This window comes from Panthera onca, chromosome D2 (assembly GCF_046562875.1).
Source record: "Panthera onca isolate mPanOnc1 chromosome D2, mPanOnc1 haplotype 2, whole genome shotgun sequence".
In the NCBI taxonomy this organism is placed as follows: domain Eukaryota; kingdom Metazoa; phylum Chordata; class Mammalia; order Carnivora; family Felidae; genus Panthera; species Panthera onca.
This window is the reverse complement of record NC_138349.1, coordinates 80,180,484-80,252,572: the sequence shown is the minus strand read 5'-3', so window position 1 is coordinate 80,252,572 and position 72,089 is coordinate 80,180,484. Positions and strand designations below refer to the sequence as shown.

General features: G+C 45.7%; 2 protein-coding genes across 2 annotated transcripts; both read right to left on the bottom strand.

Moving 5' to 3' along the window:
• Positions 1-5,370: 5,370 nt before the first annotated feature.
• On the bottom strand, positions 5,371-7,292 carry CH25H (cholesterol 25-hydroxylase). Its single transcript, XM_060642963.3, has one exon. The coding sequence runs from the start codon at positions 6,819-6,821 to the stop codon at positions 6,006-6,008; it is 816 nt and encodes a 271-aa protein (XP_060498946.2). The 5' UTR covers positions 6,822-7,292; the 3' UTR covers positions 5,371-6,005.
• An 8,760-nt stretch (positions 7,293-16,052) lies between these two features.
• LIPA (lipase A, lysosomal acid type) lies at positions 16,053-47,753 on the bottom strand. The gene is made up of 10 exons (XM_060642962.3): positions 47,614-47,753; positions 44,470-44,581; positions 42,612-42,729; positions 29,440-29,638; positions 28,232-28,341; positions 26,407-26,543; positions 23,189-23,335; positions 22,302-22,373; positions 18,287-18,358; positions 16,053-17,554 (listed from the first exon to the last, which is right to left on the bottom strand). The coding sequence occupies exons 2-10, from the start codon at positions 44,578-44,580 to the stop codon at positions 17,321-17,323; spliced, it is 1,200 nt and encodes a 399-aa protein (XP_060498945.1). The 5' UTR covers position 44,581; positions 47,614-47,753; the 3' UTR covers positions 16,053-17,320.
• Positions 47,754-72,089: the final 24,336 nt, after the last annotated feature.

Below are 72,089 nucleotides of genomic sequence, written 5' to 3'. Positions count from 1 at the left end.
GAGCCACTCTTGTCCATTTAACTGGAACTCAAAGAGCCGAGGAGGGGGTGGCTTTTCTCCACTTAGTGTCCGACCCGCCCCAAGTTTCTTCTTTCAATAGCCCCGCCCTGCCTCATGCTACTTATGTGGCTGGGGGTCGTCCTGGGCACGGAAAGCAGGCAGGGCCCTCTCCTGGAGCATCTGAGAGCAACACCACTTCTGGCGGCACCTGCGTTCAGCTCCTTCTGCAAACTCCGCTTCCGATCTCCTCTCTCTCCCTCTCTCTCTCTCTCTCTCCCTCTCTCTCTCCCTCTCTCTCTGGTGTCTCCAGAGCTCCCTCCCCTCCTGTGCTCTCCTGACACTTAGCAGACAGGCAGGGACCAGGGCGCTCAGAGGAGACAATTCAAGGAAGGGACGCTGGCATGGGCCCTGGAGGCAGGACTGTTGGGGGCATCTGTGAGGCGGTATCGCCATGGCGGAGAGGAGGGGGACAGGAGCCTTAGCGCCTCAGTGCCTTCCTAACACACCCACGACCCCGTGTCACACTCACACAGCACTCACTCCTACCTCAGCATCGTACCCCGGGCTACCTCCCCAGTCGGAAGCCACCTCCTTCCCGTCCACCCCGACCTCCACCCATTTCACAGAGAGGGAAACTGATGTCCACGGGCACTCGAGTGATCTCCCCCAGATGGGAAAGGGGTCTGGGCATGAGAGAGAGGGGACAGGGAGACTCCCAGCCGCAGGGAGCAGGAGAAGCTCGCTCTTCCTGTGACCTGCCCTTTCTGCCGTGCCCCAGGCACGGCTTCCACGGACGGCGGGGAAGGCAGACAAGTTCAGTTTCTCTTCTTGTTGTAAGTCGTGATCAAACAGTACAGAAAAAGGAAATAAGCGAAAGATATTTAGAGGGAGGAAATGCCCTTGGGCTTTTATCTAAAAATTTTCGTTCACATCAACTTGCTTTTTTTTTTTTTTCTTTTTTTAACTTTTGATGCATTTAATGCAATCCTAGCTGCAAAGGAGAGGGAGAGGACAGAAACGCTGAATGACTGGCTTTTTGGTCTGGTACCCAAAAAAGGGCTGACGCTGGTTGTATCTGCAGCGGGAATCAGTTCATCCAATGGGGGCGGAAGGTACTCTTTACTTCACGCTGTTCCCTAGCGGTCCAAATTTTTCCATGAGCCTGTGTTGCTGTTATGACGAAAGAGAGACCCGTTTCTTCCTCTCCACCTTATCCCCACTTGTTCGGGAGCAAGCGGGTTCTATCTTGCCTGCAGTCCTAAGGCTTTTGTAACTTGTCACAGGAGAGCGACCACTACTCACAGAGCATTTGCTGTATGGGAAGCAGAGTGCTGAATTCTCTAAACATCTTCCTTACTGCTCCCCATAATTCTTTTTTTAATTAATTAATTTATTTTGAGAGAGACAGTGCGTGTGGGAAGGGCACCGAGAGAGGGAGGGAGAGAGAGAATCCCAAGCAGGCTCCACACCACCAGCACGGAGCCCAACGGGGGACTCGAACTCACGAACTGTGGGATCAGGACCTGAGCCAAAACCAAGAGTCGGACGCTTCACCGGCCGTGCCCCCCAGGTGCCCCTGCTCACCATAATTCTAAAGGCAGGTACTACCACCCTCTTCTTACGGGCGAGGAAACTGAGTCTTCGATGGAGGAACTTGTTGAAGCTCACAGAGTTCATCCTAAGCCGGACAGCCAGGATTGGAACCCAGCGGCCCCCTAGGTGGAACCCCCACACCCTTCTCTGCCGCCAGTTACCTTCTTCCGCCAGGTCTGATCACATCACTCCTTTGCTTAAGATCTGGGGAGCCCTCCCCTCACCCTGAGGGATAGGTGACTGGAGAACACAACCTAAGCTTCTCAGAATGTCATTTCCAAGCCCAGTGTTGAGTGCATTCATCCACGCATTCATCACAAACCAACAAATAACAGCAAGCCCTAACACAGGCTTTGAAGCAATTTGACACACGTCTCCCCAAACCCCTGCGCACAGGCAGGGGAGCTAACAGGTCCTCCAGCCTGTCAAGGGGCAGGACATTCCTTCCTCGTTCTCACGGTGCTCTGTGCCTCCCCTCCTCGTTTCAAGCACGCCAAGTTTCTCCACTCCTCTCTGCTCTGCACGGCTGTCGCTTCTGACAGGTATGCCCTTCGCCCTGCCTGGCAAACGCCTACAAATCCTTCGTGGTTTCTGTTGCTCCAATGAGCCCCCCTTCCCTTGGGTTCTCTTGACGCCCCGATCCGTTTTCCCACCATTGGGGCACGGACTGCATCACACTGGATGCATTTCCTGGCCCGATTGTCTCTCTCAGCAGACTGTGACCTGTTGTAGGACAGAGATTATGAGTCGTGAGCATGACCTTAGTGAGGAAGCTGGCCTGGACTAGTGAGGGATGGAATGGAGGAAGGAAGACAGGGCTAACGGCAAAGCTGTGTCTACTGCTTCCAGGATTCATGCAACACCGAACTGGTACATATCAAGGAGGAGAATAGTACTAGGGGCAAAAATAAATGGTAAGCAAGACAGAAATGGGAACATGTGTAGTGTGTGTGTGTGTGTGTGTGTGTGTGTGTGTGTGTGTGTTTGTGTGTGTGTGTGTTTGTGTGTGTGGAGGGAGAGAGAGGGGAGGGAGTACATACCTCTACTGTGTGTGTGTGTATAATGTGCATATGTAATGCATATATGTCCGTGCATACATGTATATGAGTCTGTGTGTGTATGTGTATATTCATATGGGGTGTGTTGTATGTGTGCAAATGCATGCCTGTGGACATATAATAGTGGGCGGACCTATGGTCTGTGTATGGCCATACACATAGTGTGTATATGCACATGCAGTTATTAGATGTTGTGTGTGTGTTTCAGAATGCAATGAGAGCAGAGATTTGGAGAGTGCGGTAGAAGCTGGCACGAAGGACATTCGTCGCAGGCAGAACAGATACTTTCCAACAAGAAGAGCATCACCTGGGGGCTTGCCTCCCAATTGAGAAAAGTGTGGGCCCCCTGAAGGAAGCTAGAGAATTAGGAAGGAAAGCAGTTTGGAGAAACCTTACTAAAATCATTCTAAGAAGAGGCGGGTTAGCAAAAACAAATACCCTTTGAAAAGAAAAAAAATGCTGGAAAGATGAAAACCCAAGAGGAAGAAGTCACTAGATTTGATCATTGGGAAGGGAGCAGGGAGCCGGGTGTGGATGCTTCTGGAAGAGGTGGGGGCTGCATGACTCAGGTAAGGAAGTAGAACCAGACAAACACAGACTTCTGTCTCTTTCCAAGTCTTTTAGCCTTGAAAGGAGGACAAGAGAATCAGCTTCCAGGGAAAGGCGGGATCAAAACCTGGGCTTGCTTGATTTGGTCCCCCGTGCGGTGGGAGAGCTCAGGTGTGTGGACGGGAGATCCCTGTCCCCGCGCGGCCGTCTCAGTGCTCACATCGTGAAGCGTCCCCGGCAGCAAACCAACGGTCCGTGACCTCCAGCCCTCCTACCCCTGCACACGCAGGGATAACCCAGAAGCCCCGTGAGGCAGGCTCTGTGATGATCCACATTTCACGGATGAGGAAGCCAAGGCAAAGACAGGTCAAGTGATCTGTCCACCATCACTCAGCTAGTGAGTCCCGGAGTCAAGCCTCCCCTCAGGGTAGTCTTGCTGCCCTGTGTGTGCTCTTGATGATACATGGTGGTGGTGGGGGGGGGGGGGGTAACAGAAAACAGAGCCCTTGACTCGGGTCTGGTTTAGGCTGGCCTCGCCCACTCTCCCTGGCTTTGAATCCAGGGATGTCCAAGCAAAGCAGGGGGCCAGGCGGGGGAATTTTGCTCGAGAGGCGGTGGCCGAGGAGGAATAGCAGAGAGAGACCCTCTGGTGGTGTTGCAGGGTTTCTGTCCCCCCGGGAGCCGTGGAAAGCACCACAGGCATCAGAAGAGCAGAGTTCAACTGGCTCTAGCTCCTCGTGCTTTATAATCGGGCGTACGTCGCTTCCCCTGTGGGGAACCAGTTCTCCATCCCCGATACGGGGTGGGAGTAATCACGATAATCACAGCAACCGTCCTATCTCCCTCGGAGTGTAAGGAACCAGTGGGGAGATGCGCGAAAAGGCCATGCAGATGTGAAAGACTTCACTAGGATTATTATCATTAGGCTCTCAAACTATCTGAAAACCTGCTCATCCTCTCCGTTCCCCTGCTTCACCTTCCAATGCATTAAAACATCAGTTTAGGGAAAGTGTTTCTAAACCCAAATAACTTCTGTGGGTACAAGTTTCCCCAAGATGCAACATTCCCTTATACGGTGAGGCGACACGAGACGTTTAAAAAATCCTCTGAGTGAGCTGTGATACACTGTCCCGATCCAAGATGCGCAGGCAGTTCGGGGGCGACCCCACTTTCATATATCAATATAATCTTTGAGACCCGGCATGGACCTTCTGCTGCGGACAGAGGAGGAGGTAGCTTTGGTGAAGAAACCAAAAGAGCGCACGTATCGGGAGTGGGGTGGAAATCAGCAGAACATCCGGGCATTCTGATTACATCTTGCCAAAGACTGGGAGAGCCTGAACCTACTTCTCGGGAGGTCTCATCCGGCAGGCTATGGATACCGGGTCTTGAGAAGAACGTTTCACTTTTAAAGGAGACAGCTTGGCTCATACATAATGAGCCTAGAACTACATACAAAGTTGCCACTCTTTAGACCTTTCTGTCTAAATTGCCTTGGTGTTTTATTTTACCCTACTTAACTCTGTTCCAAAGATAACATGAAACCAATTCGGGTAGTGATGGGTAACAGGTGTGTGGCCAGTAACAGGGACATTTACTGTCACTGTGATCTCACGGTAATCTGTGAGAACATCTGGAACGCCATCTCCCTTTACAGTTGAGGAACCAGGGACCTGGGGCCAAATTTCCCTTTTTCTCTCTTTGAGAAAGGGATATGCAATCTGCATGCAGGTCTTTACTTAAGGAAAGGGAGCATGCAAAAATCCCCAATTTCAGACGCTATGTGTGTGATGGCCATTTACACCAGATGGCTTCCTGAAGAGGAGGGCTTCTCAGAATCTCTTTCTGTATCTTTGCACCCTTCTAATGCACACACCTCACTCACTAGTTTTGCAAAGCAAGGCACACCCGCCCAGCACCACTCTCCTCCAAATAATCAAATGGTCGAACAGTGTTAATCTCTCTGAAACTTTAGAAGGTAATTCTTTGATTTGCTTCTTATGTGGAAATCAGCTGAAAAACTGAAAAGCATCCAGAACAATAGTGCCCCCCCCCCACGCTGTGAAGTTACTAGAGCAAAACAGACTAACTGACCCCTTCTCCCCACTGTCTCTCCTACAATCCCCCCAAAATACCCTCCACCGGATTCCTCTCGTTCTATGGCTGATGCAGACTCTGAAGGACACCTCCTGCCCCAGCCCTTCTTCCAATTTTAGTATTTATCAGTCAAGATGCCAGAAAAAAACAGCATCCAGTACTTGTTTGATTTAGGTGGGGTTTTTTTTTTTTGTTTTCACTTTTAAAGCACAAATAACATTTCATTCAATATAAATATACAGTTATATGAAAAAATTGGGGAAAGTACAATAACTGTGATCACTGCCCAGCAGGAGTATGTTTCACTGTTCACATTTTCCATAAAAATATGTTCTTTTAGCCTATTTCTGTGACACTTTGAAAAATAAGAAAGTCCTTGTCCTACAAACAAACGTTTTAGAGATGATTTAAATACACCAGTGACAGACATATATCATATATACATATCCAGGAGTCAACGGCACTTTAGTGAGCTAGAATTAGACTCCGAGTACAATCCTCAACACGCAAAAACGATATAAATTACTTGGTCAGGCTGTGAAAATACGTCAGATTTTACCCACAAATCTCCATCAGGTAATAAATTACTTACAAAAACAGAACAACACAAAGGCTCGGGTGTGTCTGTCCTGATTCGAGGGCGAAGCGCCCAGCAGTCCCGGGCGCGAGGGGCACCCACCCCGCCGCGCCCGCCGGGGGGCGCGCGCCTCACTTGGCGTGCGGGGACCGGAAGGTCCCCAGCAGCTTGTCCCAGTGCGTGAAGTAGGGGGCGAAGTTGCAGTTGAACTGCGAGTGGTGCAGGTCGTGGTGCTCCACGCCGCCGTAGCAGCCGAAGGGCACGAGTCTGTGCGTGGACCAGGGGAAGTCGTAGCCCGAGTGGTCCTCCACCGACAGCCAGATGTTGAGCACGTGGAAAACCAGCACGGTGAGCGGGTGGCACTCGAGCAGCGTGACGTTCAGCAGGTGGAAGAAGCCCAGGGAAAACAGCTCCCAGACGCTCATGTACTGCGTGGCCAGCGCGAACGACGCCGCGTTCTGGTGGTGCACCTTGTGGAACGTGCGGTACAGCCAGGGCACCCGGTGGTGCAGCACGTGCCACGCGAAGAACTCGGCGTCGAAGAGCAGCAGGCAGCAGCCGACGTGGCGCGCCAGCTGCAGCAGCTCGGGGGCTTCGGGGGGCACGGGGGCCGGGCCGCGGGCCCAGTCCAGCAGCGTCACGGGGAACACGAACACGGCGTGCTGGTAGAGGGTCTGCGCCAGGCAGGGCAGCAGCTGCCGCGCCGACGGCGCGAAGTCCGGGTGGATCTTGTAGCGCCGCAGCGCGGGCACCCAGGGGCACAGCGCGTCCAGCAGCACGAAGGGCAGGCAGCAGCCCAGGTAGGTGCAGATGGAGAAGACGGCCGGGAAGAAGGGCGACTGCAGGAGCGCCTCCCGGGCCCGCAGGCCGTCCCAGAGCGGCTGCAGGAACAGCGGGCCGGGGCTACACAGGACGCGGAGCTCGTCGGACGCGTTGCGGCCGCTCATGGCGAGGCCGTGCCCGGCAGCTGCGACGGCTCGCGCCGCCCGCCGCCTTTTCTCGGCGGCCGCGGCCCCGCCCCCGGTGACGTCAGCCGCCCTCGCGCCCGCCCTCGCGCCCGCTCTCCCCGCCGCGCCGGGCCCTCCGCAGAAAGAGCTGCGCCGAGCCGCGCTTTAGCGGCCGGGACGCGCGTCTCCCGCCGCTCGGCCCCCTTACGTGCGCCGTGCGCAGTGCTCCCGAATAACTTTTCGCATGCGTGCACGTTTATGTTCCGATTTTTTTTTTTCAACTGACCAACAATTTACACACCGTACCACTTAATTCCTCCGTGTCGTCGTGACCCCCGGACGAGATAAGGACTATTTCCGTCACCACGATAAAGAGCGCCTTTGCAATCAGTGCAGAATTATCTGCATTTTTTAAATGCATACATAGAATTGCGTCTGCGTGCTTTCATCAAGAGGCGAAGTATCATTGTATCTTTAAAAAGAAAAAAAAAAAAACGTTTTAAAGCGACGTAGCTTCTGTATGTCGGGTCCTTTCCGTCTGCACGCCTCCCGTGGGTCTAACGCGCCGCGAAGCAGCAGAGTAACCTGTCGCTGGGAACCGCGGAGTCCCCGGGCGCGCGCAGCGGCCACCAGCGCAAGAAGTCAGGGCGCCCTGCGGGCGGGACCAGAACCTCCCCGGTCCCAGAGTCTCCGAGAGAGGGGCTCTCCCCCACGCTGGCCGCAAGCTCCCGACCCCACTGCGCGCGGACTCCCGGCGGCGGATAGTTTCACCGCGGCGCGCGCGGGGCTCAGACCCGCGACCCGGACGGGGAGGCGCGGCGACAGCGCAGGGGACGCGGCTGTTAGATTTCCATTTTTAAAAAGAGGGATGGTGGGGGTTGGGGTGTTAACCTCCAGGGCGTGCCCAGATCTGGCTAAAAAGCCGCTAGGTGTCGCCGCGGGATGGAAGTGGGAAAGCAGCGAACCACCCGCGTTGCTGACTCTTGCGCGCACCTGACTCCGCGGGAGGCTGTGGGGGCAGCGGAGGAGGCCGCACCTGCCCTGTCCTCTCGGCGGTCTCCGCGCCTCCAACCCGCCGCTCGACCTCAACCCGCGCTCCGCGGACCGGCCCGGGCGCCCAGAGGCCGGCCCCACCCCCGCGGCTGTCGGCGGGCCACCGGGTGGGCAGGCCGGGGACGGAGCGGGAGGGGGTCGGCACCCGGAGAGCTCTGGGGCCACCCCGGGACCTGCGTAGGAGACGCCTTGCCCGGGGTGGCCGGCGCGCGACACAAGAGACCCCTAGAGGACAGAAGTTCGGGACCAACACTTTGAAGGCGGGACCACTCCTAACTAATGCTAGCTTTGCCTCTTCTAGGGTCCATGAGGTTGGGATCGGCTCTTCCCTCCCCAAGTTTTACATTTTTTTCTTTCTTTTTCTTTTTTTCTTTCTTTCTTTCTCTTTCTTTCCTTTCCTTTCTTTCTTTCCTTTCCTTTCTTTCCTTTCTTTCCTTTCCTTTCTTTCTTTCCTTTCCTTTCTTTCCTTTCTTTCCTTTCTTTCTTTCCTTTCCTTCTTTCTTTCCTTTCTTTCTTTCTTTCCTTTCTTTTCTTTCTCTTTCTCTTTCTCTCTCTCTTTCTTTCTCTTTCTCTTTCTCTCTCTTCCTTCCTTCCTTTCTTTCTTTCTTTCTCTTTCATTTACTTACTTGGAGAGAAAGAAAAAATCCCAAACAGTGTGAATCCACGGGAAAACAGGAAAAATCCACACCACCAGTGTAGAGCCCCATGCGGGACTCAAACTCACAAAGTGGGAGATCCTGACTGTAGCAGAATCAAGAGTCAGACACTTAACCCACTGAGCCACCCCAGAGCCCCCAAAGCTTTGCATTTTCTTTTTTTTTTCCAATATATGAAATTTATTGTCAAATTGGTTTCCATACAACACCCAGTGCTCATCCCAAAAGGTGCCCTCCTCAATGCCCATCACCCACCCTCCCCATCAACCCTGTTTGTTCTCAGTTTTTAAGAGTCTCTTATGCTTTGGCTCTCTCCCACTCTAACCTCTTTTTTTTTTTTCCTTCCCCTCCCCCATGGGTTTCTGTTAAGTTTCTCAGGACCCACCTAAGAGTGAAACCATATGGTATCTGTCTTTCTCTGTATGGCTTATTTCACTTAGCATAACACTCTCCAGTTCCATCCACGTTGCTACAAAGGGCCGTATTTCATTCTTTCTCATTGCCACGTAGTACTCCATTGTGTATGTAAACCACGATTTCTTTATCCATTCATCAGTTGATGGACATTTAGGCTCTTTCCATCATTTGGCCATTGTTGAGAGGGCTGCTATCAACATTAAAGCTTTGCATTTTCTAATCCACACCCTCCACCCATCCCTATCCACCCCACTCCCCACCCCCGCCCCGCCAAAGGAAAATAATAGTAGCCATCTCATGAGGTTATTTGAAGCATTAAAATGGGAAAACAACCATAATATAATGTCTGCCAGACATTAGCTAAGTGTTTCACTTGAAGTGACTTCATCCAGTCCTTAGAAGGGCTGGGCTCCCCATGCCGCCAGGAAGAATCATGCTACAACCATCCCAGCCTTACAGAAGCAAAAGCAAGAGTGCCCGCCACACCGCGGACAAAGTAAGACACTTGATATTTTAAATTTGTACGCCACACTTCACCTGAAGAGGAACTGAGGAAGTTTACAATTAAATTCACAAAAAAACCACATAAAGAGAAATGAGAGACAGAAAGCCATATATTAGGAGGAATCAGCACAACAGAAACACAGATAAATATATCGACCTAGAAATACAGCAATATGTAGGATGTGTGCATACATACATATGATACAGAATAAGCCAATTCGTAATATATGTTAATATCTAATCACGTATTGGATATTATGCACACACCCTATAATGAGCTAATTCATAATCCACAACCTCCGAAGTGGTGTATGTCCCTGCACTGTCACAGACGGAACACATATTCCCTAGACGGCCCATTCTCTGCGGCATCCAGCCATACTGCGTGCAGCTTTTATTTTTTGTAACGTTTACTTATTTTTGAGAGAGAGCGCTAGTGGGGAAGGGCCAGAAAGAAGGAGAGAAGAGATCCGAAGCAGGCTCCACACAGTGAGCAGAGCCGGACATGGGACTCGAACTCAGGAACCATGAGATCATGACCTGAGCCGCAATCAGGAGTGTGCCACTCAACCCACTGAGCCACCCAGGGGCCCTGCAGCCTTTTTTCTTTAAAACTTCTATGTGCCACAAGAATATTATGATATTCTGCTTGTGTGTTGATGAGACAAAGGTTCAGAAACAGCTCTGAGCTTCATGATCGCCAGTGCACAACGAAAGAGGCAGATTTTCTAACTGCTTGGAGAGCTAGATGGTATCAGAGATGGGTACCTTGCAGGCCCCCGGCCCCCTGCTGGGGAGTTCCTTGCACATTAACAACCTGTGGGTTCTATCCAGGCTTCTCTTCAAACTTCCCCTCCTCCAATGCTATTTCTAATTCACCTTGAGGGCAACCCAGGGACTTCCTTCTTTCCCATTCCTGGTAGACGTGGCCTGCCCTTGAACTTTGTATGGCTCAAGCAGCACCTGGGGGGGTGGGGGGGGGGGGGAGAGGAAGGGCTTGATCTCCTTCCCTCTTGGACCCCTCAGTGCTCCAAAGGTACCATCAGGGCTCACTCTCTCAGACTTATGAACGAATTGTGTTCAGAGGTAAAGTATCACTCAGATTTGCCTTCGAAAGAAATTAAGTCAACCTTCAAATTTCCATCCAGAACATGCTGTCCTCTGCCTGTGATTTTGGCTATCATGCTTGGATGCTTTGGGTGCTCTCGTGGATTTTTTTGAAGTGGGTGGCATTGACAGATTGGGACTTAGCTATTTTAAATTGGATTTAGCTATTAGATTGCCGTCAGGACTGCCTCCTTTGAGCCCCAGGACCAACCAGCCCATTCTTTGCCTTCTTTGGTTTTTCTGTCCTCTATTACTAAGCCTGTTAGAATAGTCTCCAAGGGCTGGTTGCATAAAGCCCTGTGCAGCAAGACCCAGAGGCCGCGGCTTCCCCCTGCTTGGCCCAGACTCTCCCCTTCTTGCTCACAGCACTTTGAAAAATAGCCACTGTCTTGTCTGCCTTTCCGGCCCATCAGCTGCCCAGGACAGAAGTTTTTGTCCCATATACAAATGCAACCATCTCAGGAAAAGGAGTCAGTTAAAATCTCATCACTGTTCACTCAATGTCATATGGAGGGTGCTGGAAAAAAGTTAGCACATTATGGGCGACCAAAACCAGCATCACTTACTGGACCCGAATAGAATCAAACACTAATTAGTTTGGACTAAAGCAGCATCATTTCTCACACTGGCAAATGTGTGCCTTTGAACACTTCATTTGCACAAAATACACTGAACGGCTTGCTAGGTGAATAGATCTTTTTAGGGCACAGATTCTATCTTTTAGGATTTTTTCCCACAATGCCAAGCATTGTACCTTACACATAGTGTTCAAGATGTATTTGTGGATTCAGTGCTCGTTTTTAAAGCTCTAAATCAAGGCTTAAAAATAGAATTTTTTTTTTTCTAGAGCGCTGGTTGGTGTGGTTTAGGGTAACCTATGTACTGAGAGAGGTTTAACTGATTTCTGGCGGTATTAGGACTTTGGCCATACTATTTCTTGCGCTTCTCCAGTTGATTTTGAGTTCCTGTATATCATTTTTATGTTGGCAACATCTTTCTGACAGCGTTAGAGGATAGGATTCCTTTCTTCTCCAGCTACCCCAGAGATCAGATCACTTTCACCAGACTGCAACAATCAAGTCTGTGCATATTTAATCACAGTCTCGAAGTTATTCAGCACCAAAAGACTTTGGATACTGCCCCCACTCTCCACAAATACAACATGTAGTTGGCAAAATTTGTTACCAATGACATCATCTTTTTCTATGTGACCTTTATGATTTTTTTCTTTCCCAAATTAGGGTAAGATGTTCTTTGCTCTAGCTAACCAAACCAAATATTGCCGAATATCAGAGATAAGAACTGTGTTACAACAGCCGTAACATGTAAGACTCATAGAGAGTAGAGTAATCCCAAAGATTAAAATGTAATTTACTCGTTGTAAAAATGAAGGCTTGGGGCACCTGGGTGGCTCATTCCGTTAAGCATCTGACTTCAGCTCAGGTCATGATCTCATGGTTCATGGTTCGAGCCCCCACATCGGGCTCTGTGCGGATGGCTCGGAACCTAGAGCCTGCTTTGGATTCTGTGTCTCCCTCTCTCTCTCTCTGCCCTTCCCCAATGCATGCTGTTTCTCTCTCAAAAAAATGAGTAAACATTTAAAAAAATTCTTAAATGAAGGCTTCTTCTCAGAAAAGTCAGGACTAGTTAGAGTTGAATAGAAAGTCACAGCCAGGGGCACCTGGGTGGCTCAGTTGGTTAAGCGTCCGATTTCATTTTATGTCATGATCTCACGGTTTGTGGGTTCGAGCCCCGTGTCGGGCTCTGTGATGACAGCTCAGAGCCTGGAGCCTGCTTCGAATTCTGTGTCTCCCTCTCTCTCTGCCCCTCCCCGACTCATGCTGTCTCTGTCTTTCAAAAATGAATGAACATTAGAAAAAAAAATTTTAATAAAAAAATTTAAAAAAAGAAAGTCCTAGCCAAAGCGAGAGCAGAACCGTGAGTCAGTTTCAAGGTCGTCCTACAGAAGGACTTTGGTGTTGGGGCCGCATTTATAGCGAAGTTTACAAAAACCGCAGAGAACATTACTTAACCACCCCAAAACAGTAGACGATGCTGCTGAAGAATATGGGAGATGTTAGATCCCCCAAGAGACTCCCTGACACCCTATTTCACACTGAGGCTGCTGCATATTTAGTTTTAAACACTTTATGTTTTGTTTTTATCCATCCACATAAGTGTGTGCTTCTACTGAGATTTTCAGAATGCTCATCAACCCCTTTAAATACATAAAGCATAGGGGTGCCTGGGTGGCTCAGTCAGTTAAGCGTCCGACTTCAGTTCAGGTCATGATCTCACAGCTCATGAGTTCAAGCCCCATGTCAGGCTGTATGCTGACAACTCAGAGTGTGGAGCCTGTTTCAAATTCTATTTCTCCCTCTGCCTGCCCCTCCTCTGCTCACGCTCTCTCATAAATGAATAAATATTAAAAAATAAAATATGTTAAGCATATAAAATCATCTCCATGAAAAGTCGTAAGAATTAAGCCCTGTGAGGGGCGCCTGGGTGACTCAGTCGGTTAAGCGGCCGACTTCGGCTCAGGTCATGATCTCGCGGTCCGTGAGTTCGAGCCCCACGTCGGGCTCTGTGCTGACAGCTCAGAGCCTGGAGCCTGTTTCAGATTCTGTGTTTCCCTCTCTCTGACCCTCCCCCGTTCATGCTCTGTCTCTCTCTGTCTCAAAAATAAATAAATGTTAAAAAAAAATTTAAAAATAAATAAATAAATAAACATTAAAAAAAAGAATTAAGCCCTGTGAGAAGGTTTTAAAAATTGGAAGGCATGATGTCAAATGCAAAGTATTTTTCAGTACTACTAAAACAAATTGGCAGAAAGAGTGTTAGTTGCTTAGTTTGGAATTGAACTCGAAATCTGTACCTAGCACGATATGATACTCAATAAATATCCTTGAATGAATTAGTGACATGCTTTTTCAAAATCAGAATAATTATTGGGGCCCCTGGGTGGCTCAATCGGTTAAGCGTCCGACTCTTGGTTTCAGTTCAGGTCATGATCTCGTGGTTTCATGAGTCTAAGCCCCACATCGGGCTCTGCGCTGACAGTGTGGGGCCTGCTTGGGATTCTCTTTCTCCCTCTCTCTCTGCCCCTGCCCCATTCATGCTGTCTTTGTCACTCTCAAAATTATAAATCAATAAATCAGAATAATTATAATAATTATTGTCACCTAATGTTGCCTTTCAGGGAGGTCACAGTTTGAAAATATCTCCCTCTCTTAAAAACAAAATGAAAAAGGTTACAAATACAGTATATTTTAAATGTTCACATTTAACACATGAACATCTGTAATACAAACACAAAATAACCGTCATTATTTGGATATAATGTCAATAGTCTAAATTGTGGTCCTTCATAAACGTGAGGTCTAGGTTAAAGCCTTCCCCACCTCCTCTTCCACATCTGAAGTCTGACCACTCTTTTACCCATTGGGCAAAATTTTATCTTCGGGTCGCATTGGGGCACAGCTATTCTTTGACAACATTTTTCAGTTATTATGAATTAGGCAAGAATTGATCATAATCCTGGATGGAAATGACCCGAGATATGGTTGATCTCACCAGTCCTCAAATTACCAACTGGCCCATGAATCAAAATTCTCTGCCTTTCCCAGGGGAAGAGACAGGAGAGAACGCCTGCTTATGGAACGAAAAGGTTTGGAAGCAAAGCCAAGAGTGCCTTCTTGTGGCGAATGAAAAAAATGACTTTGTTCTCCATTGTAGCTTCATTTGGTGGTGGCTTTCCCCGGGGTGACCACAGCATCGTCGAGTTCCAAGCTGGCAGAATATTAACTAGTCTTCTTGCCCTAGAGATCTGTGGACATCCTTGTTTCCTTCTCAAAAGAATATATTTGTCAAACCGACTTGAAAAGGAGAGTCAGAACTCCTACCAACTTGTTACAGGACGTCTTGAGACACAAGCTCGTACCTTGCACTGCACTCAGCCAAAGATAAAGCAAGACTGTTTCGTGCAACAGTAGAATAAAACAATGATGAAACATTAATCCAGCCAGGGCTATAAGGACACAAAGGGCCTAGGCACCAGTGTCAGGAACAAGAGGCCAGTAACAAAGGCAAATGTGCAAGGTGACAGGACTGTGTCAGGAACAGCTAGGCAACATCTCCACCTCTGGACTGTCCCACACACCCAAGAAAAGTCCCACAGAGAAAAGTCTGGAAAGAGGGGAAGAGAAACACATGCCAGTAAGAGGCGAACTCTGTAGAATGCACCAACCCCCCTTCCCCCACCTCGTCCCCCTAACCCCCCCACCCCCCCACCCCCACCCCCCACCCCCGCTCATCTGTATCACCTGGTGTGTGAAAGCCTTGCTCATCTCAAGGGACTCTACTGGAACCCCCAGGGCAGAGCCAGGTCACCTATGGCACTGAAGCCATTCCTGCTCCAGTAAGCTCTCTCCCACTGGAAAACAACAAACAAAACACTTATCCACTGTCCCTTTCTTTCCAGCCCTACCCAAGAATCTTGGTTGGCCACACCAGTTTGCCTTGGTCAAAGGACAGAGAAGGGGTTTGGGGGTGGGGGGGGGGGGGGACATAAAGCTAGCCAGCCAGCAGAGTGGTATCCTCCTGTGCATGTATAGCCTTTGCACCCAGTACAATCTCTTTTCTTTTCTGTTTTAAAGTGCACTTATTTTGAGAGAGAGAGAGAGAGAGAGAGAGAGAGCTAGCATGGGGGAGGGGCAGAAAGAGAGAATCCCAAGCAGGCACGGGGCTTGAACGCACGAACCATGAGATCACAGCCTGAGCCGAAGTTGGACGTCTGGTGCCCCAAATCTGACTCTTTTCTGTGGGTGCCATGGGAAAACACAGATTCCACTCCAGTCCTTCGACCCTCTCAGACGTTACTTGTGCATCTAAATTCATTTGACTGACTGGCAAAGTATCGTTTTTCACACAATAAATCCACGTGGATTTATTGACTCACCATATTCCAGGGTTTGTGTTCGATTCTGGATACATAGAAACAAGTAAGACAGATCCGCCCTCAAGCTCACAGAGTAGTGGGAGAACTCGCCTTAGGACCCCCCCCCCCCCGACAAATCTATGTTTTAGGGACCCTATAGCATGACTCGTCTCTGCCGGCTTCAGCTGCTTCATTTGTTCGAGGAGGGCGCTGGATGGACAGTCCTTGAACCCCTTGAACCCCTGGTCCCACTGCAGCCGGCGCCCAGGTCTCTCCTTAGTTTCCACTCAGTTTCACTCAGTGAACCCTGTGAGATCAGGTAGACAGCCAGCGTTTCCAAACTATGCCCCGCCCTCCCTTAGGTTTGAGACCGCTCCCTCCTCACCACGGTGAGGGATCAAAGGTTGAAGGGCAGGGTCAGTGAAGCTTACTCAGAGTAAGGAGGAGGGGAGAAGATGAGGAAGAAAAGCGTCAGTCCCTCCAGAAGAGAAAGGGAAGTACAGGATGGCCATTAAGTAAAGGAGAAAACACACATATACACACACAATCCCTCAGGCCTACGAGGCTACTCAGTTTTATTGAAAAGTTCAAGGCTTTTTAAGTGTTACAAAGTAGTAGGATGCTGTCTGCATCTATCAGTGAACACCAAATATCCTTTATTACTGCAGCTGAAGAAGCTGTGTCAGAAGAACACGTCAACTGTCATTCCATCCATCTGTCAGTATCGCAAGGGAACGGCGCAATGCGGAAAGCGGGTGAATACGGGTGTCCTGAACCAGGCACGCAAATTAGAATTAAAACTATGGACGCACAGAAAACTAGAAAACAGAGACTCCCTGAGCTCTGATCTCAAAACAATCACACTCCTGTTTCTCTTGTGGGAAAATGAGTTAGGATGCTCCCCCCCCCCGGGGCAGCCTCTGGGCTCCTGCGTCTGGTCATCGGCGCTGATGCGACAGCTGGCCAAGAGAATACAGTAATTTCACGGAAGAGAGCAGTATTGCCTCTACACAGCACTCTTGTTCTCAAACGAGTGGAGGGATCGCCTGCCACACAATTACGAACTCGGGAAGACATTTGGTTACAGGTATGAGTCTTCAAGCTATTTAAAATACAGGAGTCAGTCTTTTTTTAATGAGTGCCATCTATTGTCTGTAGACTCCGGCAAACAATGCTGCTTGGTCTGAGCAATTTAAACATTTTCAGATTCGATAACATTCACCATAGAATCTTCACACCTGGCACCACAGGGTCATCGCGGGATTTGACTTTGCACCTGCTGCATGAGGACATAAGAATATGGCATTCGGCTCCCTAATGACCACAAAGCCACCGGACTGAAGAGCCCTTTAAGGCAAAGAGACGAGAACCAGATACTTCACACACTGAGCTTTTGCAAATCAGCGTCAGGTTATCTGCCAACAAACCACCCGGCTTCAAAACTCCGACACACCCACGGTGTGTCCTGTGTGAAGGCAAAAAAAGCAGTATTTGTATGTTTCAAATTGTAAGGCTCTACACAACGGTTAGGATCTTTCATGAATCAGTGGGATTTTGAAAAAAACTTAAGAAGGCTAAGGTAGGTTAGAGGCACTAGCCTCAAATACACCATGACTGGACAAAAAAAGCAAAAAAAAACAAAAAAAAAAAAAAAAAAAAAGGGAAAATAAGACACGATTGGACCCGAACACCTTCAATGGCATAATCTGATTGCACACAAAAATATAAAAATCCTGGGAAAGACAGACAACTATTTTAGAGAAATTAAGCAAACGCGTTTTAACCTGTCCGATCCCCGGCGTGATGGTGAACTTGGCCGGCGCGGCTCACAGGTGTTTCAACATCAGCTTCACCAAGTCGTCATACAGCTGCCAGGGGGCGTCCAAGCCCCAGATGAAGTCCAGATGCTCCCAATCGGGGATGAGCTTGTTGTACACCAAGTTGGTGATCTGGGGCAACAATATGCTGACGTCGTTGACGTCCGCCAGCGAGTCGTGACCCCCGCTCCAGACGGCGGTGGGCACAAGCATGTCTCTCACGTTGTAAAGGGGAGGGTAAGTCTAGGATAAAAGCAACCGGAGGCTTCGTTTCAATTCACAAAACACACACAGTCGACGTGATCCTCCTTAAATCCTGGTGAGATTTACCAGCGAGGATCACGTGGTGAAAAGCGGTCTCCGTTTGCTCAAGTTACCGTGACCACAATGAGAAGAAACCTGAGCCGCAGTGACAGAATCCTAACTATGGTACCTGCCGGCGGTCGGGCTGTTACCGCGCGCCGGGTACCCTAACAAGTGTTAAGTTCCCTCGCGAAGGCGCTGAGCTCCCGGGGAGTGGACGTGAAAAGCGCGGGAGCCAGGTGGTGGGGCACTGGCTTTGGGGTCGTACCCCCACGCATGTAACACGTGCCACGGGGCCTCCGTAGGCCCGTTTCCTCGCCTTCCATAATAACAACCAGCACACCCGTCACACGGATGTCGTAGGAAACAACGAAACAAGACAAGCATGGGCAAAGTGCCTCAGGCTGCAGAGCATGTAGCACTCAAACCACAGTCCGTTTCTTTGTGTATCTTGGCCATGTAATGTGGCTGAGGCCCGCCAGCGACCAGGTGACAGGCCGAGGCTAGTCTGACTCTGAAGTCTGTGTTCCTGGCCACTGTGACTGATGTGTGACGGTGATGGGGACAGCGCCAGGGAGCACCGAGCCCACCAGAGCCCTGTGACTCAGGTGGCTTCCCCGGTGAGCTTTCAGAGCCCAGTTCATTAATTCTAAAGACTTTTGAAGCCTTTACCTGATTGTAATGGAAATAATTCTTGGCGTGGCTTCCCCAGTCAAAGGCTTGAAACTTATGGTATTTAACAACCTAAAAAAGAAGATAAAAGGGGGAAAAAAGTTGAGTGACACAGAAGTTCAAGAAAGGCTCCCAGGCTGCAGGAGTTAACTACATCCTCGGAAGTCCATTTTACATCGTCTGCAGTTTTATTCTTGATTTCCAAACTGTGATTTCAAACAAAATGGCATCAGGGGCGCCTGGGTGGCTTCAGTCAGTTGAGCATCCAACTTCAACTCAGGTCACGATCTCGCAGTTCATGAGTTCGAGCCCCGCGTCGGGCTCTGGGCTGACAGCTCGGAGCCTGGAGCCCGCTTCGGATTCTGTGTCTCCCTCTCTCTCTCTGCCCCTCCCCCATTTGCACTCTGTCTCTCTCTCAAAAATAAACACACAAAAAAATTTGAAAAAACAAAATGGCATTCGCAGTGTAACGGAGTTGTGTGGTGACTGATGGCGGCCACGTGGGCAGAAAGCACAGCACAACGTGACTTGTCAAATCACTGTGTCGTGCACCTGAAACCAGTGCAACACTGTGTGTCATCTGTAGTCCGAGAATCTAAGTGACAAAGTTACGTTATTCTGATCGGAATAGAGCTACCGTCCGACCCAATAAAGCAGCTTCGCACACATGCCGCGAAGGACACTGAGCTGACAACTGTACTTGTTAGATAAGCTTCGTGATGGCTTTTTACTGAGATTTGAAGCCTAAACTTTTTCAAAGAGTTAACACTCTTATTTGGGAAAGAAATACGTATTGCATACAATATATGGATTAATGCTAATAGGTGGATTCATATGGATGTGGAATAATATATTCAGATGAGTATGTAAAAATATTGATTAAGTATGACCATACCTCTGTGGGATAATATAAACGCTATATTATACTTATATTTTAAAAAAATTTAATGTTTATTTTAGAGAGAGACAGAGAGACAGAGCATGAGCAGAGGAGGGGCAGGGAGAGAGGGAGACACAGAATCTGAAGCAGGCTCCAGGCTCTGAGCTATGAGAATAGAGCCCCACACGGGGCTCAAACTCAAGAGCCGTGAGATCGTGACCTGAGCTGAAGTCAGTTGCCCAATCAACTGAGCCACCCAGGTGCCCCTGTATTATCCTTATATTAATCCATGAGTTAATATATTTATTTATAATCCCCATGTTTTCTAGCTATCCACTCCACTCAACTATTCAATATTTTATTTTATTTTTTATTTTAGAGAGAGAGAGCACGTGAGCAGGGGGGAAGGACAGGGGGAGGGAGACAGAATCCAAGGCAGGGTCCATGCTCAGTGCGGAGCCTGATGCGGGGCTCAATCTCACGACCCTGAGATCATGACCTGAGCTGAAATCAAGAATAGGATGCTTAACCGACTGAGCCACCCGGGCGCCCCTTGTTTTTATTGTTTTCTCAATACTTTAATGATTTTATTTAACACTTACTCTTGAGTATAGCCAGTATAATCACCAAATCGTACCACATGCCAGCACAATTCTACCTACAGCCATGGAATAATACCGTATGTGAAACTGTAATGGATGCGTATTTAGAATAGTGACATTAAAACATTTAAAAAGTCACTTTTTCAAAAATTTTGAAATGACACCAATCCGTACCTCCTCTATATCCCCCAGATTAAACACTGCCAAGAATCAAATCCAAAATTGACCAGCTGAATGAATCGGAAACTGTTCAGCTCGGGCCAGTCGGTGGTGCCCAGTAAAGAGCAAAAACCTAGACTTGCTTCATCTCGACTGCTTTCAATTTGTGCGAAGCTTCAGTTCTTAGCAATGCCATAAAATGCTGCTTCTACAGGAGAAATGTTCAGCGTCTGCCTTTGCCCTTGCAAAGGACAGACACCGGTACCTGAAGCAAATTTAACAAGCGGAATAAAATTTGGACTCACCGCACCCATCAGGGCACCTGTTCTCAGCTCAAATTATCAGTGAAAATCCACCACTGTAGACAGACATCAGTTTCTCACTCTCTCACATGTGTCTTTTAACATTTGTATAAAGCAACAGGAGACGGTATGGGGTACAAAGGAAAAATCTGCCTGGAACTCAGACTGAACTCCAAAGTTGACTTTTGTGCTCAAGAGGCATAGGACTTCACGCCACGCACTGGAAAGGGCATTTCAGCAGGAGGACGACGTGAAGGACACCGCACTAACAATCCGGAAATCAGCTGAAGCCCAGTGATAGGGATCTGGTTAAATACATTATGCTACATCCATATGTACAACAGCGTGGCCCCGTCACAAATAAACATAATACAACAGAAAGAGAAAACTGTTCATAACTACTATTAAGTGGGAAGCAGGCAGAAAATGAAATGGAACATGCACTGTGGTTACACTCCTGTGATAATGGTATATGGATAATGAGGCAGAGGAGAAGGTTAAAGTATTAGGATGGATGGTTTTTTAAGTGACAGAGGTTATTCTTAGGTCTTGAATGGTAATGAAAACGTACAGTTTCAATCTCGCTAAAGTACAATATGTACTGCAAGTCTTCAAGTTATGCCAATCTCTCTGACCATGAAGTCTACTCCCACGACTGTATCCTAAGAAAGTAATGAGCCTCGGGTATAAGGATACACTTCTAATTCAAGAACATCTGTCCCAGGATGTTTTACTATGGAAAAGAAAAGGCAAAACATAGTAATTTAAAATTTTAGGTAATGGAGGAGTGCCTGGGTGGCTCAGTCGGTTAAGCGTCCGACTTCAGCTCAGGTCATGATCTCGTAGTTTGTGAGTTTGAGCCCCGTGTCAGGCTCTGTGCGGACAGCTTGGAGCCCGGAGCCTGCTTCAGGTTCTGTGTCTCCCTCTCTCTCTGTCCCTCCCCCGCTTGTGCTCTGCCTCTGCCTGCCTCTCTCTCTCTCTCTCAAAAATAAATACATAAAACATTTTAAAAAAAATATTTTAGAAGCCAGATTATAGCCAATCCAACAGCTCTACTATGAATCCAACTCCCCTCATTTTTTAAAACAATATTTTATTAAAAGGTGGAATGTTAAAGGCAGCTCATGTGATTCTGCTGCAGGCAGTGACTGCCCAGTGCCTGGCAACTGCTATCCAAGACCACAGCATCTTGGTTTGGAGCTTAAATGGTGAGTTATTTCATGTTCAAGAAGAAATTAGGAAGGAAATTTCTACAGAAATATGTCCTGAGGTAGATATAAGCCCCTGATATATTGTTAGGCGGGGGGGGGGGGGCGGGGGACAAGTTATTAAAAGAGTAAGTAGACGAAAATAAAGTCACCTGATTAATTTAATTAATCTATTTTTGCAACTATATTTCTATCTGCATCCTTAACCACTTCCTTCTGGAATGATCTGCAGTAAGAGGTATACAGTAGGCTGCAAAGACATTTCCTATCTCCTGGTACACATCTTCTATCTCTGCGGACAATTGCAGAGTTTTGTTTTTTATCCCTAAGACAATTTTTATTATCCTTTTCCTATAGTACATAATCTCTAAATTTTCTAGAATGGGCATGCATTACTTTTGTGGTATGTGCTAAAACAATGAAAGCTGCATTTTAAAAGTGAGTGGCTCCCATTTACTCCCCTGACTGGTTTGCTCTGGTTTATGCACTGGTGTCTTCAGTCCTACTGTGCTCACGGGTTAATGCTGACATTAGCTTCCATCTCAAAGCTGCTCAAAAATCTGGCTTGATGAAGCATCACAGAAATAAAATAAATCTAGGACTTGGTGAGAAACTGATGGGGTGGGGCAGGAGGGGAGAGAAAAAAGTCAAGCCCAATAGCCTGTTTGGTGAACGCACACAGGGTACAATGACACAATGACAGGAACCCAGGACTCAGGGGAAGGAAACCAGCTCTGATTTGTAAGCGACCGGCCTGGTCTGCGACAAGAAGGGAAGGGCTCGCAGACAAGTCCTTCATGGAAGGCACAGGTCCCTCTGACGTTGATTTTATACAAACCCCAGCAGCCCCTCCAGAATGCCTACCTGCCTCCAGTGTAATATGTTTTGCACAGAAGTTCCAGCAGGAGAGTGTGTTATATACACCGACACTCTAGACTGCAAAAGAGATAAATTGACATAAATGATGGGTACAGCGTTAAGGAAACATTGATAATAAATCAATTCTGCACTTCAAAGCCATAATCTCATATATAGGAGATTAAGAACAAGAAAAAAAATTCTCTAACTACAGATATGTTCTAGAAAAACTGCACAGCCACATACACACAGAATACATATGGAGGAAACAGAGCAACATGGCAGTCGTAGGGCTGCATGGGTTGAGGTTACTAGGCATTTTTATTTTCTGCTACAAGCTTTTCTGAATTTCCAAAATTTCATATAATAATCAGACCTTGTTTCTATATCAGAAACGAGAAAGTAGAGCCTTCATTCGAGAATCTCAAAATCCGTTTTCACATGATGCAACATTACAAACTATACATAGAAACACCAGCATTTTACCGGCCAAGGGTTTACATTTTACGAAATAAAAATAAGTAAATCAATGTGTACGTACACACAAACACACACACACACGGAAATTGCTGTTCCAAATTTAAATATACACGCAGTAGTTTTTTAAAAGAAATAGATGACTAGAATAAATATAAATATTGGGACATAAATTATGACAGATGTCCTCACTCAGTAGTTCCTCACGGGCACCCTGTGGGAAGCTGCTAGCCTGAGGAAAGCAGCAGAGAACATTCCAGGCACTTGCCCACATTGAACCTCTTCAGTGTCAGACCCGTTAGCACTCGGATGAGGTCATTCCTGCTTTTCTCACATCCTTCAGCACAAATAAGCATATTCACAGATAAAATAAACTAGCTAAAAGTTAAAGCAAGTTTTATTATGAACATACATACCATATTTAAGTTTCTCTCATTAAATCCACATAGAACAAAAAGGGCATTTCCACAGAGTTCCTTCAGAATGACACGACTGCAAACATCTGTGCTCAGCCACTTCAAAACCTCATTTTGGGGAAGAAATTGTCTGACTCCAAATAAGTGCTATAAAAAAAAAAAGAAGAAGAAAACCAAGAATATCTCAGCATTTATTCTGGAATATGAGATTCCATGACCCGCGTCAGAAGAAGAGACACATGCCCAGTGTCTCCACATACGACTCAAAAGAAATGGGAACCAGTGGACGTTCATGCGAGGATATTTATTTTGAGGGAGGGAAATAAAATAAAATTAAATAAATTAAAAAAAAATTAAAAAATAAAGTAAAATAAAATAAAGTAAAATAAAATAAAAAAATAAAATAAAATAAATTTAAAAAAATAAAATAAAATAAAAATAAAAATAAAATAAAATAAAACAAAGTAAAATTAATAAAATAAAATAAAATAAAATAAAATAAAATAAAATAAAATAAAAGGGAGGGAGGGGCAGAGAAAGGGGGTGGGGAGAGAGGATCCCAGGCAGGCTCCACACTGTCAGCGCAGAGCCCGACTCGGGGCTCGAACTCACCAACCGTGAGATCATGACCTGAGCCGAAACCAAGAGTCGAACATTCAACCGACTGAGCCGCCCAGGCACGCCCTAAAGTGGCAAGTGTTAAATGCCACCCTGCCCACAGGGATGTTTAGGGAGCGTTAAGAACCATGATGAACTGGAAAGCTTACGCTCAGCCTACGGGTGTGACTGCTTTGTGGTGCACGGCGCCCTTCTCACTCCCTTCCCACCCCCCCTTCCCGCCCCCTCCCCACACCCTCCAAACAACCAGTGATCAAGATTCCAACATTACATATGCTGCTTAAAGGCTGCAACTAATTTGAAGTCATAAAACTGTATGGGCCATACTCGGCACTTCTTCAGGCAAATGCTGTCCACATACACACAGCCTGTGACCTCTATCAAATCTGCCTACCACAAGATAGCCAACCAATATCTACGGACAGATACCGGGTCTCCTCAAATGCTCCTCTTCTGCAGACGAAGCCCATTAAGATTAGCTGGGGAGAATCAAGAAGTATCACGTGCAGACAAGGTCGCAGGGAAGGAAAAGGCTCCTGGCTTTGAGTCTACATAATGGTCACATGTGATAGATAGATAAATGCATATACTTCTGAGGTTCTCTACTAAAAACAAGAGGACAATGTATCACCGACTCGTAGCATGAGAAGCCAAGCTTTCCTTTTGGCCAACAAAGAATGTGAAGTTGACCTTGTCCTTCAGAGCTGAGTGCTCACCGAGAGCATGTAAAAGCAGGAGGGCGCGTAGGGAGAAAGAAAACTTCACCTTACACATTTACAGGCCTGCCCAGATCAATCTTGATGACTTTAGAATTTATATTTTTGCAGGCTGAGAGGGTACTAAACTTTCATGGCAGCGGCACTGATTTCCCAGGGCAGCTAATCCAAAGGCTTTATGGACATTTATTTTTTCACTTTGTCATTCTCCCAGGATATTAGGAAACACCGCTGTCTGGGACAGTGGTTCTCAACTACCGGTCTGTTTAGTTACTTTAGAATCCCACAGGGTGCTCTGTGAAACGCAGCTCCTGGCCCCACCCCAGATTTAAAGGACACCATCTCCAAGGTGGGGAGTGGGAGTTGGTATCCTTACAAAGCTACCAGATCACAATCTCCAAGGGTTAAATTAAATCCAAAACATCCCTATGATGGCCATTTCAGTTCTTTATGAAAAAGGACACAAGGAGGGGTGCCTGGGTGACTCGGTCAGTTAAGCATCCGACTTTGGCTCAGGTCCAAACAGACTCGCGGTTTGTGGGTTCGAGCCCTTCATCGGCCTCTGTGCTCGCAGCTTGGAGCCTGGAGCCCGGAGCCTGCTTCGGATTCTGGGTCTCCCTCTCTCTCTGCCCCTCCCCTGCTCATGCTCTGTCTCTGTCTCAAAAATAAATAAACATAAAAAAAATTTTTTTTTAAGGACACAGGGAGGCAGCAATGGCAAATCAGCAACAACCTTAAACGTCTACCAGACAGTAGCTCCTGATAACAGAATACTTACTACACAGCAGTTTAGAACAAGAGGGAGTTGTATGTATTAACGGGGCAGCTCACCAAGAGTGAAACGTGTCATCTGAAGAACGAGACACATAGCGGGCCACCATCTACATTAACACGAAACACTAAATTTCTCTCAGGACGTTTGTACGTATTTAAATTCACACACAAGGTGTATAGGAAAACCTCACACTGAGCACTGTTTTAATTCTGAGCAAGGAGTAAGAGAGGCCTTGGTAACTGAGGGGTACTTTATTTGGAATCTCTGAACTGTCTATAGTGAGAATGGAGGCTTCTATGACCCAAGGCATTAGAGCTAAAATTGCTTAGAGGGGGCCACGTCTTGCCTGCATGTCTGGTCACTGGTTCCGAGAATCCATCTGAGGTGTGGGTCGGGATTCTGAGGTATACAGTCTGTACCTCCTGTGAACGTCTCTGAGATGGCTGATATGTTACACCTCATTTTAAGTATACGTCCTGTGTGGAACTGCGTGTGTGCGTATACACGTATCACACATGGAACGCATACAGAGCGCACATAATGGGCCATCCGGCCTCAGCTGGCTCTCAACTCCTCCTCATGAAAACTGCTTCCTCTGTGAACAGAGCCAGGGCCGCGGGGGTCACACAGTTCTAGGGTTGAGCCTCAGGGAGGTCACTGGCTTGTAACCATATTACTGGCCACATTATGAAATGTCACAGGAACGGTGTCTTTCGGTGGCCCTCGGTGTGGCCACGGTCAGGCGTGTGGGAGCGACGCGCTTCCCGCGTCCCGTCTCCTGCCTACGCCCAAGCACAGGCTACCGCGTGGGGTACAGGGCAACTGTGGACCGCCTGTGCTCCCTCTGTGTGGTGTGGGGACAGCTGCACTGACATGCCGAACATGAGAAGTTGGTGTTCTCGGGTAGAATTAGTGATTCACCTTCCCTGACTCCCCAGGATCTGGAAGGAGGGGTGAAGGGGGAAGGAAACACTGCGGGGAGAGGAGCCACTGTTCCACTGACAGTGAAACACAGAGGAGGAAGGCACGGATGCTCCTCTAAAGGCCAGTTCTTCAGGTCTGAAATGTTGTTGGTGGGGCTCCAGGGGGGTTGGGGAGAGTTCAAGTACCTTGAAGAGAAAATCTGGAAAGCTTCCTAATTTATTTAGAGGGCTAGTAGAGAACTTGATTGAAGTCACAGGAGCCAGGGCAAGAAACATTTTAATCTTTCTGGCCAGCTCGGGAATCCGTGAAAATGCTATAAAACCTGGAGAAACACAAAGAAGTTTAACAGGAGTTTCCATCTTCTAGGACTTTCTCTGAAAAACCAAAGGCGGTCGCACATCGCACCCTCTAGTGGCGATCTGAGAGCCATGCAGGCAACGCCACCACCAGGAGGCAGCCACATGGGGGGGCCTCTGAGCTTCTCCAAGCTTCTCCGCGCAAACGGAGTCTGATTAAACTAGTCAGTCAAGTACTTGTTAAGTGCTTGATTCAGTTTTTAACCTACAGAAATCAGAAGATGCCCCTGTTCCTCTCATCCTGGAAGCCGAGCAAAGGAAGGACTCTCCCTAACAGCCCCACATCAGCACCCAGCCCCAGCACCCAGCCCCAGCGCCCGTCCACCGGCCCCTGGGAGCAGTTTACAGGGGCATTGAGATCAGTCGCCAAGGGCTCCAGAGGAACCTGCACATGCAGAATGTTCTAGCTTTAAAATACCTTTTAGCTTTCTCTCAGGTCACTTCTTGCTTTGAACTTGGCCCCCCAAGTGTCACATTAGAAGGCACTGGGGCAAAGGACACAAGCAGGCAAGTCATGGGAGAAGGACCAAAAATGAGCGAAAACACTTCTCTTGACGCGTGAGAATGGCACACGCATCTGTGTTACATGCTACTTTCTGTGTGTCGTCTCTCAAACTGGTTAAGAGTGTTTGGCAGTAAGCAGAGCGCAGACATTTAACTATAGTACATCCAGACACTTAAGAATCGCTCAGGAGTGATTCTCCTCCTTAGGAATGTATTCTAAGGAGACCGTGTGACTTAAACACAGCTACTGATGAGAGCACACACAAAAAGGAGGAACTGCATAAATTATGGGACAGGTCCCTAGTTCCTCATCAGAGGAACTGTTGTTCGCTACAACTACAGGCAATTTTTATTTTCCTTCAACTCTGCCAAATTTTCTACTTTTGTATACAGTGAACACATGTTCTTTTTATAATCGGCATAAATAAAAAATGCATAGAGCTTTTAGAAACTATTCAGAAATGAAGCATAACATGCCATCTTTGTAGTTAGTTTTATTCCACTTAACTTTTAAGACTCACTGTATTTTTGGGGTTCCTGGATGGCTCAGTCGATTGAGTATCTGACTCTTGATTTCAGCTCAGGTCATGATCTCACAGTCGTGAGTTTGAGCCCTGCATCGAGCGTCCCTGCTTGGGATTCTCTCTCTCATTCATTCTCTCTCTCTCTCTCTCTCTCTCTCTCTCTCTCTCTCTCTCTCTCTCCCTCCCTCCCTCCCTCCCTCCCTCCCTCCCTCTCTCAAAAATAAATAAATTTTTTTAAAAAAGAAAAAAAACTTTTAAAAAAAGTGTATTTTCTTGTTTTCTGTTTAAAAGCCTCTGCCCTTATAATACCTCTTGTTTTCTACCTTCTCACATCCCCATACTGCTGTAACCAGGAAAATATGCACCAGGCTGAGGCTTACTTCTGGGTCAAGGGAACCATACACCATGTGTATCCATTTACATGAAAGTCTGAATTTTCAGAGAACGTGAAATATTACCCCGAATTTCCTGCCCTTCCCCTATTCATCACTTCTGCTTGGCAATAAAGCAAAAAACAAACACCTCTGTTTGCACTAACATGATTTGTTACTATTTCCCTTTCAAGAACGGGCAAAAACTCTGTAAGAAGACACTGTATCCACCACCAGGCTTTATGACATACGTACCTATTGTGGTGCCTTGAGAATGACCCACGTAATACACTTGTTCTTGGCCAGTTTTATTCAGAATGAAGTTAATGGAAGCTGATAGGTCATAATTTGCCATCTCATCGTAACTGTAATCCAGAAAAGGAACCCTTTCATTAAGACGCTGCACACAAACATAACCGCACGCTAACAAGAAGGGTGCGGGGGGATGAATAACCATAAGCTGAGCGCAGCTGCGTAGAGCAGCACAGAACTGAGCGCAGAAAACATCAACAGGATTGCGCGGGCCCCTTTCTAATTCTGCCTCCCTCCCAAAGGTCCTGTCCTCATTTTTTATGCCATAAGTTATGTTATACCCATTTTTGAACCTTTCTATAAATGAGATCAAATAGTAATGCTGTCACAGAGCCGTGGGATGTTCACTGTATAGATACACGGCACTTCATCTGTCCATTCGCGGCTGATGGGCATTTGGTAGTTTCTGGCTTTTCACTATTACCAGTGGCGGCCCAACAAGTATATTCCTTTGGTAAAATTTGTCATTCTTGCATTTCACGCGTGTAGGTAAGCTGTGGTTTCACAAACGGGACACAAGCCTGAAGGAGTCCAGAGCTCTGACCTTCCCTCATGCCAGGTAGCAGGACACAGCCCGGGACACGTTACACGTGTGTGTGCCATTCGTCATCAGGAAATGGGTAAGCGGACTGTCACCACTGCCTGCAGCGTGCCAGGCTCTCTCCTCGTATCCTCTCCTTTGATCCCCCAATGGCCTCGGGAGATTGGCGGTTATTACCCCATTTTACAACAAGGAAACTGAGACACAGAAGGCTTATGCAGCATGCCCAGTGTCACGCGGGGATTAATAGGTACAGCCAGGATTGATAGAAAAAGGACAATTTCTGGAAATGGAAAAGCAGACATTCGGTGTGCATGTTTATGGGGGGAAAGAAGAAGTTTCCAGGACGCAATTTGCCCACCAACTCCCACAGGACCCGGAATGCCAAAGTAACTAAAAGTCCATAGTTGAATCTAATTCTTAAATGTAATCATTACTTATAATGTACTTCACTGTGATTTACGCAATTCCTCATGAGGTTTAAAACCTTTCCCCAGGCATCCGTCTCCCCTCTCTGATAACCTTGAGCTACCCATCCACCTGCCTCCCCGTGTGTCTGTGGTAAGGGTACTAAGGAAGTAGGCCCCCGTCACCATCAATTCCAATCTACCTGAAAGCCCAGAATTCGTCCTGAGAAGGGGATAAAGTCTTGTGTCTCCGAGACCAGGTGTTTCCCCTGCTGTTCCCCATCCACACATCAAAGCCCGTGTCCGCCAGGAAGAAGCCCAGGCTGTTGTTGGGAAGGTTTGTGACCCAGTTACTGGAATCGGCCAGCAGGCCATGCTGCAGGAACACAACTGGCTTAGGACCTGAAAAACATCCATGTTTAGGACTCAGCAGCACCCAGCCATAAAGCAGATGCAAGAACAGCGAGGCAGCAATGCACTCCAACAGAACATCAGTGAAAAGTATCTTTTTAAACAGTGCTGGCAAAGTAGCAGCAAAAACAGGCTATCTCGTGTATCTAATAACAAGACGTGTAGATGTGACCATAAAAAACTTTTTACCGTATTCTTAAGACTGTATGAAATGTTTCTATACTGTATTTGCTCCCATAATCGAATTTCTTACAATGTATCCTAACAAAATAAACCAAAAGACAGGAAAAGATTACATGTACGCAAATTTATAAATATATATACACATATTCCTTTATTTACATATATATTTCTACTTTTATGTATACACATGCAAATAAATTTTCTACTCACCTATACCTGGGACAGTGATGCTGTGGAAAAACAAAGACTCGGGAGACAAAGAAACATAACCTCTGCTGCTTGCATCATGTTAAGACCATTTAGTCATTCATTAAACAAGCATTTATTGAACACCGACTGTGTGCTGGCATTCTCGGCACTGGTGACACAGCAGAGAACAGAACCAGGAGGAAGACGGTTCACCCTCACGGAGCTGATGTCAGACTGACCACGAGTGTCAGAGACAGACGCACTTGGGCTCGAGTCTGTCCTCTCCAGCCTCGAACGTGCCACTGGGTGCAAAAATATTTCAACATCCCTCCAACATCCCTTCAACCTGAATCATCACCTGCAGCAGGGAAATGCAACAGGCACTTTATAAAGAGCAACGACCGGGAGACACTGCGTGAAAAGTTCCTCGCAAAGTGCTTCCCAGCACAGCGAGAGTTCCATAAACATTAACCCAGTCTGGGCCTCTGCTCCATCAGTAACTGTTAATAGAAATAAATGAGGCAATTAAGTGTCTGGCATAATGACAGACACATAGATCACAACAAACAAGTAAGAGCTCCTTTGGCCTTCTGCTTGTTCGTTATGAGAGTGAAACGTGGGGGTGCCTGGGTGGCTCAGTGGGTTAAGCATCTGACGTTGGCTCAGGTTATGATCTCACAGTACGTGAGTTCAAGCCCTGCTTCAGGCTCCACACTCTCTCTCCCTCTCTCTCTGCCCTTCACTCACTCGCGCTCTCGCTCAAAAAAGAAATTTTTTTAATTGAGTAAAAAAAAAAGAAAGAAAGTGAAGTGCTAAGGGAAAGAGCTAACTGTTGAGACGTCAAATAATTGATTGCAATAATTAAATCATCACCAATGACAAGGACTGTGGCATCCCAGAAAAATTTATAACCCAGCCTTGAAGGGTGGAAAGAAAGCAAAGTACAAGACAATAACCTACACTAGACCCATAGCTAGGCAGCAATGATGCAGGCAAATGAGGAGTGTAAAACATCAAGGAAAAATGGGAAGTAAGATTCGTCCAAACAGATGGGAAGTGAACTGACAAATTTTTCTTCTGTTTATGTCCTAATGCGGATTTGGTAACTAATTGCTTTTTAGATGGCTGTCCCAGAGCTCCTGGGTGGCTCAGACAGTAAAGCATCCCACTTCAGCACAGGTCATGATCTCACAACTCGTGGGTTGGAGCCCCGCGTCAGGCTCTGCGATGACAGCTCGGAGCCTGCTGCGGATTCTGTGTCTCCCTCTCCCTCTGCCCCCTCCCCCACTCACGCTCAGTCTCTGTCTCTCTCTGTCTCAAAGATAAACATTAAAAATTTTTTTTAACTGAAGTGGCTGTCCGTCCGATGATGCAAGGTGGGCTGTATAGACAACCCCAGGAGGCACCGTCCAAATTCTCTACAGCATGAACAGTACCCCTGGAGCCATGCCAGGTGGGTGCTGCTCCCCTTATTTGTAAAGACAGTGGGACAGCCATCAAGTGAAGGTCCGAAATGACTCCTGTGACTTTCTAATCACACACAGTAGCCCTCTGAACTGCCAGGGCCACATCGGTGACCTTCTACCAGCGGGGAGACAAAAGAGCGAAACAGATCAGGATTGGGGCAGCCTTATGAGTACTTCCTTGCCTGCGAATGTTCATTTTAGTGCTACGTGACCAACGCTAACTGACTGTGAAAGTGCTTCGGACAAGGCAGTGTGGTACGTACAGAATCTGCGGAACTGGCTCCCCGCCTTTGGTGAAGAAGATCAGAATCCAATTGCGGAAATAAGAGTCGTCGTAAAAATAAAAAGTTCACATAAACCTCAGGGATGTGATAAGGATTACTGAGATCAACTCATCATTAAGTTGTAGCTGATGAAATGTGTTTTAAATGACACCCGCTCCTAAGCAGGCTGCCTTGCGGAGACGGTGACAAGAGGCGTCATCGCTCCGCGGTGACTGTGAGTCTCTGTGTGAGGGACCCCCAGGAGCCACACCAGGGTGCTGACGAGTCCCTTCCGCACGTTAGGTCACTTCTCTCCCATCGAAGGTGCTTTGGGGCTGGGCTGTGAGGAGTAAGACTTTTTGGCCTTAAGCGAAGTCAGCAAGTCAGGCTGACGGAGGCAAGAGTCTGACAGCACACGGGCATGAGCCGGGCAGGACCACTGCGCTCCGAGAGGCAATTACACATAACCATGGTCTGCCACTGGAGCGGTCTCCCCTGGGGACAGAGGGTCTGGTGGGGCCAGAAGCATGGCAGGTGGCCAAACTCCTGCTGTTTCCCCCAACCTGTGCTTCTTCAGACACCTGGTAGAAAACCTGTGTCTGCTTAGCTGACTCCTCAGGGCCCAGCACTGAGAAAGGCAGGAATGATCTAGATGGGAAGGCAGAGCTGGGGGGCGGGGGGGGGGGGGGGGGGGGAGCAGGGCAGCCAGGACTGAGGCTGGAAGGGGTGGCAGGGGTCAGCCTGTGGGGACCAGGCAGGTTTTCTACACTGGGGAACATTTTTTTAATATTTTTATTTATTTTTGAGAGAGACATAGCTAACGGGAGGGGCAGAGAGAGGGGGAGAGAGAATCCCATGCAGGCTCTGAGCTGTCAGCCCAGAGCCGGATGCAGGGCTCAGACCCACAAACCGTGAGCTTATATGACCTGAGCTTATATCAAGAGCCGTACGTTTAACTGACTGAGCCAGCCAGGCACCCCTGGGGAACGTTTAAGTGGGGAGCGTTTAAAATCCCCCTGAAGTCTCTGTGCATTGTATTTCCCTCCCTAACCTATAGGAGCTTTGGAGGAGAAATGTGGGAATGGCAGACTGAAGGCATACCAGAAAACTCTTTAAACACTACCGGTAAATAACTCCTGGATTCCCAGAGGCATCGAGAAGCCGCTAGCACTCTCTCAGGAGGTGAGCTCGAAGCCAGAAAGGCCGACGGCCCGCTGAAGCGTGTGCTCAGGCTCCACATCTTGTATAAACCCTTCCCAGCACCTATGATATTTCAGCCACTGCGCCAGCTGTGGGGGACACAAAGGAGGGTAAGCCCCGCTCCCTGCCCCCAAGAGGCTCCAGTCCAGCCCAGGAGACAGTCCCACAGTTACCTTCTAGGCCAGTGTGAAAAAGCCCGATCAGCACCCAGGGAACCCCACAGGAAAGAAAGTGACGTGGCCAGGGGCAGGAACGTGTTTGCCAGCTCCTGAGTGAGACACAGACCACCCCACAGAGGGTTCTGGAGAAGAAAAGGGACCCTGGATTTGTAGAAGTGACACTGTCCCAGGCCGCAGCCAGACAGGACCACGGGGCACACACAGGTGGCTCCCTCAGGAGGCAGACACAAAGCAGGTGAAGGTCAATGCCCTGTCTGACCCAGACGTGAAGGGCTTTATAGGGGGCACATCCCTCCAGGTTGGGTGGCCTTCCTGGTCTCATTCCAAAGCCCCTGCTTTTAACCACTACTCCAAAAAAATCCTTCATTAATAACTAAAGAGGTAGGGGAGAAGAGATGTGCTTGAAAGTATTCCCTTTCAGGGCGCCTGGGTGGCCCAGTCAGTTAAGCATCCGACTTCGGCTCAGGTCCTGATCTCCCAGTTCGTGAGTTCAAGCCCCACATCAGGCTCTGTGCTGACAGCTCAGAGCCTGGAACCTGCTTCAGATTCTGTGTCTCCCTGTCTCTCTGCCCCTGCCCTGCTCACATTCTGTGTCTGTCTGTCAAAAATAAATAAATTTTTTTTAAATTTTTTTCCAGTATTCCCTTTGTACCCAGCCCCTTCCAAGCAAGCCACGCACTATTTCCCCAAACTGAATGCATGCACATCAAAACTACCTGGAACATTTAAAAAACACACATATTTGTGGCCCAACTTCTGAGGTAGGGGATCCAGAACTCCAGGGGCACAGCCTGGAAGTACTTATTTTCCACAAGCTCCCTCAGCTCTTCTTGGTCAGTCTGACATCAGCTCTTCTCAGGAGCCCAACCACAGCTGGGTTCAAGGAGGAGTCATCCGAAGGGGAACGTGCCGCCCATCGCTCTACCAGGCCGGCCCAGCCTGGAGACAGGCCAGGTGTGCAGAGCCCTGCTTGACATCTGACAGGCTCCTGGAGGGAGTTCTAGGGCCTCCTTCCCAAGAATCATTAAGAGCAGACCTCCACTGATCCAAAGCAAGGGCTCCTGAGTGAATTTCTGTAGTCTAATTCTGGTTGGAAGAGTTGGCCTCAAAACACAGCCCAAAGCAAGATGAGCAAATAACATCCGTGGGAAGCCGGAGTCATGACACTTATGGCCCCTGGAGAGAATAAGAAGGAGGCACCTATCTCCAGGCATTTATTGCACAGCTTACCTAAACAGAGCACTCTCCCCACTGTGGCTTTATCGGGGACATCACCGCAGTGGGTAGAAACTCGGCCCTAAGCCCCGTCAATCCTGTCTTTGCCACAGGCAAATTCATCGAACCCTATAACTCCTGGTTTCCTCATGTGTAACAGAGGTACGCACTGCAGGAGATCTCTTTGCTTGAGAACCCACAGGAGAACCTAGCCCGTCCCCAAGACACACTTGGAAGGGTGCACACCCCTTGCCACGGTCCAGGTCGCCGTGCTCACATTTCAGCCTCCCTGCTGAAGAGGAGTGGCCTCTGCAGGAGGGAACACAACAGCCCTCAGATCACAGACAGGAAAGAGAACCAAACCCCCCCCCCCCACACACACACACACACACACACCGGCCACAGCCACTCTGGTCCCCGAGCAACATGAAGCCAGAGACCTGGTGGTCCTGCCCACCACCCCGTCCCCAGCACCCAATGTGGAGTCTGGCTTGTGGTCCTCACTCGTGACAAATCTGATGAATAAATGCAATAACGAAGGAATAAACGAGGCAAAGAAAGAAAACCTACTACGTGCCCGCACGCCATGTGCACCTCCCAGGCACCACCTTGATTAGTTTTCTACGTGCCCAGGGTGGCACTGGGCCATACACGTCACTCTTCTCACCTTACGGATGGGGGCTCTGGGGCCTAGAGAGAAGGAATGAGTGCCCCAGGACAGGACACACGATTAGTACGCGGTGGAACCAGGAACCAACCTCAGGTCATGTGAGGGCAAAGTGTGCCTCACCTCCACGCAAACTGCCTTCTGCCCTCCCTGCCTCTGCTACCCTGGCTGCCCTTTGAAAGGCTTCGCACGGTGGTATCTCCACGCTCCAGTTCATGGAGCCTTACAGTTGGCCCGACCCTGGGCAAGTACATAGCTGTAGTCCAAAATTCTCAACTAACAGAAGGAACAGAGGGGCCCAGAGAGACAAGTGCACAACAGAGGGCAACTGGCCAGAGACGCTGACTCTGACCCCCAGATACGCTTCTCTCTATCGTGCTCTCCTTTAAGGACCTCCTGCACGCAGCAAACACATCCTGAAATACACATCCTTCTCCTGTCCTTGTTCTCCGGAATGCATTGTGTGTGCGTCCATTCAGGCTGCTGTATCAATACCACAGACTGGATGGCTTTGTGAACACAGGAAACTCTAGCTCACGCTTCTGCAGGCTGCGAGGTCCAAGATCAAGGTGTTGGCAGACCTGGTGCCTTGTGAGGCACCTCCTGGTTCACAGACGGCTGTCTGTTCACTGTGTCCTGGCAGAAGGCAGACAAGGGAGCTCTGGGGTCTCCTTCCGATAAGGGCACTAATTCCATTCTGGAAGGCTCTGCCCTCAGGCCCGAGTCACCTCCCGAAGGCCCCACCTGCAGACGCCACTACACGGGGGTTAGGACTCAACACCTGCATTCCGGGGGGATATAAACATTCGGCCTACAGCACCTTCCCCATCAGGGAGGACTGGGTACGGAGGAAGCAGACATCAGAGACTACCATCGAATCCAGAAGGATTTTTTTTTTCATTGAAAACAGAAGCCACAGCTCCACTGGTTCTGCCCAAGATGCCCCTAATTCTACCCACCACCGGAAGGCCTACACTCGTGCCTGCGGCTGTCTGAGCTCAGGAGTACGGAATCCCTCACCAGTGTGGCCCCGACTGTCGATGCTCTGCTCAACCCCATCCCAGGAGGGCCCAGGCCCAGAGGAGCTCCTGGAGAGACTTGGCTGGAGTGATGATCGAATAACCAAGAGGAGCTTCAGCCTTAGCGTCCTAAGTGCTAGGAAGGAAACACCCAGAGAGCAAAGAGAACATGCAGCAGGAGCTGGCCCAGGGTGAGCGGCCGGGGATGCTCCCTGAAGAACTGACACTGAGGATGACAACGGACAGCGGGTAAGATGGGCTAGCCGGGAGGACAACGGGGAGCACCGCAGGAGACAGAGGTTCTGGCAGCACACCCTAGTCCTTTCCACCCTGACTCTCGGCTCCAGCCCCACCCTGCACACAGGAGTCAGCGTGCAGCTGACACTGGCTTGTGCTTCTCCATTAGGTCAAGGGTCCGAACACAGTCCTGCACCTGATGCACCATCAGAGCCAAATGAACCTGGCCATGAGTTCAGCCAGCCGGTGCCGTCAAGTCCGGCACCCAGGAATGACCCTGCACCTGCTCCATGCCACCAGGAGGCAAGGAGCTGCATCTCAGCCCGACGGGACCTCTGGGGACATGTCAGAGCACAGCATTTATTCAAAAAGACAGCTCCTCTAGGAACTGCAGAGAAGGAAAGAATGGAAAATCCAGAAATGATCAGAATCCTAAAATAAGCAAAGGAAAACACAGGCCAGCGGCCTTTCTGTCCGAAGACCTACTTCCCAAGCCAGGTTGTGAATTTTCAATTATGACTTAAAAAGCTTAAGGGGCAAGCCCTGGAGTCTTTGCCAAGGTGAAGTTCAAAATGCCTGAAGACCATTACTCAGATCACAGAACACCACTGCCCTCATTAGGCCAACAGATACCTATATATCATATACATGTATGTGTATGTGTATATTTACGGATATACATGCATGTATATCGGAAACAACCCACTATTGTTGCTTTATTTGACAACTGATTTACTGAACAATTTATTTCCCAATTTGGCAAGAAGTCTGCCTTGTAGCCGTTGCTGTTTGATGTATTTTAGGCAAGACAATATGTATTTCCTTGTTTTAGTCAAATAAAATCAACATCATGGGAACAACTTGGTCAATGCTTATTACATAAGACTGCATCTTCTAGTTCAAATCGCACAGACTCTGGAGTCAGACTGGCTAGGCCACTAGTTTTTGCCTTAAAGCCAACCTCTTTCCCTTTCTCTCTCAAGCTGGCTGTCTCACCCAGTAAAATGAGGGTGCTCATCTAGACACAGGTTCCAGAACTCAAGGACTTTACTTTGGAATCCACCAGGGAGTATGTTACACATGCAAACTCTCCAAATCTCTGGCTCAGAAAGGACTCTGAGATCCTTCTAGTGCTAACATCCCATGACTGTCGGAGATACGGCTGAGCACACGAAACCAGAATCACTTCCCTATTCAGGATGACTTTCAATTCCTTTTTGGAGTTAGCACAAAGCAGGGGAAGTACAACACTTGATGGAGAAGTTTGCTTAACACTGGGAAGCATCACACACATGCTCACCAGGCCACTAAGAGCTTTCTTTCTTTTTTGTTTTTGTTTTGGATTGTATGAGAGTTTTATTTTTTTATATACATAATTTATTATCAACTTAGCTCACATACAGTGTGTATAGTGTGCTCTTGGCTTTGGGAGTAGATTCCTGTGATTCCTCACCAGCTAGAACACCCAGTGTTCACCCCAACAGGCGCCCTCCTCAGTGCCCATCACCCATTTTCCCCACCCCGCCCCCCGACCTCCCACACCCGTCAACCCTCAGTTTGTTCAAAACCCTCAGTCTGTTTCTAAATGTGTGTTCCAAGCTGACTAGTTAGTAGGAGTTTGACGACACAGGTAAATGTGTAAACAGGGTCATCTTAGTGGGTCCCTCAACTCTCTACAAATGTATGTAGTATCTGTGTGTACACAGGGCTCTATTTTATGTCACTACACAGAAGGTGCATTGTCTTAGTCCAGTTAAGAACCCCAATCCTGAAGACTGCCCTCATATAACCCTCACTCAGGCTGACCATGCAGGGAACACAGTGCCACCCACCGTGCTGAGAGATACAAAGAAGACAGAGACACAGCCCCTGCCTTCAAGGAGTGGCTGCAGGGAGCAAAGGGGCATGGGGCGGGGGGGGGGGGGGGGGGGGGTGGGCAGGAAGAAGTACACAAATAAGTCAGTGCAGAGCCTGCTTGGGATTCTCTCCTTCCCTCTCTCTCTCTGCCCCTCCTCCGCACATGTGCATACACTCTCTCTCTCTCTTAAAATAAATAAATCAACTTAAAAAAAATGATGGATGTTTTTCTTAGATGACGAATAAACCCGGATGGTGCTTAAGCACTCCTCATAAATGTCATGAAAGAGGTATGCCACCCCATTCTAAGTAGACACTGACACCACAGACACCACAGTTCAGAACTGTAATCACTGATGTGCCAAATCACGAAGGTCTCTGCACATACCCGTGGGAAGCTTCCAATTTCCTCTGCTGTATGAGTGGTACAGACAACAGAGAGAAAGAATATCAAGGAAAGGTACATAGCTTCATTTATTAGGTCCCTGAAGATTGCTGAATGGCCGGTACCATACAACAACCCCTGGGTTCTTACCCTGCAAAACTACACAAGATGGACAAGCACAGCTAGCAGGAAGAGGAGAGGTGTGGCCAGGCCACGTGATCACACAGCACCCCCCCCCCCCAACAAATCTGCAAGTGGGCCACTCCAACAGGACCCGAACACGCTGCCCATACAGCTCTCACTCAACTTGTGCAGCACCTCCGGACAGCACAAGAATGGAGAAAAACCACACTGAAAAGGGCAAGAGGGACGGTCTCACTTCATCCCCAATAAATGAAGAGATGTTGTTTTAATGCATCTTGCAACGCCCTGTAATTGGTACAGATGCCAGGTGTTATTTTTGTACGTATTAAAAGTATTACTTTCTTAAAAGATCAGCAGTTTCCATAGACCGGTTTTGAAATTCTTCCTTCCTCTAATACACGGGAAGCCTCAAAAATGAAAGCAAAGCCTCCCTCGGGTTCTGAGCTTCTCTCAGGCACCCAGCTGAATGGTCACAAGAGCACACGGAGGGTGGTGGCCTGGCCAAGAGAAGACAGGGATGGACTGAAGCCAGGTAGCGTGGGGTCGGCCACCGGAGCACCGGACTCGAGAAGGATTCTGCATTTCCAGGGCAGGAGGACGATGATCTTATGAATAGGGGAGGAGGTCAGGAGGGGGGTGGCCTGAATAAGAGGATAAGTTCCACGCTGGGTGGGAAGGGCTCTTAGGAATTCTTTTTTTGTCTATTTGGCTTAAATGAGTCGAAGTAACACCACTGACAAGACTGCTCCTGAGGATGCTGAGGGGACAATGAGGAGTCCCTGCTCTGGACCACGGGTGTGCACACCGTCAGAGAAGGGTCTACGCAGCGCTCGCTGACGCCTACAGAGGAAGAGGGTGTGGACCTAGCGGTGTGGCCACACTGAGAATGCTTTCCCTCTGTGTTCCCCATTCCAAAGTCCACGAGTACCCACCCCCTGCTGCACACCATGCACCCCTGCCAAAAAAAAAAAAAAGAGTGTGGACTATAACCCACGGAACCAGAGTGACAAAGAGGAACACTGGGACCATCACAGTCAATCAACTGTTCCTGCGGACGGAGATTCCAAGGCGCACGGAGGCGGACGCCCACACGGACCTCGCCGCTGACAGAGATCTCACGCTCAGCTGCCCTGACTCCTTCCTGCCACCGGGGAGCACATCTAGGCTCCTGTTGGCTTCCTCACCTGTCAGGGCACAGCCCCGCACCATAGTGCTGGTGCTCGCACACGTGGGTGGGGGCACCATCTGTTCTAACTGTGGCGTGAATTCCAGGGGTGGGCGATGGAGAAAAGAGGAGAAGCATTCCCCAAGCATGTTTTCACTGAGGTTCCCTGCATCTTTTAACGATGATTAACATTTTTTTTTTAATGCTTATTTATTTTTGAGAGACAGACAGAGTGAGAGTTGGGGAGGGGCAGAGAAAAAGGGAGACACAGTATCCGAAACAGGATCCAGTCTCTGAGCTGTCAGCACAGAGCCCCATGTAGGGCTCGAACCCGTGAACCACAAGATCATGGCCTGAGCTGAAGTCAAGACACTCAACCAACTGAGCCACCCAGGTGCTCTAACAATGATTCGCATTATTAATTATACTAGTTACCCAATCACTTTTAAGAGAGTAATGATCAGTACATATTCTTCTTTATATGGGATCTGAAATCAAAGGGTTTACCAAAAAAGAAAAAAAAAAAAAAAACAAGGAAACTAAGATCATATGTTTGTTCTGGAATAAAATATACATTTTGCGTGTTTTGAGCAGAAAAAGAAATGTAAGCCCTCACTTCAGCTCACTACACATTTTTGTAACGTACTTATAAAAAGGAAGCTTAATAGTATGAACATGAATCTATAAATCATAAAAACCTCAAGAATGAGAAAGGAGGGGCACCTAGGTGGCTCAGGTAGTTAAGCATCTTGACGTCATCTTGATTTCTTGACTCTTGATTTCGGCTCAGGTCATGATCTCACAGTTCATGGAACTGAGCCCCATGTCAGGATCTGCCCTGGCAACACAGAGTCTGCTTGAGATTCTCCCTCTTTCTCTCTCTCTCTCTCTGCCCCTCCCCGACTCTGTCTCAAAATAAATAAACATTTAAAAAAAAATGAGAAATGAAATTTCAAAAACAGCACTGGCTGTCCCAGCCACTTAAGTGTTATAAAATCCCTTATTATAGTTACAATCTGGGGGGCAGGGGAAAATAGACCAGATTATATTAAGAAAAAAAACAAACAATGATACAAAGGTCATGTAACACAGGTTTTTAAGTTTGCTTTGAATAATTTGGGAAGGAATTGAGGCAAAAAGGCCCTTCTGCTCATATAAAATTGTAATTGAAGAACACTGAGTCATCAAATTACCTTAATCTCAACCTTAGTTGTCCAAGGAAAATCTTTTTTTTTTTTAGCGTTTATTTATTTTTGAGACAGAGAGAGACAGAGCATGAACAGGGGAGAAGCAGAGAGAGAGGGAGACACAGAATCTGAAACAGGCTTCAGGCTCTGAGCTGTCAGCACAGAGCCCGACGTGGGGCTCGAACTCACGGACCATGAGATCATGACCTGAGCCAAAGTCGGACGCTTAACCGACCAAGCCACCCAGGCGCCCCCAAGGAAAATCTTTAGAAACAAAATGTTAAAGAATAAGGTACATCTGGAGGGATGATTGCATTGGGATCAATCTTCATTCTGACATATGTTTCACAATTTCAAATAGCCTGCCTAGAAAGAAATTCATTCATCTCATGGAAACGGCACTTTCGCTATGGGAAGATATAGACATACGTATCTCCAAAACTATAAGAACTTTCATATCTTGCTAGTGAGAATAATTACCGGAACAAGATTGCCTGAAAAGAGATTTAACAGTATCTATCAAAATCATAAATGTACATATCCTCTGACTCAAAAATTCTATCTCTGGAAATGTATCTTACAAACAAACTTGCACACGTACAAGGTTGTGTTAAGCAGCAGTATCTTCCTTCTACCAAAAGGACTAGAAATACCCCAAATGCCCATTACTAGGACACCTGTAAAATAAATCATGGAAAAACTATGCGGAATACCAAGTGTCTGTGAAGTATTCTCTTTTTTTAAGTTTATTTATTTATTTGAGGGGGGGGAGGGAGGGAGGGAGAGCATGAGCAAGGGAGGGCAGAGAGAGAGGGAAAGACAGAATCCCAAGCAGACTCCACACTGTCAGTGCGGAGCCAGACGCAGGGCTCAAGCTCACGAACCATGGGAGCATGACCTGAGCCGAGACGAAGAGTTGGACATTTAACCGACTGAGCCCCCCAGGTGCCCTGAGTGGTGAAGTATTCTATGAATTATATGGAACTATCTGCATAATATTAAGTAAAAAATTTAAGTAACAGAAGAATTGACACTATATACTACCTTTTGTATTAAATCGGAAGCAGGGAAAAATAATCACCTATGTCTGTATCCATTTCTAAAGAAATTTTGTTTTAGAGCTAAAGAAATTAAAGAGATTTTGGAAGAATACACACAAAACTAGGGAGGTGAAGGATGAGGAGGGAGGGAGGTATTTCACTATATGTCTTTTTACTCTAAGTTTTGAACTATGTGAATATATTGCCCATTCAAAAAAATCAATATTCAAACAGCAAAAGCGATTTACTTAATGCTCAAGACATTTCACTAATAAGATGCTTCCTTAAAACAAGGAAAGCAAAGATTTCACATATCATCAAACAAAACTGACCTTCAAATCGTTAAGCAAAATGTGAAATTACATAACCTGTCTTTACTTCTTCAAAGACAGTATTTTCATATGCCTTGCATAAATGTAACACGTTCAGTACTTTAGCCTAAAAATAACCCCATTTCAATGTTTTCAGGTTAAATCTCAACTTGATTACTGACACAAAAACCAGCCAAATTCCAGCAGTGTAGGTACTTTCCAGAGCTTTCCTGCCTCACCACAGGAGACACCCATACCTTTGTCAGCACGATTCTTCCTCCCATGAGGGATTCGGTGAAGGCAGAGAATATAGCCGTCTTTTGTCTCAACGTAGTGTTCCTCACTAGGGAATCCCCAGTAAGAGATCATTTCAGTCTACAGAGAAAAAGAATAATGGAATTTCTGTGCACAGAATCTGACAAGATCTCCCACATTAACAGGCAAAGAAGACAAAATGTCAGCAGGCATTCTCCAGGCTTTAAGAAATCAGGTAGTTATTAGTGACATTTTAGTGTGCTCAACCTAGTAGCACCCCCCACGCAAGAGTAAATCCTCCACTGGTCTTATGCATACCTTCTACTCACAGGTGTTTGATTAACCTTGGTTTCAACATTCTAACATGTTCTACACCACACATGTCTAATTTCACCACCACGTTGGGCCTCTTTGTTTCCATCCTGGCTCCCAGGTACAAGTAAACATTCTTCATTTGTTTTCTAAATATGCCAGCTAATATTGTGATCTGCACGCATAAAATATCCTTATTTTCAGAGGTCCCTTCCTGGGAAACAAAGCGTAGCATTAATCTGTTTTTATCAATGAACTAATGAAATTACACTAGTAAAATACAGAATGGCAAGGTGGAGTTGGAGGTCAAGAAAAGATGAAAAGCAGGAGATTGTGATCAAATTCACTTCTCCATAAGGAACAGTCCATGGAGAAACTCTTAACCAGGAGCTCAGTAGAATATGGATAATTCAATTATCTAGATTTAACGTAAGTAAATGCTCACTATCCTTTCCTCTGCAAGTATCTGAAAGAATTTAATTCTTTCATTTTTACAGAAAAAAAAAATTAAAGGAGGGGAGGAATAAGAAAAAATTGGGGACAAGAACTAAAACTTGACCCTAAGACCCTGATCAAGTTACATTCTCTTGACTCACTTTGGATTTATTAGCTTCTAACCGTGGTGTCTTGATTCTTCAGCTGGGTCTCTGCTTCATCTATTTTAAAGTAGCCACTGTCTCTAGTCATTTGTATTTTCCCAATGTTTTAGGCCTAAATGAGATAGTTCCAGGTTTTATTGTTTCCTTAAGATTAATAACCTTGAAACGCTAATTTCAAATTTGAAGTATTAATTACTCCACAAATTGTTTTTGCTTATTTGTTCTAACAAGACTTTTTTTTCAGACATTTTGATTTTTATATTGAACTGTGCTCCCTGGACACTGCTAATCACACTTCTTGTTCACTGTGTTGTAACAGCAGCACTCGGGAGTAGCATTCTTGCAAAGTTTTAATACGTTTTCATCCTTCAAAGAGGTGAGTTGGTGGCTTCATGTGGCCCACTTAACCGAATCTCAGAAAATAACTGACCTTTGTCACATGCATTTTTTTTTTTTAATTTTTTTTTAACGCTTTATTTTTATTTTTGAGACAGAGAGAGACAGAGCATGAACGGGGGAGGGGCAGAGAGAGAGGGGGACACAGAATCGGAAGCAGGCTCCAGGCTCTGAGCCATCAGCCCAGAGCCCGACGCGGGGCTCGAACTCACGGACCGCGAGATCGTGACCTGAGCTGAAGTCGGACGCTTAACCGACTGAGCCACCCAGGCGCCCCCCGTCACATGCATTTTAAAAGCATCTTTCAGGGGCGCCTGGGTGGCTCAGTCAGTTAGGTGTCGGACTCTTGGTTTTGGCACAGGTCACGATCTCAGTTTCGTGAGTTTGAGCCCTGCGTCGGGCTCTGCGCTGACAGTGTGGAGCCTGCTCGTGATTCTCTCTCTCCGTCTCTCTCTGCCCCTCTCCTACTCATGCTGTCTCTGTCTCTCTCAAAATAAATAAATAAAACTTTTTTAAAAATGTTGAAGCATATTTGAGATTTTGAGAAACTTACCACATTCATATTTGTTTCGGGATCCACAGCTGCCAGCTTCCCTTTGAACGCCTCGCACTGCCAGGTCCCAAGGACCAAATAGAACACCAACCCCAGGAGCTGCATTTTCATTCTGTATAAAGTAGTCTATTGTTATTTGTCTGAATTTCACTGCACAAATTATGCTGGTAGATTAATGCTCCCATAAAAAGTTCTGAACCAGGCTTAGGGGCAAGTCAAAGTCAGGTTCAGGGGCAAACACGAGACAAAGGACTCCGGCCCTATCTGGAAACAGAAAAAAGTGAGGAATTATTATTTTTTTTACTAAGAAACCTCTCTACCTGCCATCCTCCACCAGGTTACCATGTGACCTTTGGAGCCCAGCACACCCACTCACCCTCTCACCACAAGGTTCAACAAATTGTTCCAGAGAAATAACAGAGAAGAGGACTTAGAGGATAATAGGCTGAAAAAAAAGGGAAGATCCACAAAATTTCAGAACCGGTTAACCTCCCACCTTTTCCCTTCTAATAATGATTTAACATTTTTAAGTTCTCATTTTTAAGTGCAGTATTAGTGCATGCCTCCCACTGTCTACTTATTTCCGTTCTTGCCCAAAATTACACATCGGGATTCGAATTTGTCACCCAAATGTTCTGCTAAGTGAAATAAGCCAGATTGAGAAAGACAAAAACCACATGATTCCACGTATAAGTGCAATCTAAAAAACAAATGAATAAACAAACAAAAAGCAGAAACAAACCCATAAATACAGAGAACTAGTGGCTGTCAGGTGGGAGGTCAGGCAAAATGGGTGAAGCGGAGAGGGAGATACCGGCTTCCAGTTATGGAATGAATACATTACAGGGATGAAATGTACAGGGTAGGGAATGTCCTCAAGGGTACTGGAATAGAGTTACATGGTGACAGACGGTGGCTACATTTATGGTGAGCATAGCATAACACACAAAGATGTTGAAACACTATGTTGTACACCTGAAATGAATGGCCCATTGTGTCAACCATACTTCAGTTAAAAAATAATAATAAATTTTTAAAAAATAAATAAAACAAATAGGTCATCCAAGGAAAAAGCTGAAATGAAAAGGAAGCCTGCAAGAGAAACAGGATAGAAGAACATCCCTTTCTCCTTCTGAGACCCTCCAGAACACCAACAAAGATGATCTAGCTTCTGCCAGCACAGCAAAGACCTCGGGGATGGATGTTAAAGGCAAAGTAAAGTGAGTCTCCCCAAGGAACCTGGATGATTAGAAGCAAAGCAGGAACTACAGCCTAGGCATCCTACATTTTTAAAAATATAATCACTTAAAAAAAAAAAAAAAAGATGCATGCATGTATACCTATTCAAAGACTTGTATAAAAATGTCCAAAATGGGTGAATGGTTATGGATAGGACACGAACATGATATATACATACTACTCAGCAATAAAAAGGAATGAACACACAGTAACACGGATGAATCTCAAACTAATTATGGTGAATGAAAGCAAGACCAAAACACAAGAAGAATAAATACATCTGAGTCTATTTATAGAAAACTCTACAAGCAGATCTAGGGCTGGCTGCCTGAGAAGAAAAGGGAAAGGAGGAAAAGACTGCAAAGGGGTATGCACGAGAAGGGTGATGGACAGGTTCACTATACTGAATTTACCGATGGTTTTGCAGGTGTATGCATATGTCAAAATTTCTAAATTGTTCACTTAAAAAAGTCTTGTTATTGTATGTCAATAATACGGCTGTTTTTGAGACTTGTGCTTAACTGAGTAATCCACAAATCTTAGGGCATTGGTTCTCAGGAGATTACAAATAGTGAATTCTGCCAAAGCAAGCACTGCACTTAGTATCCAACCAGCAGTGACCCCTGAACATCTACAAAAAAAGTCATGTTACCTTGAATCTGCACCGCCAAAGCAAACTCACTGGCCTTTACTCACAAGTGTAGACTTCTTTGTGGTGGTTGGGAAGGGCTGCCTCGTCCCGAGCCATAAATTCAACCTCCCCAAAATCCATTTTTACTAGGGAATGGGGTGTAGATTGAAAAGGAAACGGAAAAGTTGTGCCCACAATTTAAAACAAAGAATCATCTGGCAGCAGACTGTTTGCACTCAGTCCTGCCCTACAGAACCTGGGCCAGCTGTCCACGGAGAGGCTCCAGGAGGGCGACAGGATCTATCACCCAGGTAATTTTTCCTTCCGACACAACATTAAGCAAGCTTCTCAACCTAGGAGTCAAGGGATTCCCGGAAGGCTGATGATTGAGAAGCTTAAATGGAGAAAAAGCCCCCATCCAGGCTGGATTCTGTGTGCTTTCCCGGGTTTTCTTAGCAACTTTTATCTCGGGTCTTTCTACATTGTAACAATCCAAGTATGTGCTCGGCTGGCCCTCATTTCACCCCAGCCCATGTGCAAAGCTGGCGTCTGACTCAACTTTGAACCCCTAGGGCCTGAAGAGATGCCAGGCAAATATTGGATGCACAGTTCAGATTGGAATACGGGATAGGGAGTGGTCCAAAAGTTCAGTGGCTGGAGAAAAGAAAAACCGCAAAGCGGCCTTCCATTTTGCTTTCTAATAATGACACCACCACCACCAATAATTTCGGTTCCCATTTAAACTTGCGCTACGCGCCAGACAACCGCCGGCAGCGCTGCAGACCTGTGTGAACTACTCTGCGCAAATCTGGGGGGTACCGTTAAATCTTCTTTCGAGAGAGGCTGGGATTGCACCTAGGTTACGTATCGGAAGCAAAGTGGCAACGGGTTTAGAGGGAAGCTTGACCAGGGGAAAGGGGGTAGCTGGGAATCAGGAGTCCCGATTGTCACCGCAGTCCGCGGGTTCCGGACGGCTTTGCTGATCGGCGGCCGCTCGCGTCCAGGAAATCGAAGGGCTCCCGGAGAAGGGCGGGCAACTTCAGGGGGACCCCCCACCCCGAAACCTGGACCGCGCCGCCCGTAGAAGGGGCACCCGCAGATGCTCCAGACAAGGTGCTCCAGGTGGGATGCTCCAGGCGCCAAGCGCAGGGGGTCCCGCCAGCCTGCAGAGGCTCACGGCGAGAAGGGGGGGGGAGGGGAGGGGAGTGCGGCGGCGCACATGGAGGCAGGGGCTGCCGCACCTCACCTGGCGGCGCAGCCAGAGCCCCACTCACCTGCACTGATCCTCCCCTGCAGCTGTCCAGAGCCGCAGTGCCAGCACGCGGAGCCGGGCACCTGGAGGGCCAGACGCGAGGGCAGGCGCTCCCCGCCTCCCCAGCTTAAGCTTTGTGCACAGCCAATCGGAGCCGCGGGCCTTCGGGAAGTGCGGCAGAGACCCCGCCCTGCCCTGTGCTTCCGAGCATCCGGACCCGCAGAGCATGCGCTGTGGGCGGGCCCCAGCGGGGCGGAGGCTCCGCCTCCCAGACCCAGCAGTAGCCCAGGGACATCATCAGACAGCGGAGGCTGCCTGCGCCCTGCCAAAGGAGCTCCTGCAGGGTTGGCACCCTCTGCACCTGCCATAAGGCTATGGGCTCTCTAAGTGAAAAGAAATGATATGTTCAGTATAAAGCGCTAAGCAATGTGTCTGATGCAAAGCAATCTTGCTGTACATTTTATTTTTATTTCTAAACTGCCAACCATTAAGACACTGCAGTGTAGCCGCCAACCAAATAAGGTCCCTGTTCTCCTGCTTACATTCCAACGGAAAGAGACACACCATAAATAAATATATAATATAAAGTACTAGAAAGTTCTACAAAGAACAATAAAACAGTAAAGAGACAATAAAGGAAGATGCTATGTTATATGTAAGGTAATCAGAAAAGGACTCTGATGAAGTGACCACTGAACACAAACAGGAAGGTGACTAAGAACCATGTGGATATTGGAGAAAGACCATTCTGGGGTGAGAGAATAGCACGTGCAAAGGCCATGAGGCAGAATATCCTGACGGGTTCTAAGAAGAACAAATGGGGTAGTAGAGAGTGGTAGAACACAAAGTCTTAGAAGTAGCTGGGTGCCCTGCAGGACAATTTTAGAGAAGAAGCCAGTGGAAGGTTTTCCAAAGAAAGGCAACATACTCTGGTTTATAGTTTAGAAAGACCACTCTGTCGGCTAGGGTCAACTATGGAAACAGGGAGACAAATTGGAAGGCTACTGCAATAGTCCAAGCGAGAGTTAATGATGGCTTGGACTGGGGCAGTGGGAGCAGTGGAGGTGGAGAAAAATACTCAGATTCAAATGGAGAAAGTGCCATGAATTCAAATGGAGGAAGCACCGAGAAGAGCAGCTTGGGAGGAAAATCAAGTGTTTGTTCTAGATGTGTTGATTTTGAGACACTCGTTAGAGAATTCTCTCCGCCAAGGCTCTGCCGGCAACCAGAACTCACTCTAGGGATCCCAAACAGAAGAAATGGTTACACAGGTGGCGGAATTTCCAGGAAGCCAAACAGGGTTTGCACAAGCCCCGCAGAGACCAGTGACAGCAGGCAAGGCTGAGGCATTATCGGGGGAAGACAGTGTTACCAGAGACCGGAGGTTCCTGCGTCGAGCAGTAGTCTCTGCCAGAGACACTTCCAAGGCCGAGAGAGGAGAACCACACATCCTGCGGCTTTCCCTGGCTCCCGCCCTCCGGTCTCCCACTAGTCCCTCCTTAGGGTCAAATGCAACCTGACGCTGGCTGACCGAGGACCCTAAGAAATGCAGGCTGCAGGGATCAGACCCCTCACCCTCCAAGACACAGAGCAGAGGACGGACAGAGAATGGATCCAGAGACAAACTGGCAAAGATCAGCACTGGCATGTACACATCCAGTGTTCAAAGTCAAGTTCCAGGCTGGAGATTTAACGTCGGAATAATTTGCTTATAATGGTGTTTAAAGCCCTGAGGCTGTATGAGGTCTCCCAGAGAGGAAGCATAAATAACAAAAAATAACATAGAGACTCAGAAGATACGAAAGCTGAGAAGAGGGCACCTGGGTGGCTCAGTCAGGTAAGTGTCTCATTTCACCTCAGGTCATGGTCTCACGGTTCACGAGTTCAAGACCCGTATCGTGCTCTATGCTGTCAACATAGAGCCTGCTCCAGATCCTCTCTCCCTCCTCTGCTCCCCCTCCTCCGCTTGCACTCTGTCTCTCTCAAAATAAATAAATAAACTTTTTTAGAAAAAACTGAGACGACAGTGAGTTTGGAGAATCCTGTTGGATGTGAGACCGAGTCGAGAGAGAGATGACTGGCCCACACTTGAGCACTGAAGAATGAGCATCACATTTAGCAATATTTCTGTGTCAGACGTTGTGCTAAGCCCTTTACACAGAGTATCTCCTTCAACTGTCAAAACTACCTCCAAAACTCCATTTTACAAGTGGGTAAATGGAGGGTTAGAAAGGTTCAATATATCGCCTCAAGTCACAAAGTAGAGGGTAAAGCGGTCCGAGACGCAGCCCAGGCAAATTAAGTCCAGGTTTTTCATCCATAAACAAACAAACAAACAAACAAACAAACAAACAAATATCCAACCACGAAGCCCCTTCATCCAAGTAAGGGAGGATTTTCCCCACTTTCTGCTTTGGGCCATTGTAAGCCACAGTGACTGGCAGATGACCCATACATTTAGTATAAAGAGAAAGCTTTACAGAAGACAGCAGGTGCAAGGTGGTGTGTGTGTGTGTGTGTGTGTGTGTGTGTGTGTGTGAGAAAGAGAGAGAGAGAGAGAGAGAGAGAGAGAGAGCGAGCACGAGCACTCCAGTAATCTACCAAGGGTTCCTCTCAAGTCCTGGGCTGAGTATTACCCAGAGTCTGTATGTGAAGAAACTACACTAGACCAGGGAAAAAGACACCTGAGAGGAACAAATGGGAAAATCCCCCAAGTTTACAAAGGATTGAGACTAGTTCAGGCGATACCAGACCAGAAGGGAAAAACCTTATAAAAGACACTTAGTAGACTCAGAAGGATATTATTGCCTCAGCATGGGGCAAAATTATCCCTAAGTAAGCCTGCTTAAAAGTAAGAGTCCTGAAAGAGACCCTCAGTTGATTTTCACAAGACAGTACGGTGGGAAGGAATCATCTTTTTGACAAATGGTGTGGGAACAACTGGATGGCTCCACTCACAGCAGTTAACTTCCACCCTTACCTCACAGCATATACAAAAATTAACTTGGGGCACCCGGGTGGCTCAGTTGGTTAAATGTCTGACTTTTGGTTTTGGCTCAGGTCACGATATGACAGTTCGTGAGTTTGAGCCCCACTTGGGCTATGCTGGCAGTGCAGAGCCTGCTTGGGATTCTCTCTCTCTCTCCCTCTCTCTGCCCCTCCTGCTCATGCTCTCTCTCTCTCTTTCTCAACATAAATAAACTTTTAAAAAATTAACTCAAAATGAACCATCACCATAAATTTGAAATTTATGGGGAGATCAGAGAAAATATTGGGTTTGCCAAAAGGATTTCTTAAACAGAACATAAAAAGCACAACCCATGAAGGGAAAAAAAAATTAACAAACTGGACTTCTTCAAAATAAAAAACTTTTTCTATTTCAAAAAATACTTCATAACCGCAGTGAGATTCTGCTTCATATCCACTAGGATGACTATAATAAAAAAGACAGAGGGGTACCTGGGTGGCTCAGTTGGTTAAGTGACCAACTCTGGATTTCAACTCAGGTCACGATCTCGCGATTCGTGGGATCGAGCCCCACATCAGACTTCTTGCTGACAGTGCGGAGCTGCTTGGGATTCTCTCTCCCCCTCTCTCTCAGGCCCTCTCCCGCTCATGCTCACTCTCTCTCTCTCAAGATAAATACAAATAACCTTAAAAGAGACTTAAAGAAAGAAAGAAAGATAATAATACACGTGGAAGAGGATGTGGAGAACACAAGGCAGGCTGAGATATAAGATGGACGGCTGCCTCAGAAAACAGCCTGTAGTTCTTCAAAAGGCTCAATAAACATACAGTTGCCATATGACCTAGCAATTCCCATCCCGTGTATACACCCGAGGGAAATGCAAACTCGTGCTCACGTAAAAACCATCCACAAATGTTCATAGAAGCATCCCTCAGAGCAGCCAAAAGGTAGAGACAGCGCAATGCCTACCAGCTGATGAATGGGTAAATGTGATCTATCTCTACGCTGGAATAATATTGCATAATAAAAAAAATGAATGTCTAATGCATGCTATGACATGGATGAACCCCGTACACATGCTGAGGGATAAAAGCCAGTCACACGCACCAAAAAGGGAAAATAACTCCGTTTACATGAAATGTCCAGAATCGGCAAGTCTATCCCAACAGGAAGCAGATTAGTGGTTGCCTCGGGCTGGTGGGGGCAGGGATTGGGAGAATGTGGGTTGACGGCTAAAGGTTGTGGCTTTCTTTTTGCTGTGATGAAAAGGTTCTAAAATTAATTGTGGCGTTCGTTGCACAACTCTGTGGATAAACTGAAAGTCATTTAATTGTACGTTGCAAAGAATGACTTGTGTGGTACATGAATTACACCTCAATACACTGTTTTTAAGACTTTATAAAAATGATAAGGTATACTTGTTACAATTTAGTAACAGGACTAAAAACCCAGTCAAAAATGGGCGAAAGGTTTGGACGTGCCACCAAAGTAGATACGTAGATGGCAAATAAACACGTGAAAATATGCTCACCATCATTAGTCATCAGGGAAATGCAAATTATAGTCATGATGAGACACCACTATTCTACCCACCAGAATGGCTAAAATTAAAAAGTGCAGACATGGATGAGAAGTAGCATCCAACTCTTGGTTTGGGCTCAGGTCATGATCTCACATATCAGGAGTTCAAGCACGAGTCAGGCTCTGTGCTAACAGCTCGGGACCTGCTTGGGATTCTCTCTCTCTCCGTCTCTCTCTGCCCCTCCCCTGCTCATTCTCTCTCTCTCCCTCCCTCCCTCTCTCTCTCTCTCTCTCTCAAAATAAATAAACATTAAAAAATAATGAAATATTGATACACGTAGCAACATGTATGGCTCTTAAAATAATTACGTTGAGGGAAAGAAGACAAAAACAGTACACACTGTATGATTTCCTTTGTAGAAAATTCTAGAAAATGTGAATTAATCCACAGTGACAGAAAGACTATTACTGGTTGCTTGACAGGGGAGTATCTTTTGGAGAAGAGAAGAGGTTGGATTCCAAAAGGGCACAAGCAAACTTTTAGAGGGAATGGATGTATTTATTATTTTGATTGTGGTGAGGGTTTCACAGCCATGCACATATGTCAAAACTCATCAAAATGTACACTTTAAATGTGTGCAGCCTAACCTTCATCAGTTGTACCTCAACTGGACCTGTTTAAAAAACTGAATAGCGTCGATTCACTGAGATCTTGCTATGTGCCAGATACTAAACAGTTTACAGAAACTAACTTCTTGAATCATTAACCACTTAGCACTTAACAGTAACCCGTTCTCGTTGTCTTTCTGAAGGCCAGGTGCCCTCCTGGGCGTCCAGGATTCAGAAGTAGACAACACCGGCCCCTTCCCTCAGAGTAGAGTGCAGGAGGCGAGGAGGTGGGGAACTGGAACCTCAGAGCAGGAAGGCCCAACTCACCTAGCCCAGCTCTCCTAGCCTGTGGTCAAGAGTCTAGGTACCATATGGAGAAAGATAGGCTGAGTCTTCAGCCCTTAGAACTCAGAATGGTGTCTCTCCCTTCATGGACAATAGGTGGCAGAAGTTCCCCCAGAAAACTGGTTCTACATTTGGGACTCACACAGGGAGGTCCTGTCCCATCTGGTGCTTAGGGCCTTAGGGTCTCACAGGCCTTTGGCCCCGTTTTCTCCACCTTTTATCCCTACACAAGTTTCAGGGCTGAAGGTTCCAGGGGACTCCACTTCTCTGTGCTCAATAAATTCTAGTGACTGTCCCACGTCCCAAAAGGAGGGCGTTTAAACATATCTTGTTTTGTTCTGTCTCTGAGAAGATGCTTATTGGTAGGCAGCGGATACTACCAAATGAAGTAGCTTTGGGGGTGAGGGGAAGGAGCTGTCACGGAGAATCGATGGAGTTTAGGAATCCGGGACGCCCCAGGCTTTGACCTGAGAGGGCAGAATCGAGCTCTGCCTCTTCCTTTTCCTCTTTGGGGCTTTCCAGTTAGTTCCAGCACAAAAAGCAAATGGTGGCTGGCAGTGGCACATTCCAGCACCAGAAGAATTTCTGGAAACGATTTTACAAGGAGCCATTGATTCCCAGCACACAACTGCCTTCGATTCCAATTAGTGACATTTGTAGATGCCTACTAAAGACCATCCCCAGCTGAGGGCACTAAAATGAATGAGTCCAAGCCTTCGGTGCCTCAGTAACTTGGCATGATGCCTAGTCCAGAGGTCAGATCCAAAAGCCTGCAGATATGTTTCATCTGCCAACATAGCTGGTATAGAACATAGAATGTTCTAGAAATTTGAATTAGTGGATGCCAATGAAAAATCAAAGGAGCTTGCATAAAAATCTATCACTCTGGCTTCTCTTAAAAAATGTAAAAAACCTTATATCTTCTATATCTCATCTATGATATGCCTTCGCCGGTCCCATATCCTGTACCCCCAGCCTGCCAACTTGGTGAGCATCTAGCCACCTTCGAAGATTTGGTTCAAGCAATCCCTTCTCAAGAAAATCTGTTTCTCCACTTCACATGCTCCTTATCTCACCCCAGATACACCAGTTCCAGATGAGTCTGTCAACAACAAATTGTTAAAATAAAACACTGGTCAAAATCAATATTTTGAGTAACTGATATTTTTCTCATGCTTTAGTAACTTGGTGGACACCGTGCATCTTTTAGTAATTTTTGTTCACTTTTCAGCTGTTTCTGGGGCCTTTCCTTGCCTCAATTTCTTCAGCTGTAAAATGGGGGATTATCAGAGTCCTCATCTACTAGGGCTCTTAAGAATTTTTAAAGGAGTTATACATTCCCATGTCTTATATTTTAAAATACATAGGAAGTGTTTAAACTTTGTCTGGAAAATAGTAAGTAATCATTCGTTATCAGTTGTTATTTCTGTCTTTCTATTACATAAGTACTATTCTTGTAATTCCACAAGTAACCCAAGTTAATTGAAGCAAAAAACAGAAAATGAGAATAAAATAAACAAAAATCTACAATAATCTCACTAAGAGAAAAACGTTGGTAACATTTACTATCTATCTCTCCAGATCTATTTCCTGCATACATGATTATATTTTCCCAGAATGAAATACTTTATATATAACATTTTATACCCTAACTTTTGGGGATTGTGTGTGTGTGAGTGTATGTGTGTGTGTGAGAGTGTGTGTTAGTTCTAAGTTATTTTGACTTAATCAGGTCATCTGATTTTTCTGGACATATCTCTGAGATTTAAGTACGATTTATTTCTAGTGTCCTGTCTAAAAGTAAACTTAGGGAAAATACAAGTTTACGGTGTTGCCTCTGGCCAGAGTCATGCAGCCTTAGTTACGGTTAAAGAACCGTGTAAAATTGCGTCAGGAAACAATATAAAGTTGCCTCCCCAAGAATCTGTGGACTGCTGTTCCGCCTGAAGTTAACACAATGTGCAGTTTGCGAGAAAAGCATAATGGCAGTTTGCAGGTTAGTAAGAGTCACAGGATGTAGCACTTCGGCCCTTGTGCCCACAGATGACATCACTGGTGCAGTCGGCCAAGAATGTTTTGCAGGTCCAGGGCCCTGAAGCAGGACGACCCCCTCACCACAATCACACCCAAAGGAACAAGATGACCAGAGAAAGAAAATACTACAGCTGACCTAACCTCTCATCAGTCAGCATGATCCGAGGCCGAGACCCTTACCCTGAACTTTCACCCTTTAAAATCACCTGTTTGTTAGCCTTCCAGGAGTTCAGAGCTTCGAGCATTAGCTCCCCGTTCTCCTCGCTGGAGCCACACCAGGAGCCTATCTTGCTTCACCACCAAAGCGCTGTGTCAGTTTTTCCATTAGCTAGCTGCTCATCAGCTGGACAGCTCTCACTTGGTTTAGTTACAAGAGTAGCCAAAAAGTAGCAATGACCTAAATGTTCTTCAGCTGACCAATGGGTAGATAAAAATGGGATGTATCCATACAATAGACAGATATCGGGTAATATATCCATCTATAGTGTGGACAAACCTTGAAAACATGCTAAGTGGAAGAAGCCGTTCACAGTTACACATATTGTCTAATTCCATTTATAGAAAGAGAAAGTAGATTCCCAGCTGGCAGGCGGAAAGGCAAGGCGGATATGGGCAGTGACGGCTCATGGGTACGGGATTTTTTTGGGGGATGATGAAACTGCTCTGGAATTCAACAAATCAGATAGTGGGACTGTTGTACCCCATACCATTTAGTGACTCTATGCCAAACCACTGAACTGTGTACTTGAAAGGGGTGAATGTTATAACACGGTCTGTGAATTACATCTCAATAAAGCTGCTAAAAACCATGTGTGAGTTGAAGCAAACTGGTGTCAGAAAAATTTGAGCTGTGATACACATCAGGGTGTAGCCTGGCGGTTTATCACTTTTACGAATCTGGGGACTCTAAGTTTGTGGTTTCTATTACAACTTTCCATTCCTTCTTAGTAGTTTAGCCACCAGCAGGTCTTTTTATTTTTTAATATAACTTACTGTCGAGTTGGCTAACATACAGTGTGTATAGTGTGCTCTTGGTTTTGGGGGTAGATTCCCTTGATTCATCACTTACATACAACACCCAGTGCTCATCCCAACAAGCGCCCTCCTCAGGGCCCATCCCCCATTTCCCCCTCTCCCCCGCCCCCCATCAACCGTCAGTTTGTTCTCTGTATTTAAGAGTCTCTTATTGTTTGCCTCCCTCTGTTTGAAACTTTTTTTTTGTTTACTTCATCACAGAGAAGGGACAATAGAGCCAAGCCCTAAAGGAAATGGGTGAGCTAGCCCTGTAGACGTTGGGGTGTGGGTGGGGGTGGGGGTGGGGGCATTCCAGGCGGAGACCTGGCAGGTGCAGAGGCCTGACTGCCCCAAGCATGTTCCATCCAGGGGGCCAATGAGGCAGAGGAGGAAGGTAAGGACATGGGGAGGCCATCGTGCATGACCTCATAAATCCTTGTGAGAACTTAGGCTTTAACTGATTTGAAAATGTTTTCAGGGGAGGAGCCAAGATGGCGGAAGAGCATGCAAGTTTTTTGTGCGTCTCGCATCCATGAAACACAGGCAGACCAACACTAACCCATCCTACACACCTAGAAAACTGATTGGAGGATTCACACAACAATCTGCACAACCTGAACCACAGAATTCAGCAGGTATGCGGCGCGGAGAGGTGAATTTGGGGAGCGAGAAGGCACAGGAAGGGAGGTGCTTTCGCAAGCGGAGAGAGGACAGAGACTGGGGGCGGGGAGGGGGAGAATACAGGAAAAGCACCCCTCCTCAAAAGCAGCTGGAGAGAAAGTGGAAAATTGGAAACAGCCGCAGGGACTAAACTAAAAAGGGAAAAAGGAGAAAGGAGAGGGTTTCAATTCCATTAAGACTGTAAACAACGGGGACGCAAAGGCTGCAACTCCGCAGCTCCCTACCTGGCGGTGCTCTGATGGGAAGGGCGAATCCCCAGGAGCAGGGTGGGGTCCGGGAGGTTCTCGGGCCACACGGGGAGAAGCGGTTCCACTGCTGGAAGGACACTTGGTGGAGACGGTTGAAGCCCCCTGGTCCCGGCAGACCCCAGAAAGCGGCCACATTCGCTGGGGCAGGGACAAGGTCCTTAAGGCTGAAGCCTGGTGCCAGATGTGTGTTGTGATTTTCCATAATCCCTGAAAAGCACTTGCTACACCATCTCACGAACTTTTTCTGGGGCGGGCTGGCACCCGGCCGCAGTCTCGGGCACCGGCAGCAGCAGGGTCCAGCAAGCGTTCCTGGGTGCGGCCGACACTCGGCCATTGCTCATTCGGCCATTGCTGGGTGAGACCCTCCCGCAGAGGGCGGAAGGGGTCAAAGCCGCGGTCCTTCAGAAGTAAGGGGCCGGGGAAAACAGCCGCATCTGAGACAGAACTCCGGAGAAAGGTACTGCCCGGGGCCTGGTCACGGACAGTGAGAAAGCGGGGCATGGCCGAGAGCTGAAGACAGAGGACAGGAGACGGGTGAGGGATTGCTGACCTGGGAGAACAGACCGGGTAGGTGGCTGACGCCATTTGCACCTCTGCTGCGCATGCGCATACGCACCCAAGAGCGCCGCAACACTCCACCCCAGAAGGCGAGCAGCGCCATCTAGTGGAGGGCGGAGTGGTTACACTGAGCCCCGCCCAACTGGGCCAACCTCCCTCTTTGAACACAAGTCTCACCACCGGCTTAGTTTATGGACTATAAAGCCCTTCAGAGTCTGACTTCTAGGGGAAAACAAAATAATTTCAGTCCTACTTCAATCTCTTAGCAGGTCCATGTATTCAATTTTCTTTCTTTTTCTTCTCTTTTACACTTCTTTTTCTTGAATATAGAAAGAGAAAATTTCATTTTTCTTTTTAATTTTTATTAAAAATATTTTTCTTTAATTTTTATTACTATATTTTTTAACTTTGTGTAAATTTTTTCAAATTCTATTTTACTTCCATCATTTTATTTTAGTCTCCTTCAGTGTATTCACCTTCTCAAATTTTCAAATGATTTCCTTTTTTTCTTTTTCTTTTTTGTTTCTTTTTCTTGATTGCAGAAAGAAAAATTTCATTTTTACTTTCAACTTCTATTAAAAAATATTTTTCTTTAATTTTTTTACTATACTTTTTGCTTTTATGTAAATTTTTTCAAATTCTATTTTACTTCCATCAGTTTATTTTAGTCAACTACAGTGTATTCACATTTTCATATTTTCAAATGATTTCCTTTTTTCTTTTTTCTTTTTTCTCTTTTTCCTTTCTTTTTTCTTGAGTATAGAAAAAAATCATTTTTATTTTTAATTTTTATTAAAAATATTTTTCTTTAATTTTTTGCTACTATATTCTTTACTTTTGTGTATATTTTTTCAAATTCTATTTTACTTCCATCATCTCATTGTAGTCTACTTCAGTGTATTCATTTTTTCAAATTCTCAAACGATTTCCTCCCCCTCCCCTTTTTTTTCTCTAATCTGTCAAACCACTTTCAACACCCAGACCAAACACACCTAAGATCTAGCATCATTTATTCGATTGCTATGTGTGTTTAATTTTTTAATTTCAATATTTTTTTAATTTTAATTTTTTTATTTAAATGTTTCTGCCTCATTAATTCCTTTTCTCCCTTCAAAATGGCAAAATGAAGGAATTCACCCCAAAAGAAAAAGCATGAAGAAACGACATCCAGGGATTTAACTAACACAGATACAAGCAACATGTCTGAACCAGAATTTAGAATCACGAGAATAAGAATACTAGCTGGAGTCGAAAATAGATTAGAGTCCCTTTCCGCAGAGATAAAAGAAGTAAAAAATAACCAGAATGAAATTAAAAATGCTGTAACTGAGTTGCATTCATGGATGGATGCAGTGGCAGCAAGGATGGAGGAGGCAGAACAGAGAATCAGCGATATAGAGGACAAACTTATGATTTAAGATTTAGATTTAAGAATTCTTAATTTAAGAATTAGAATTAATTTAAGAATTAATTTAGAATTAACTTAGAATTAATTTAAGAATTCATGATTTAAGAATTAGAGAAATCAGTGACTCATTAAAAGGAAACAACATCAGAATCATAGGGGTCCCAGAAGAGGAAGAGACAGAAACAGGGGTAGAAGGGCTATGTGAGCAAATCATAGCAGAAAACTTTCCTAACCTGTGGAAAGACACAGATATCAAAATCCAGGAAGCACAGAGGACCCCCATTAGATTCAACAAAAACTGACCATCAACAAGGCATATCATAGTCAAATTCACAAAATACTCAGGCAAGGAGAGAATCATGAAAGCAGCAAGGGAAAAAAAGTCCCTAACTGACAAGGGAAGACAGATCACGTTTGCAGCAGACCTATCCACAGAAACTTGGCATGCCAGAAAGGAGTGGCAGGATATATTCAGTGTGCTGAATCAGAAAAATATGCAGCCAAGAATTCTTTATCCAGCAAGGCTGTCACTCAAAATAGAAGGAGAGATAAAAAGTTTCCCAGACAAACAAAAATGAAAGGAGTTTGTGACCACTAACCCAGCCCTGCAAGAAATTTTAAGGGGGACTATCTGAGGAGAGACAAGATGGAACAAAAAAAAAAAAAAAAAAAAAAAAAAAAATATATATATATATATATATATATATAAATATATATGTGTGTGTGTGTGTGTGTGTGTGTGTGTGTGTGTGTGTGTATAGAAATAAATAAATAAATACCAAAAGCAACAAAGATTAGAAAGGACCAGAGAACACCACCAGAAACTCCAACTCTACACGCAACATAATGACAATAAATTCATATCTTTTAGTGCTCACTCTAAACATCAATGGACTCAATGCTCCAATCAAAAGACATAGGGTAACAGAATGGATAAGGAAACAAGATCTATCTATATGCTGTTTACAGGAGACCCACTTTAGACCTAAAGCCACCTTCAGATTGAAAGTAAGGGGATGGAGAACCATCTATCATGATAATGGTCGCCAAAGAAAGCCAGAGTAACCTTACTTATATCAGACAATCTAGACTTTAAAATAAAGACTGTATCAAGAGATGCAGAAGGGCATTATATCATAATCAAGGGGTCTATCCACCAAGAAGAACTAACAATTGTAAACATTTATGCACCAAATGTGAGAACACCCACATATATAAATCAATTAATCACAAACATAAACTCACTGATAGTAATACCATAACAGTAGGAGACTTCAACACTCCACTCACAACAATGGACAGATCATCTAATCAAAAAATCAACAAGGAAACAATGGCTTTGAATGATACACTGGACCACATGGACTTAACAGATATATTCAGAACATTTCATCCTAAAGCAGCAGAATATACATTCTTCTCCAGAGCACATGGAACGTTCTCCAGAACAGACCATATACTAGGACACAAATCAGCCCTAAGTAAGTACAAAAAGATTGAGAATCATACCGTGCATATTTTCAGACCACAACGCTGTGAAACTCGAAATCAACCACAAGAAAAAATTTGGAAAGGTAACAAATACTTGGAGACTGAAGAACATCCTACTAAAGAATGAATGGGCTAACCAAGCAGTTAAAGAGGAAATTAAAAAGTATATGGAAGTCAGGGTGCCTGGGTGGCTCAGTTGGTTAAGCGTCCGACTTTGGCTCAGGTCATGATCTCACGGTTTGTGAGTTCGAGCCCCACGTCAGTCTCTATGCTGACAGCTCAGAGCCTGGAGCCTGCTTCGGATTCTGTGTCTCCCTCTGTCTCTGCCCCTCCCCTGCTCACACTCTGTCTGTCTGTCTCTCTCTCACTCACTAATAAATAAACATTAAAAAAAATTTTTTTTAAAGAAAAGAAAAAGTATATGGAAGTCAATGAAAAGGATAACACCACAACCCAAAACCTCTGGGATGCAGAAAAGGCAGTCATAAGAGGAAAGTATATAGCAATCCAGGCCTTCCTAAAGAAGGAAGAAAGATCTCAGATACACAACCTAACCTTACACCTTAAGGAGCTGGAAAAATAACAGCAAATAAAACCCCAAAACAGCAGAAGACAGGAAATAATAAAGATTAGAGCAGAAATTAATGCTATTGAAACAAACAAACAAACAAAAAAAAAAAAACCAGAACAGATCAATGAAACCAGAAGTTGGTTCTTTGAAAGAATTAACAAAATTGATAAACCACTAGCCAGTTTGATCAAAAAGAAAAAGGAAAGGACCCAAATAAATAAAATCAAGAATGAAAGAGGAGAGATCACAACCAACACAGCACAAATAAAAACAATAAGAGACTATTATGAGCAATTATATGCCAATAAAGTGGGCAATCTGGAAGAAATAGACAAATTCCTAGAAACATATACACTACCAAAACTGAAACAGGAAGAAATAGAAAATTTTAACAGACCCATAACCAGTAAGGAACTCGAATTAGTAATCAAAAATCTGCCAAAAAAACAAGAGTCCAGGGCCAGATGGCTTTCCAGGGGAATTCTACCAAACATTTAAGGAAGAGTTAGCACCTATTCTCTTCAAGGTGTTCCAAAAAATAGAAATGGAAGGAAAACTTCCAAATTCTTTCTATGAAGTCAGCATTACCTTGATTCCAAAACCAGACAGAGACCCCACTAAAAAGGAGAACTATAGACCAATTTCCCTGATGAACATGGATGCAAAAATCCTCAACAAGATATTAGCCAACTGGATCCAACAATACATTAAAAAAAATTATTCACCACGACCAAGTGGGATTTATACCTGGGATGCAGGGCTGGTTCAATATTCGCAAAACAATTAACGTGATTCATCACACCAATAAAAGAAAGGACAAGAACCATAGGATCCTCTCAATAGGTGCAGAGAAAGCATTTGACAAAATACAGCATCCTTTCTTGATAAAAACCCTCAAGAAAGTAGGGATAGAAGGAGCATACCTCGAGATCATAAAAGCCATATAAGGAAGACCCAACGCTAATATCATCCTCAGTGGGGAAAAACTGAGAGCTTTCCCCCTAAGGTCAGGAACAAGACAGGGGTGTCCACTCTCACCACTGTTATTCGACATAGTATTGGAAGTCTTAGCCTCTGCAATCAGACAACACGAAGAAATAAAAGGCATCCAAATCGGCCAGGAGGAGGTCAAACTTTCCCTCTTCACAGATGACATGGTACTCTATATGGAAAACCCAAAAGATTCCACCAAAAAACTACTAGAGTTGATTCATGAATTCAGCAAAGTTTCAGGATATAAAATCAACACACGGAAATCAGTTGCATTCCTATACACCAACAATGAAGCAACAGAAAGAGAGATCAAGGAATCGATCCCATTTACAGTTGCACAAAAAACCATAAAATACCTAGGAATAAATCTAACCAAAGAGGTGAAAAATCTATACACTGAAAACTATAGAAAACTTATGAAAGAAATTGAAGACACAAAAAAATGGAAAAAGATTCCACGCTCCTGGATAGGAAGAACAAATATTGTTAAAATGTCGATACTATCCAAAGCAATCTACACATTCAATGCAATCCCTATCAAAATAACACCAGCATTCTTCACAGAGCTAGAACAAATAATCATAAAATTTGTATGGAACCAGAAAAGACCCCAAATAGCCAAAGCGATCTTGAAAAAGAAAACCAAAGCAGGAGACATCACAATCCCAGACTTCAAGCTATACTACAAAGCTGTAACCATCAAGACAGTATGGTACTGGCACAAGAACAGACACTCAGATCAATGGGACAGAATAGAGAACCCAGAAATGGGCCCACAAACGTATGGCCAACTCATCTTTGACAATGCAGGAAAGAATATCCAATGAAATAAAGACAGTCTCTTCAGCAAGTGGTGCTGGGAAAACTGAACAGCGACATGCAGAAGAATGAACCTGGGCCACTTTCTTACACCAGACACAAAAATAAACTCAAAATGGATGAAAGACCTAAATGTAAGACAAGAAGCCATCAAAATCCTCGAGGAGACAGAGGCAAAAACCTCTTTGATCTTGGCCGCAGCAACTTCTTACTCAACACATCTCTGGAGGCAAGGGAAACAAAAGCAAAAATGAACAACTGAGACCTCATCAAAATAAAAAGCTTCTGCATAGCAAAGGAAACAATCAGCAAAACTAAAAGGCAACTGACAGAATGGGAGAAGATATTTGCAAATGACATCAGATAAAGGGTTAGTTTCCAACATCTATAAAGAACTTATCAAACTCAACAGCCAAAAAACAAATAATCCAGTGAAGACATGGGCAAAAGATATGAATAGACATTTCTCCAAAGAAGACATCCAGATGGCCAACCGACACATGAAAAATGCTCAACATCACTCATCATTAGGGAAATGCAAATCAAAACCACAATGAGATACCACCTTACTCCTGTCAGAATGGCTCACATTAACAACTCAGGCAACAATGGATGTTGGTGAGGATGCAGAGAAAGAGGATCTGTTTTTCATTGTTGGTGGGAATGCAAGCTGGTGCAGCCACTCTGGAAAACAGTATGGAGGTTCCTCAAAAAACTAAAAATAGAACTACCCTACAACCCAGCAATTGCACAACTAGGCATTTCTCCATGGGATACAGGTGTGCTGTTTCGAAGGGACACATGCACCCCCATGTTTATAGCAGCACTATCAACAATAGCCAAAGTATGGAAAGAGCCCAAATATCCATCGATGGATGAATGGATAAAGAAGATGTGGTATGTATGTATGTATGTGTATGTATGTATATATATATATATACATATACATATATATATGTATATGTATGTATATATGTATATATGTATATATATATGTGTATATACACACACACACACACACACACACACACACACAATGGAGTATTACTCGGCAATCAAAAAGAATGAAATCTTGCCATTTGCAACTACGTGGATGGAACTGGAGGGTATTGTGCTAAATGAATTAGTCAGAGAAAGACAAAAATCATATGACTTCACTCATATGAGGAATTTAAGACACAAAACAGATGAACATAAGGGAAGGGAAACAAAAATAACATAAAAACAGGGAGGGGGACAACACATAAATATGGAGGACAAACTGAAGGTTACGGGAGGGGTTGTGGGAGGGGGGATGGGCTAAATGGGTAAAGGGCACTAAGGAATCTACTCCTGAAATCATTGTTGCACTATATGCTAACTAATTTGGATGTAAATTTTAAAAAATTAAAAAGAAAATTAAAAAAGAAAAAAAGAAAAAAATCTTAAAAGAAATGTTTTCATTGTCTTATTTTAATATTGGTTATTATTGAGGAGTTGGTGGTCATTCTATTATACACTCACACAGTATTTTGAAACAACAAAATTGTGCTTATGTCTTTCACCTATTTGTCTAAGGGTCTTCTATCCCGTGTCACATTATAATCCACAAATTTCTGTTGGAGCTCTATAATATATTGTAATTTAGGGGCGCCTGGATGGGTCACTTGGTTGGGTGTCTGACTTTTGATTTTGGCTCAGATCACGATCCCAGGGTTGTGAGATCAAGCCCCACGTGGGGTTCCATGCTGAGTGTGGAGTCTGCTTGAGATTCTCTCTCTCTCTCTCTCTCTCTCTCTCTCTCTGACTGTCCTCTGCTCGCACGCTCACTTGCTCTCTCTGTCTAAAAAATATTAAAAAATAAACAAAAAATATACTATCATTTAAAAAGTGATTTGTGGTTATAAAACAAGGCAAATTAAAAAAAAAACCCTCAGGAGAGCTATTAGAGAAAGAGTAAGCATTAGGCTTTTAGTCTGTACCATTCATTTCAATACAGAGAAGGAATCTTCTAGAGAAGGCAAGGACTAGGCCAAATCCCTGGGACTTTCAGGAGAAGAGAAAGGGGCAGGCTGAGCCCCAGGAAAGTCCACAGTGGGCCCAGTGGCCAGTCGTGCCAGGTTCTCCCACAGGATCCTGGTTACATTACGAACCCTGGCAGCATGGAAGGCAGAGCCAATTCGAAATTCCAGCCAGTTCTAGGGATCCAGGGCCAAACTCACAATGATACTGCATAAGATCATGTCTTTGCAGGTGTTGCAGAATTCATGTGCACTTTTCTAGAGAGCACAGATCTACACACAGTTCAGGAAGCAACTACAGATGGAACCAGCAGACGCAACATTAGCTTTAAAAGATGTTCTGCACCTTTACATCTGCTGGCTTGCTCCTTATTTGTGTTCTAGAATCTCTCCTTACCCTCCACCCCTTCCTGAAACCCATCCCTTCCTGTGTGAGTCAGAACTTCCAGAAATTAAAGCCCTCGGGACTTTAAGGCTTCAGTGAGTGCAGGGAGAAAGCTGGCTCTCCACTGCAAAGGAATAAATCTGTTGGAGCTGCAGGAGAACCCCAGGGTTGAGTTCAAGTTCAGCCACCCTGCAGTGCAGAGAAAAGGCCTCTGCCTTCCCCACCCTTCACCTTTTCCAGTCTGTTCTTAGTTGTCCTTGTTCAAACCCGTGCATTGGTACTAGTTCATGTCTGATGGGCCGAGCCTGGGAGGGGACAGGGGGGAACCACATTACTGCGCTCCAAGGGGCTGTGTTTGAAATCCACCTCCCCGTCCCTCAAAAGTCCGCTGGGCTGACCCTTGCCACGACCGACCAGTCCAATTCCAATGTCAATCCCCCACTCCTTCATCTCAGACCTGCCTGGAGACGGAACCCAGCCTCAGGAAGGGGGCGGTGCTCTGCTCTTTCCCCTTCTCCTGCTCTTCCTATCGCTTACCCCCATCCCTGCTGTGGCCCCTCCAAGCTAGAATCAGATGAAATCACAGAAAGAGGAGCTTGGTTTTTTTTCACACAACTGTGCCGAGGACTTGTAGGCCCTCGGTATCCTCCACGGGCAGGCATTCCGTCGTGAGCTCTCATTGAGCACACACCACTGGATGAGCTCTTCAAAACAAAAATTCACGCACACCACCATGCAGGCCACAAGGTGTGAATTAAATGGGACTGGGTCTCTGGTGGCCCTTTCCTCGGTGGCCTCGGTCTGGGTCTGCACTCTGTTCACAGCGGTTCTTTCGGTCCCTCCATTCCCCATTCAGCATCCGCTACAGGCTCTCTGTCCTGGTCCCCGTCTGCAGGAGTCTAAGGCCCCTATCTGGCACCATGATGATGGAAGCGTGGCAGCATCTCAGTTCTTTTCTTCCTGTCTGAGTCCTACCTTTTCCAAGCGCACCTTGATTTTCTCCTATCTCCATTTTGCTGGTGTCACCAGCCTGTCCCAACCTTTATGACATTGTTACGTACAAAGTGCAGTCCCAAGGGCAGAACGTTGACATCCCCTGGGAGTGTTAGAAATGCAGAATCTGAGACCCCACCCCAGACCTACTGATTCATCTGTATACCCACAAGATTCTCAGGTGACTCATACGATGAGTGTTTGAGAAGCACACTTTATAAGATTCCAGTTCAGAAATTCATTTGTATATCAAAAATATTTTCTATATTGCTCTGGTAAATTTCATGAAAACAATTCCAAAGCCTTGACTCACACTTCACTACAAATTGTAGGGGGCTCTTGACCAGTGTGTCTTCTCTTCCCAATGACCATCTCTTTCGGGGGACAGTGACAAGTCCAAGAACATTTGCACTTTACAGAAGAAGGCTGACCCATCACTGTTGGCAGCTAAGGCAAGAGACTCCTACAGGTCTTTACAAATTCTTATCTCATGTCTTGCTGGAACTGTTCTTCCCAAGCGAGATCACTGTCAGGATATTGGGACCAATCTGGCTTTCACTTTCCCTTCTCCTCCACCTAATTGTCCTCCGCCACCTCTAAGACTCCCTTGCCCAAGTGTCCAGAGTGAAAAGCAAGCCTATTAGATCCAGCAGTAATCCATGGATATGTGATGGTGTAGCCTGGTCCCCAGTGCTAGATGGTACAGGCTTAGTCTCGCCACAAGGTTGGTGATCTTGTTCCAGTTTTCTGCCTTGACACAAGCCGTGAACAGCTTGAAAATCCACCATTCCAGGAGTTCTCCCTCACACAATTGAAGGAAGGGACAAGTAATAGGCCCTATTCTGGCCCATGATGCTATTGTTTGGACAAGCCCCAAAGAAACTTTCCTGATCAGGTCACCAGAACCAATGCGTACCATAAAAGGGAGGTCCAATTCAGCTTGTTTTCTCTCAGAATCAAAGCTGGGAAAGGTCACTGATGGGTAGATGGAAGCTGATCTAAAGTTTGAAGCTCCAGGGGCTCCTGGGTGGCTCAGTCGGTTGAGCGTCCGACTTCGGATCAGGTCATGATCTCGTGGTTTGCGGATTCGAGCCCCACGTCGGCTCTGAGCTGTCAGCACAGTTGTGAGCCTGCTTTGCATTCTGTGTACTCACCTCTCTCTGCCCCTCCCCCACTCATGCTCTGTCTCGCTCTGTCTCTCAAAAATAAATAAATGTTAAAAAAAATTTTAATAAATAAAAAAATAAAGTTTGAAGCTCTGAATCTAAGTCCTGTCTGCTAGCAAGAGTGAGGGTACTGAAACTGAGACCAGCTGTGGCATTTCTTTAAATTCATGGGCATGGTCACCAATGGTCACCTTCTTCCTACAAGTTTATTCAGGGGCACTGAATTAGGAGTAATTCTTCTGTCTGAGACTCCAGTTTCATAATCTGCTTTCCTCCACTTCTCCATACTTGTCCCAGGTGTGACTTTGCCTCTGAACTCTCAAACCTTGACAAAAACTTATTAAGCTTTTTACATGCAAGGATCATTGTTTTTGTTCCAACCTGACACGTGTCCAAATATTCTTCCAACTTTAGAAAGAAAGACCAGAAAAGCAAAAGGAGGTTGTGATCTCAGTGTTGGACTTTACCCGTGCACTGTTCTATTTTGTGAGAGACTGTATAAGAGATCTTTGAATGGATTGCTACCAAATAACTAGAGATATCAAGTTTAATATTCTCGGATCCTTGGTTAGTTTTACGTTCGGGAAAACAACCCAATCTCTGAGATTCTTTCTGTTCACCGTGGTAGGAGTTATTTCTGTCCTTCAACCCTCCAAAGGAAATAAACAAACATGCAAAGAAAGTTATGATTCACCACAAATCACTTGATGAGCACAGATTTATTTTAATTTTTTTAAATGTTTATTTGTTTTTGAGAGAGACAGAGCACAAACGGGAGGGGGAAGAGGGAGAGGGAGAGGGAGACAGAATAGGAAGTAGGCTCTAGGCTCTGAGGTGTCAGCACAGAGCCCGACATGGGGCTCGAGCTCACGAACCACAAGATCATGACCTGAGCCAAAGTCAGACACTTAACTGACTGAGCCACCCAGGTGCCTCTGTGAAAAAGCATTTTTAATAAGGTGTAAGTAACCTTAAACTTTATAACCAAGAGCTACAGAAAGAATACTTTTGTTGTTGAGGATTTGAACTTGAATTATTTTAATTTCTCTTGCATTTTAAAGTGTTCACTGAGTCAATTAGCACATATTGAGCATTCATTATATGCAAGGGCTAGTGTTAAACATTAGGAAAGTTTGCCAACTCAAAAGATGGTGCCTACAGGTCTAGGTAAATACAACAAGCTGTCACAACTTAAAAATGTTCACCATGGATTGGAATAATAGGTATTGTTAAAACATCTATACTACCCAAAGCAATCTATACATTTAATGCAGTCCCTATCAAAATACCAGCAGCATTTTTCACAGAGCTAGAACGAACAATCCTAAAATTTGTACGGAACCACAAAAGACCTCAAATAGCCAAAGCAATCTTCCAGAAGGAAAGCAAAACTGGAGGGGTGCCTGGGTGGCTCAGTTGGTTAAGCGTCCAACTTCAGCTCAGGTCATGATCTCACGATTTGCGGGTTTGAGCCCTGCATCAGGCTCTGTGCTGACAGCTTGGAGCCTGGAGCCTGCTTTGGAATCTGTGTCCCCCCCGGCTCTGTTCCTCCCCCACTCACACTGTGTCTCTGTCTCTGTCTCTCTCTCTCTCTCAAAAATAAATAAATATTTAAAAAAATTTTAAAGAAAAAGAAAACTGGAGGCATCACAATTCTGGACCTCAAGTTATATCACAAAGCTGTAGTAATCAAAACTGTATGGTACTGGCACAAAGATAGACACATAGACAATAGAACAGAATAGAAAACTCAGAAATGAACCCACAACTATATGGCCAATTAATCTTGGACAATGCAGGAAAGAATTTCCAGTGGGAAAAAGAATGTCTCTCCAACAAATGGTGCTGGGAAAACTGGACAGCAACATGTAAAAGAAAGAAACTGAACCACTTTCTTACACCAAAAACACACAAAAATAAATTCAAAATGGATTAAAGACCTAAATGTAAGACCTGAAACAATAAAAATCCTAGAAAAGAACAGAGGCAGGAACTTCTTTGACATTGGCCATGGCAAATTTTTTCCTAGATACGTCTCCTGAGGCAAGGGAAACAAAAGCAAAAATAAACTACTGGGACTCCATCTAAATAAAAAGTTTCTGCACAGTGAAGGAAACAATGACAAAACTAAATGGAAACCTACAGAATGGGAGAAGATATTTGTAAATGATATATCCGATAAAGATTTAGTATCCAAAATATATAAAGAACTTATAAAACTCAACACCCAAAAAACAAATAATCCAATTAATAAATGGGCAGAAGACATGAACAGGCATTTCTCCAAAGAAAATATCCAGATGGCCAACAGATACATGAAAAGATGCTCAACATCACTCATCATTAGGGAAATGCAAATCAAAATCACAATGAGATATCACCTCACACCTGTCAGAACGGCTACAACAACACAAGAAACAAGAGATGCTGAAGAGGATGTGGAGAGAAAGGGAAAGGAAAGAGAAAGGGAAAGAGAAAGAGAAAAGGGAACCCTCGTGCACTGTTGGTGGGAATGCAAACTGGCGCAGCCACTGTGGAAGACAATATGGAGGGTCCTTAGAAAGTTAAAAATAGAACTACCCTATGATTCAGCAATTGCACTACTGGGTATTTACCCAAAGAATACAAGAACACCAATTCAATGGGATACAGGCACCCCTATGTTTATAGCAGCATGATTTACAATAGCCAAATTATGAAGGCAGCCTAAACGTCCATAGACTGATGAATGGATAAAGAAGATGAGTGTGTGTGTGTGTGTGTGTGTGTGTGTGTGTGTGTGTGTTACACAATGGAATATTATTCAGCCATAAAAAGTTAGGGTCAGCGGGAGGCAAACCATAAGACACTCTGAAATACAGAAAACTGAGGGTTGATGGGGAGCAGGGGGGAGGGGAAAATGGATGATGGGCACTGAGGACGGCACTTGTTGGGAGAGCACTGGGTGATGTGTAAGCAGTGAATCATGGGACTCTACTCCCGAAGGCAAGAGCACACATTACACTCTGTATGTTAGCTAACTTGACAATAAATTATATTAAAACAAAGACAGTGATCTCTGTTTTGTTTAAGTATGCCTAGTGGGTACTCAACAAATATTTGTTGAATGAAAAAAAAATTAGGGTTAGGATTCTTTTTTTGAAAGAAATCTTGCCATTTGCAATGACCTGGATGGAGCTAGGGAGTATTCTGCTAAGTGAAATAAGTCAGTCAGAGAAAGACAAATAACATCTGATTTCACTCATATGTGGAATTTAAGAAGCAAAACAAACAAGCAAAGGGCAAAAAATAAGAGAGGCAAACCAAGAAACAAACTTTTAACTATAGAGAACAAACTGATGGTTACCAGAGGGGAGGCAGCTGAGGGGATGAGTGAAACAGGTGATGAGGATTGAGGAATGCACTTGTCCTGATGAGTACTGGGTGACGTACGGAAGTGTTGAATTACTATGTTGTACACCTGAAACTAACAGAACACTGTATGTTGACTAGCTGTACCTAAAAACTTTAAAAATTAAAAGTAAACAGCAAAAAGGGTCAAAAATTAAAAATCTATAAGAATAAAAATAAAAAATAAAAAGTGTTCACCAATGCAAGTTTGCCAGATGTGACTTGCCGTTCAGATAGACAACTGCTTAGTATTACCGTGGCCAAAATATAGGACTCAGCATTAAGCGGTCAAATAAACGATACCTTATTAGGCACTCTCACTCACTACGGCATATGACTTCAGTGTCCCTCAGAACATACGATAGACAACTGATAATATTTTGCAAGATTGGCTGATTTTTCTCAAAACTGTTACACATCTTATTTTGACTCTTTGCTGTGTATGCAGTGCGATCAGAGAAACTGCTATTTCTCCAAATGCTATTAAGGAGAAGGCAAGAGCTGGGATAAAATTAGCTGAACCTTCCAGGCAGTTTCAGGTCCTCATAGCAGAGAGCTTTATATATTTGACCCTTAGATAAAATTAGAAGCTCTTTAATGAAAGACCATTTCATGATTAGCACTGGATTGATAGCATAAAACAAACCACATTACTGCAGTGGCTTGTTCCCTCAAGATGCTCTTAATGAGCATGAAAAATGCAGGTCCAGGGAGCCTCAGTTTCTACCGTGTATAAATCTCAGGGGATTCTTATGGCTTCTCCCCTTCATGAGATGCTGCTAGAGTCATTGTGTTGGGTATACCTGCACAATCCTGTAGAAGCCAATAAGGTACTTCCTCTGCCATGTAAAGTGTTACTGGGGCACCTGGGTGGCTCAGTTGGTTAAGCCTCTGACTTCAGCTCAGGTCGTGATCTCATGGTTTGTGGGTTCAAGCCCTGCGTCCGGCTCTGTGCAGACAGCTCAGAGCCTAGAGCCTGCTTTGGATTCTGTGTCTCCCTCTCTATCTCTCCCTCTCCCGTTCATGCTCTGTCTCTCCCTCTCAAGAATAAATAAACGTTAAAAAAAAAATTTAAGTCTTACCAATGCTTCCTTCATCTGTGAGAGTACCATTTTGTGAGTCATAATTTAAGTAAATATTAACACAATAATAGAACAGGGCAAAGAATTGTCTCTGGTCTTGCATTATGCCATGATAGTTTTTGCACACTTACTACTTTGTAACACTACTTGTAGAGAGTAGGGGAGGCATCTCTTCCTGGTCCAAATGGAAGGAAGGAAGGAAGGAAGGAAGGAAGGAAGGAA

Excerpts from the sequence above, each read along its gene's own strand:
- LIPA (XM_060642962.3), bottom strand. The coding sequence starts at position 44,580 with ATGAAAATGCAGCTCCTGGGGTTGGTGTTCTATTTGGTCCTTGGGACC. Across the intron at positions 28,342-29,439 it reads GACGAATTCTGGGCTTTCAG|TTACGATGAGATGGCAAATT; the intron begins GTAGATTGGAAT and ends TCTGGATTACAG. Across the intron at positions 17,555-18,286 it reads ATTATTTCCATTACAATCAG|ACTTACCCTCCCCTTTACAA; the intron begins GTAAAGGCTTCA and ends CTTTTATCCTAG.
- CH25H (XM_060642963.3), bottom strand. The coding sequence starts at position 6,821 with ATGAGCGGCCGCAACGCGTCCGACGAGCTCCGCGTCCTGTGTAGCCCC.